At 27.7% G+C, this 72089-nt stretch overlaps 1 protein-coding gene, 1 long non-coding RNA gene and 1 pseudogene across 2 annotated transcripts; 1 reads left to right on the top strand and 2 right to left on the bottom strand.

The window, feature by feature from the left end:
* Window positions 1-22074: 22074 nt before the first annotated feature.
* LOC132935896 (uncharacterized) lies at window positions 22075-26175 on the bottom strand. The gene is made up of 6 exons (XR_009663360.1): window positions 26022-26175; window positions 25756-25945; window positions 24733-24857; window positions 24423-24662; window positions 24281-24358; window positions 22075-22249 (listed from the first exon to the last, which is right to left on the bottom strand). It is a non-coding gene; the product is annotated as an uncharacterized LOC132935896 (long non-coding RNA).
* A 12585-nt stretch (window positions 26176-38760) lies between these two features.
* LOC132935383 (uncharacterized) lies at window positions 38761-44519 on the top strand (annotated as a pseudogene).
* Window positions 44520-49582: 5063 nt separating this feature from the next.
* LOC132935378 (transcription initiation factor TFIID subunit 9-like) lies at window positions 49583-51139 on the bottom strand. The gene is made up of 4 exons (XM_061001915.1): window positions 51047-51139; window positions 50804-50944; window positions 50439-50567; window positions 49583-49829 (listed from the first exon to the last, which is right to left on the bottom strand). The coding sequence occupies exons 1-4, from the start codon at window positions 51137-51139 to the stop codon at window positions 49650-49652; spliced, it is 543 nt and encodes a 180-aa protein (XP_060857898.1). The 3' UTR covers window positions 49583-49649.
* Between the last annotated feature and the right edge of the window lie 20950 nt (window positions 51140-72089).

Below are 72089 nucleotides of genomic sequence, written 5' to 3'. Positions count from 1 at the left end.
TTCTGTCATTGATATTGGTGTTGTACCTGCGTCATATGAAAATGAGTACCTTTGTTATCTAATACCTATTTCAAATTTTCTAGTTAAATTTTTAAATTACGTTTCAAAATAAAACAAGAATTTTCATTTACATTGGTTATTTTAATTTTGTAAAAATCATGTTTTAAATGTTTAAAAAAATGTCTGTTTTAGGGAAAAAATACAAAAGAAAAAAGCCACTTCACGCTTAAAATACTAATATTTTAATATTTACTTAAAACAGTACTTTATAGGTATATTTAAATTTGGTAGGTATATTCTATGAATAGTAAAATAGTCTTAAAACAAATATCCTTTTTAATTGAATATTAATCGTATATAATAATATGTGTGTTAATAAAAAAAACATTAAATTAATTTAACAATGTTGGGTCTACAATAATTGTATTTTTAAATTATTTAAATATTAGTTGTCAAGCTCTAACATTTTGAAATATATTGTCGTTTCGATCCGCACGAGACGCATACGATTTATAATATACAATTTAATTCGGGGCGTTAAACCGGGTTACCCGCAAAAAATTTCACCCGGTTTAAACACGAAACTCAAAACCATTCGCACAAAACCTGAAAAACGAAATACCCGGTGCATCCGAGTTGCATGCCAAAAAAATAAATATAAATCGGGTCGTCCGAATTGCATGCCGTCTCTTGGAGGGGTCTGTCCGAATTGCATCCTATCTCTTAGAGGGGTATATCCGAATAAATAACTTACTTTTCAACTGGAGGATCGGGATTTTGTTACATTACAATAAAACATATAAATATTGTGGAAGGTGACACTGTGAATAAGAATCATAAAATAAAACTATTTTTTTTTCATCGACAAAAAAGGCCATTAGTTAAATAAAACTAAAAGTTTAGGGTAATCAAGTGAGTGTATTTTTAATATTATTATTTTTAAATTTGGTGGTTATAACAAAATAATATATAATAATAATTCATAATAATAAAATATGTCAATTTAGAAACACCTTTTTTTGAATAATAAAATAGTATAATAGCATTTTTTAAAACGGTTAATATTACAATGAAAAATTACGTTACAGAATAATAATAATAATAATAATAATAATAGTAGGTAATAATATAATAATTATATAATTATCTACATACCTAGTATATAGTCATAATATATTAAACATTTAGTTTTGTTTATTTTGTTGTCGGCAATGACATGTATGCTAACTTTTCTACATATAAAAGTCTATTAATTTCATTATTTTGAAATTCCGTCATCACTAAACTTATACTTTTTTCTTTTTCTAATATTTCCCGGCGTCTATTGCTTAAATTTGAACTACGCATTTTTACATATATATCACATTGTACTTACTTTAGGACATCAACTCATTGAAAAATATTAGGACTTGGGGAGTAAAACATGCTATTCAGCTTGGAATGGAATGATTCACAAACATTAGTTGTACGCATTGTGGAATTAGAAAATTCAGCCCAAATAGATGGTGGAAATAAACTGTCAGCCATCACATACGTTTCTAAGAAGTAGTCACAAAATGCATGTATACAATCATCGTTGGGTTGAATTGCCATAATTTCGTTCGTAAAACAGTCGTCTACATCATTTGGATTTAAAAATGACAGTCCAAAAAATAATTTTAAAAATAATCCGATTTCTGATTTTTTTTTTAAATTTGTACATAAACCTACTGATTGAATTTTTCTCGATATGCTCTGTCCTAAGTGAAAACGACATCCTTTTCTTATTGTATTTGGAAAAACAATTAGAAGTGCAGAATGAATAGCTAGTTCAAAGTCAGCGTAAATTATTTTTGGCGATAAATTTAAGTTTAAATCATTCATCTTCAGTAATAAATTAATCAAAGCATCTTCATAAATTTGTTTTGTTTTTCCCGTTAATAAAAAAAAAATTAGTGGCGTATAGTTGTGATTTTTAACACCGTGAATTGTGAATAATTGATAAAACATCTTAGGGCAACTTTAATATTATTTCAGATCAATATTGAACATAAACGCTTATACATTTGACAGCTACAAACACTTAAGTGACCGATACGTATGTCTATGTCTGTGAAATAGACCGATACCACAATACACTACATTAATCCAATATAGATACTGTTTGAGAAAATATTTACACGGATATAAAATTATTTCAATCTAGAAACTAATCACTAAACAGTTGTAACAACCATATTTTTGCGGGTTTAGTTTTCAAAACCAGTTAAATGTATTGTGGTAAAACCCGTTTTAACGCCCTGAATTCACTGGTAAAAGTATAATACACAAATGTAAATATTAAATGCTAATTGGTCAACAATCAACACTATACTCATTATAATTTATAATACCCGAATACCTTTATATAGTCGACTAGGTTTACAATATAATAAATTCAATAAGTCTTTACAATTTAACCAAATACCTCTATGGCCTGAAAGTAGAGAAGCAGGACTAGATTCTGACCTCTGGGTAAAGATAATTATAATGTATTATTTATTACTTATTAATTATTTTACTTGTTAGTGTATAAAGTTCACTACATTTTGCAGATTTCATGTTTCGTATTAAAAACCAGGTAACATTTTTGTATAGAATTCTTTGATATTGGGGATAGGACCAGCCATACACTATTTCTAAAAAATTTAATAGAATGCCAAATTATGTAATTTTGTCAATAGTTACTTGTACTTATAGGTATATTTTAAATTTTTACCCATTAATATTATATTGAAGCTACCTAATTGTCTACCTACTATCAGAAGATAGTTATAGTCATGCTCCATAATATGTCACGCATTGAATTTATTTCTAACAAACCATACTCCAAAGCATTGATATAATATATAAATTATAAATATATTACCTTTTACACGTATTGTGCATCGAAATCTTATACTGTACGTGTAGAAGTTAATATAATATATTTTAACCTTTCCACTCGCATAATGAAGAATCTTTGGAAAAAAAAATATATAAGTTGAAAAAAAAGGAAAGAATTCTATGAGACACAATATAGGTAGGTACTCGCAAAAGAAATTCGTTTGGATATTGTTATATTTTACACAACATTATTACCTATGTGCAATAGACACGACTTTTTTCAACAAGGGTGCCATTATTCTGCGCAATGCAGCAGCCAATAGTTTATCATTATCGTGGTATTAAAATACTTATATGTATTCAACGAAATAATATTATACTATAAACTATAATATTGTGTTGGGCATATAGACGCTGTGAGTGTATAGGCCTGTAACCTATACAAGCACAGTGGTCGTATCCGACGTAAATTAGAGTGCAAAATTGCGAATTCTCATCAAAGTTTCACACTCCTGTTTTGTCTGGAAGTTTCGTAAATACCTATTACCTATATAGTATTATGAGTTCCTTGTATTATAGGTCTGAGTGACATTCATGAGCTGTAACGATTTGTAGTCGAAATCATAGGCACAAATATTATAGTTTATAAGTGTATATCATAATATGTATGTTAAATAGGAACAACTATTATATTGGTAAAGTGTATATTATCTACCGTGTTATTGAAAATATATTTAATTTGAGTTCACCGTTTCCGTAAAAACAAAAAAAAGCTTCAATTTTCGTATCTAATAAAATTAATAAATTACCTATCTGGTTTTTAAAATGTACTTACCTATATACGTCGACTGATTTTAAATTAAAGTTGACATAAAACATGTTTTATTCTAAAATCAATAAACTGTTTACTAGCCTTTTTAACCATTTAAAACATGATTTAATAGAGTTTAAAACAAAATATGTAATTTATTATGTACAATTAATGTGTAAGTACAATGTACAATGTACTTACAAAAAAAAATTAATTGGTTTATAATCTATTAATTTATTATAATTTAAGTTGGTATTTAATTTATTTATATTTTTTTAAATTCATTATGATAATTTTATAAATTTGTTTAGGATCAAAAATGTATTAATTGTTATAAAAAAAATATTAAATTGGAGTTTCCGGTAGGTACTTATAAGTTATAAGCTCATAAATTATATTTTTCTTTTTAGATTCTGAGTGAAGAGATGAATGTATTGATTTTACAACAATGTGTGTTTTTTTTTTGTGTCTGTCATCACCTTTTAGGACAGTAAAAATGATTGGATTTTCTTCAACAGTAACTTTTCTGTTAGGAAAATTTTTCTAGTTGGTACTTTGGGGGGTCAAAAGTAAAAATGTCCCAATAGTTTTCAAAAGCGATGTAACTCTAAAAAAATGACCGTATATATGTTACGGGTAAAGTACAAAATATGGTTAGTGTTCACATTATCCGGGTAATGTGTACACTACCTGTACCTATTGGATAAAGTAAAAATACTATTTATAAAACGTTTATTTCGTACTTTACTCGGGTATTTTACACATTATCTACGACTGAGTGAGTAAAGTACTTTGATAAAATGTATATGAGAAAATAACGATTGTAGATAAATGTTTATGAAGAAACACACGCAATAATATTTAGTACAGTGCTAGTTCGTCTTAATACACGCGTCGTACATATAATAGGTTTTTAAAATGACTTCACGCGAAAAATTTTATGAATGTTTTTATAAAATAGTTAATGAAAAAAATAATAATTCAGCTTATTTATCGGCAGTTAAGTATAACGAAATAGTTTCGGAAATTAAAAATGTGAGATCAAGTGGAATAAAAAGTAACAAGGCATATCGAATTTTGAAAAGATACGACCTCATTACTATTGGAGAAGAAGATAAATTAATATTGCCGTTGTTGGAAGGTAATACAAACATTTTGTACTATATTACTAATGAAAATATCTATGATGTGCTACACGATGTACATTTGAGTATTGGGCATGGTGGAAAACACCGCATGAATGCTGAAGTTAAAAAAAAGTATAAAAATATAACACAAGAAGCAGTGTCTATTTACTTAAAGTTTTGCGAATCGTGTCAATCTAAACAAAAATCTAAAAACTAGTCTAGTGATTAAACCAATGGTGTTTTCGGAAATGAATAGTAGGTGCCAAGTGGACCTGATTGATATGCAGTCGCAGGGGGATGGAGAGTTCCGGTTTATTATGGTATATCAGGATCACCTTACTAAATTCGTTCAACTAAGACCCTTAAAAACAAAGAGAGCAGAAGAAGTTGCAAAACACCTTATCGACATATTTTGTATTTTCGGAGCTCCGATGATATTACAATCTGACAATGGCCGCTAATGAAATAGCTAATGAACAATCTTTTTCCGGTGGTCAAGGTTTTAAGAAGTGTTTATGTAAAACTAAATGCTTAACAAATAAATGTAAATGCAAATCCGGGGGAATACTTTGTAATTCTAAATGTCATCCAAACTCAAATTGTTCTAATAAATAATTGTATTTCGCTTTTAAATTTTAATTAGGTAAATAGTAAAATTGTTCAAATATATAATTTATAGTTTAATAGTAATAATAATAAATAATTTTTTTTTGAATTAGTATAATTTGGTTTTTGCTACTAGAAAGACTTTGTATAATCTGTACCATTTTAAGTGTTTGATGCGTTGGTCATGTTGTATCGAAGTTATAGGTTTACGATTATAGTTATACGAATACATTATCCACAGCACACCGGATAATGTATAAATTGATTGGATACTACATATTTAAGGTGGATAATGTATACATTACACTGTTCGTATGGATGAGGTTCACATTACCCGGGTAATATGTACACTAACCGTTTTTGTACTTCACCCGTAACATATACATGAAATGTTCACTGGTGTCTGGTTGTTTATATTATCATTTTCTATACACCATAACATTTTCCAAATATTTTGACATATTTTGAGCAGTTTACGGACATTTTCAGTTTCCATAATTTTTTTGTTTTTTTTTTCTATAAATATCTATAAAATTTTATCTGTTGGGTAAAAAAGCTTGAAAATTTAATTGAAGGCTCCTAGGTTGTTGTTTTTTTTTATAAGCATTTAAAGTATATAAATAGTCTACGTAAATAGCTTATAATATAATAGAAGGCTACTAGGTTATTTTTTCAAAGGATGAAAAAAATTAAAAATCCTTAGTCACAGTTTTTCCCGTTAATAAAAAAAAAATGTGAATTGTGAATAATTGATAAAACATCTTAGGGCAACTTTAATATTATTTCAGATCAATATTGAACATAAACGCTTATACATTTGACAGCTACAAACACTTAAGTGACCGATACGTATGTCTACGTCTGTGAAACAGACCGAGACCACAATACACTACATTAATCCAATATAGATACTGTTTGGGAAAATATTTACACGGATATAAAAATATTTCAATCTAGAAACTAATCACTAAACAGTTGTAAAAACCATACATAAAAGAGCGTTTCTATACATGCATTTTTTTTTTTTAAAAATTAGGAAAGTCTAAAAGGACAAAGCCCTCTAAGAGATGGCATGCAATTCGGACAGACCCCTCCAAGATACGGCATGCAATTAGGACATTTTTTTTTTGGCATGCAATTCGGATGCAGCCGAAATACCTATTTTAACCCATTTTGACTCCCTAATGTTGATGCTGTTGGAGTACAAAATTTGATATATTGACAATTCATTATACATGGAATATCTATATATTATACTTATACGTATAATTTAATATTGTAAAATAGATAAGGTATGTATGTGTTTATAGCATAACTACTGTACTTATCCAAAATTTACAGTTCCCTTTATTCAGACACTAGGCATTACCAAAAATATGTTTTTTTAACTTCCAGTAACTAGGTACGTAGTTCTTAAGGGGCCTCGCTACTGCCGTCAATTTTGACTGAAAAGACCTTAAAGTATTGACAAAATTGAAGTTAGTTAACGTTGTCCAATTTTAATTCTGAAAAAAAATTTGAATTCACCGGAAAATTGTCTATAGATCTCACGAAGCACTTTGTAAAAACTAAATTTTATATTTTTTTGAATTGTAATTGAAAACTTGAAAATATGAACTTTTTCAAATCATAATTCAAATTAAAATTAGTATTAAAAACGGAAAATATTTCGTACGATTTACAAACATTTTTCTGCTGAATTCATATACTTTTTCAGAATAAAAATCAGACAACGTTAACTAACTTTAATTTTGTCAAAACAATTGTATGTTTTTGTAAAATTCGTGTAGTGAAAATTATTTGGAGAGGATATCAGCATTTAATTTCACTCACACTAATAATCATTTACAACTAACACATAGATCCCGGGCGACTATGACAAGATTAGAAATTGCCTAAATGTTGCCCCTTAAATAATGACCGTAGCTAAGCCCCTTAAAATAGTATTACGTATCGTTTTTTGATGTCAGGGCAACAGGCCAGTCGTATTATTATCTTTCTTCAAATACAACAAATTATTATTGTCTAAAGGTACTATAGCAAGCAGTGTTCGGACTTATCTAGATAAATAGTTACAAGGTATCTAAACGTTCATCTTAGATAATTTTTTTTACTAATCTAAATAAATTCATCTAGATACATTTGTTTTGATAAAAATCACGAAATTGTACTAACGCATTTTAAATATTTATATAGATTCTCAAACCAAGTTTATGGTTTATAAATAATGTAATTAAGTTTATTTATATCATTATTATTATTATGTTCCTAGTGCCCAACTAAAATATACCTAAATTTAAAACCCATTTAAAAAAAATTTTATCTTTTTTTATCTGGATAAATAAGTATTCATCTTTATGTTTATCTAGATTCTAGATAAATATGAGTTGAGTTATCTTTTATATCTAGATACATTTGAGTTCCATTATCTTTATCTTTATCTAGATAAAAAAAATACTTATCTAACCGAACACTGAATTAGTAAGTATATAAATTAAAATACACTCGAAGTACAACGATCCTATTATCTGTTGAACTGCTGCCGAGTGTCGATTGATTTTGACGTCAAATTTACGCGAGTAATTACAACATTATGGTAATTTATTTTTCTAGCTTCTTAGCACTTGTACGAGCTATAATATGTTGCATAACTATAAATAGTTATTAAAGGTTATTAGTTATTAATTAGTATATACTACACATTTATATACGTTTTATAAATCTCAAATATTTTTTAACCTAATGAAAATTTCCAATTTGTGGAGGGGGGCGCAAATGCAGTGATTCACCAGGGACGCCGCCAAACCTCAATACGGCCCTGTGTGAATGTTGAAGTGCCGTTTAATGTAAGAAGGTACTAATGTTTAGGTTGTACGTTAAATAGGTTGCCATTTGAGTTTCGCTGAAACTGTATATTATTTTCGTCAACTAGTTCGAGAGGCTTTTTTTTTGTCCCCGTTATTTAACTCAAACAGACTTGTAACAATTTCCATTGCTAGTAATTTTTTTGGCGTTGAGGCTAAATTTTAATTTGAAGGCAGGGGTGGCTCCATACACGTGGTTTTAGATTCTGAGCGAAGCACCTATATTTAATAGTTATTATTCATGTAAAGCGATTTATGAGCAAGCTTCTAAAGTAGAACAAGAAATATTCTTACAATCATATTCTGAAGCTGAATTGAAGAAAAATGCTATTCCATCGCAATATCTACCTTTGCATTAGCAATAGGTGTTTGTCAGATCAAGAAAGAATAAATAGACCAAAAAAAAAACACAATATTTGTCATACGCTATCAAAGCACGCATTTAAAATTATTACTAAACTTGACTTATTCTAGACATACGTGTTTTGTACCTAATATAATGGGACTTAAAATGTTTTGACCAAAACAAATTTCACTGATAGTGAATTATTATAGTTTTGACTTACGTGATTTGTACAAACAAAATATAAAAATGTTGGATTCCAATAATACAATAAGCCAAAATTGTCAATTGTTGACTTAAAACATTTATACTATACACCAAAGATATATTATCTACCATAATGTTTTGTGCCGTTTGTGGTGATTCAATAATTGTGTTTTCATTCGATTTTGAATAGGTATCTGACGGACGTTAAATATGAAACATCTCGATAGTAGAATATAATATAAAATATTATTATGCGTTGTACAATATACCTGTATAGTGTATTGTCATCAATTTGAACGGTCGTATAATGTAAGGGAACATGTTTAAAAAATATACAATTATCTCGGTACCGAGATTAACGTTAATTTGAAGCTGTTATTGTGTATATAATATTAATTGTACATAGTACTTTATTATACGCTGCACGGTCGGCAGTGTTACAAGGTCTAAGTTCACATTTCCATAAAATAATATACTAAACTATATTTTTAAGTATATTTGCGCGTTGCCCCCTTATACCTAGATATATATCATAATATTAAATATTTTCTATACACCATAATATTTTCAAGATTTACTTTGAGCTGTTTACGGACATCTTCAATTTCCAATTTTTAGTTTTTACTCTATATCAATAATATTTTTTTTTTGTTGGGCAAAAAACTTGAAAATTTAATAGAAGACTCATAATATAATGTTTCAAAGACAGATGAAAATTATTGAAAATCCATAGTCACAATTTGTTTTTATAAGCATTTAAAATTCAAATATTGACAAAATACGTATATAAAATATGTAAATTATATTGAGTTAGAAATTCATAAAACTTATGGAGCAATTTTCTTATTTTGTTGTAATTCAAAAACTGTAGATACATGAAAATTTCACTTTTAGTTTTTTTTTTTAATAAATGTCAATAAAATTTTTAAAAGCGTGAAAATGTAATACAAAGATCCTGATATATTGCTTAAATAGCAGTCAGATAATATTAAAAATACATAGGCACAATTTTTTTATGAGCATTTAAGGTTGGAGTTTTAACAAAATTTATCAAATTTAGAATTTAATAATTATTTTGTAGTTAAAAATTTATAAAATATTCAACTTTTATAGCTAAGGATTGAAAATTTAAAACAAGGTTCCACGTAAATAGTGTATAATATTTAATGCCATGAAATACCTATGGTCATCTTTTTTAGAATAACACCAAAAACAAAAATCTATTTTGTCGAAAATTTTGGTTTTTCTTAATTTTTTTGTTGGTTTTTACGGTGGTTTTGGAAACTACTGGGTACATGAGATTTTGACCGCCTCAATGCACCAACTAGATTCACTTTCCAACAAGATATTTAAGTTGAAAATCGAAGCATTATTTGAACTACTTAACTAGAATAACACAAATATAGATACACAAATAGAAAAAAAAAATAAAACTAAACTCACATAACAATTCGCTAAGAATCTAAAATAATTGAATTATTTTGTTGTTAAAGTGTATATAAGTACCGATAATTATTAATTTTAAATTATAATACATACATTTATTTAAAAATTATAAAACGTTTACTGAATTACTATATGTTATTTGTTAGCTTCAAAAAAAAGTTATAATTATTAATTGTGTATGAAAAAAAATTATGTAAAAAAAAAGTAACTGATATTTAACTAAGTTAAGTTACTTTTATTCCAAACACTTTTAGTGTCATAAAAGGTGATGACAGACACAAAAAAAAAATAGACAATCAATATATTCATCGCATCGCTCAGAATCTAAAACACATCATTGTAAAATCAATACATTCATCGCTTCGCTCAGAATCCAAAACCTACCTATCAATTTTTAAATATTGTCATCAACATTTTTTTTGCTTGGTCAATCAACTTGAAAATGTAATACAAGGTTCCTAATAATTTGCTGTAAGTGGAAACTAAAAAAACATTGAGGTTAAATCCAGAATAGTTTTATATGATTATTTGAAGTTAAAAGTTTGACACAATTCATAAAAATCACGAAAATTATGTGTTAAAAATGTCAAAATAATTTGACTCGTTTTGAGTTATTATAAATTTTAAATTTTCTTATTTTGTCTTTCTACAAAATATGTTATTAAAATATTTTTTGTTTTGTTGAAATACTTGAAAATTCAATACTAGGTAGTAGTATATTAGTTGAAAAATATTAATATTTATAAGTATCTAAAGTTAAAATCTTGATCACATATATAAAAATGTCCAAACTTTTTTGTAGTTCATAATATTTTTAATTTTTATATCTAATGATTGAAAATTAAAAACAAAGATTCTCATAAATATTTCATACTGTAATCAAAAGAATCTAAAAATTATATAAGCACAGGTCTTTTTTTCAGACATTTTAAATTAAAATTTTGATGAAATAAAAATTTATTTAATTTAGATAATTAAGATGATGTACAATTTTTTGTCACTGAAAGGTATATGTTGTGAGACCTTAAAATTAGACATCAATGTGTTTATTATTGTGTACCTATTAAAAATGATGTTTTACTTGATGTACCTACAAATTCTCATTTTTATTATTTTTATTATGTATATTAATAAATTAATAAAAAAATATTTGAATATAATTTATGATTGTGTATTTAATGTTAGCAACAATGTGTCTACAAGTCAAGACCAGTTAATGTCATTTTAACCACTACAGTTAACTCAATTTCACTACATAAGTTGTGAACGGTACTCGAAATGGAAAATATTACGAACTGGAACGCTCATAAAATTAATATGCGGATTATAATAGGTATTGTTTAAATAATAAAATAATATAATAATAATAATAATAATTTTAATATTCAGGTTAACTTTACAATATAATATAATTAGTTAAACAGATACAAATAACATGAGTAATTTTAAGCTTAAAAAAGGCGGGTAAGTGGATGTCGCTCTGCTGTACAGTAGGTTACAAGTGGGTCACTGTAATGGATGGTGTTAAATTTGAATTCAATGATATAATATCAATGTATAAGAAAAACGATTCTGAGCGAAAATGGTCAGTAAGCCTATGATATTCCCAAGTATATTAATATCATCATATTATTGTAAATAAAGTAATTTATAGATAACCTATATTTACGTTACAAATTGAACTTCTCTCTATATTAAGTATATTATATTAATTTGAAAGGAAATTTTATAATTTTAATCCTCTAGATTGTGATACTGTCGATTTTTACGAACCGGAACTCTTAAATTGTAATTTTAACTAACCGGAACGGTCCGTTTTGAGCACTGGTTGTCAATAACTAAAATTGTTATTCCTCATTTAAATATCCAATTTTGACTTTCTTAAAATATCTATAAAAAACAGTGATAGCTACCTATATTTTATTAATTTCTTGGTTACAGCATGAACTACTTATAAAAAAACCTTGTTTTAAATGTTTAATCCGTATCTATAATAATTGGACATTTTAAACTACAAAATATTTAGGTAATGTTTTTGACTTTGATGAATTTTGTTACGGTTTGAAGTTTATATTATGCTTATAAAAAAATAATGCATAATATTATGTATCTTTAATGTCTTTGAACGGCTATTATATAACAACTTATGAAGAAATTTATATTTCCGAGTTTTTTGACTAAATTAATATTTTTTATCAAGAATTATAAAAAACTTATACATATAGGCATACTGTAGTGTAACTGATTAGTACCTCTTGACCCGTCCTGACGTCCTATCATTATATTATATATAATTATTATAATACACATTTTTAGCTAGATTTTTTATGTTTTTTTTTACAGGAACAGCATAAATATAATACATCAAGTATTAACACTATATCTATATAATGAATCAGGAATTAATAGACGTGCATATGAACTAGGTATATAATAAACCTTCAAACAGGAGTGGCTCCAGGGATTGCCTTAGGGGCCGCCTCCCCAGCTGTATTTCTAAACAATTTTATACTGTTAAAAATAAAATTACAAAAAAAAAGGTGGGTAAGTGGATGTCGCTCTGCTGCACAGTATGTTACAAGTGGGTCACTGTAATGGATGGTGTCAATATTGAATTCAATGATATAATATCATTTTATAAGAAAAACGATTCTGAACGAAAACGGTCCGTCAGCCTATGATATTACCAAGTATATTTGATGATATTATTATGAATAAAGTAATTTATATATAACCTATTTACGTGGAACCTTGTTTTAAATTTTTCATCCTTAGCTACAAAAGTTGAACATTTTATAAATTTTTAACTACAAAATAATTATTACATTTTAAATTTGATAAATTTCGTCATAATTCGAACTTTAAATGCTTGACAAAAAAAATTGTGCCTATATATTTTCAGTGAAATTTTCAAGTATCTACAGTCATACGTTTTTTAATTACAACAAAATAAGAAAATCGTTACACGAGAAATCGAGTGAATATCAAATGTTGTAAAAATATGAATTTCAAACGCTTATAAAAATTTAATTTGACATTCTTGTAGACATTTTTTTTTTTTTTGAAAAAGGTAGACAAACATATGGATAATCTTGTATTACATTTTAAAATCTTAGATTTAAAAAGAAAAATTTTTATGAATTCTCAACTCAAAATAATTTGCTAATTTTCGTGATTTTTCCGTATTTTGTCAATATTTGAACTTTAAATGCTTATAAATAAAAACTGTGACCAAGGATTTTTAATTATGTCCGTTAGTTAAACAGCTCAAAATAAGACAAAATATTTTCAAAATTTTATCGTGTATAGAAAATGCTAATATAAACATTCAGTCAAATTGTCATGCACTACGGTCATTTGTTTTAGAGTTGCACCAAAAACCAAAATCGATTTTCTCAAAAACAGATTTTGCGTAAAAATTTCCGTTTTTCCTTAAATTTTCTTTTGTTTTTCACGTCGCGTTTGAAAACTACTGAGAAATTTTTACTTTTGACCCCCTAAGGCCCAAAATACCAACTAGATTCACTTTCCTAACAGAAAAGTTACCGTTAAAGAAAATCCAATCACTTTTATTGTCCTAAAAGTTGATGACAGACACAAAAAAAAATAAAAATAAAAAAACACACATCATTGTAAAGTCGCCGCAGCAAGAAGTCATTGGGGATTAATTACTATTAAATAGATAAACAAACAAACGTTCTTATCCATATTAAGTACACAATTATAATAATATTAATTAGGTGCAATATAGGTACCTAAATAATTTCAAAAATGTATGAGAGTTAAATTTATTATAATTGTATTTGACAATTAGTTTTTTCTCATCGGTCACGCCTTACAGAGAATAAACTCAAGCCGCACGCTCTACAAAACAGGACCTACCTAATTACGATATTATCCTAAGTATTTAACAGGGCTTGAAACCGATTGAAACAATTTTGGTTTCGATTTCGATTTCGATTTTGTCTACCGGTTTCCAATTTTTTTCGGTTTCAGATTTAGATTATAATACTGGTAAACCATTTTTTTTGGTTTCGGTTTTGGTTTATGAACCAAATGTTAAACGGTTTATGAGGGTTCCTGAAATCGGTTTTGAAACCATTTTCAAGCCCTGATATTTAATCGAGAAAAGGTCACTAAAAAGTAAATATGTAACTTATAATAATATAATTATATTTGTTCAACTAAAATTATTCATCATAAACATCAGAATTTTTTTCCACTTGCTGTAAGTACCTACTTACAACCGTTTTTGAAAATATTGACGTACGTACAAGGGAGTTTTGAAAACTCATAAATGTCAAGTAAACGGTGAACAAAATGCAAGAAAATTTAGTCAAATCGACAATTAAACTATATTATTGTCAAAAAAGTATAATATTTTATAATATATACCTACAGCTTAAGAGGACGCCACGCCCGCTGTGTCATATCCGTCATACAAACACGTAACATACCAAATTTACGGTTAGCAGTTCAAGTTTTATGCCGTAAGCTTACAAATTAGAGTGAGTCGACCTATTATGAAACTTGATGGTAAGAATATTATCTGTGTTTTGATGGAAGTTTATTTTTATGATTATTCAATTTTTAAGTGAGTTATGCGTGTATATAATTATATAAATGTAAATTAAAAATGTTTATAACTCACTTAAAAACTGACTATCGTAAAAAAACTTCCATCAAAACACAGATAATGATCTTACCATCAAGTTTTATAATAGGTTGATTCACTCTAATTTGTAAGCTAACGGTATAAAACTTGAACTGCTGAGCGTAAATTTGGTATGTTACGCGTTTGTAAGACGGAGACAACATATTCGGGTGTGGAATCCTCTTAATATTATTATATTCTACAATTCTATATTATATTAATTTAATTAAGTCGGAAATCGTTATCATCTCTAAACCTATATTATAATATGATAATACAATTTAGGTATAATTATTAAGGCACGGATGTTGTTGCATCTTGCATTTTTAACTTTTCTTCTAGTGTTCCCATACGAACTAAAATTTAAAAATGTTAAGTGTAATATTTTGGAATTTTTGAAAATGTATTGCAATTTTCTTGAATTTCTTAATTTATAAAGCAATTATAACAATTTTTAAATTTTTTCGCGTAATTTTTCTATGGTTTTTATTTATAGACTGTAAATACTTAAGAACGTTTGAATATTACAATTGCAAACAAACACTTATATATTGTCTTAAATTGAATTATGTTGAACGTATGACTTTAGATCAATCTATAAATAACATGTACAATTTTCTTTTTAGTATTTAAATATTTTCTGAAAAAGAAAGATGATAATAGATGTAATGATTATTTATTAAATATATATTCAAATTATACTGTGAAGTGTGAACTGTAATGTTCAAAATATAATAATAATAAATTAATAACGATGATGATGGTTATTATTGTTTTGTTTCCAAATTTCTAAATGAATGCATTTACGACTTATCTAATACTTCGACAGTGCCCCTAATTATTTAACCCATCATTATACAATTATACATTCAAATAAATGTAAACGAATAACTGTGTGATTGATATCAATAAAAATAAAATAAATTATAATATATAATAATGATAATGCCTTATAATATTTTTCGGCACAGCCCACAGTAAAATTCAATATATTATTTAAAATAGTAAACATTATACAATAAACATCTAACATAGGTATTGGTTAGATTATTTAGGCAGCCAGTTCACGGTCTTTATTTTAAAATGTATAAAGTATGGATTTTTCTGTGGAGCCGTCACTGTGCATTCATGAGGTGTACGGGTCTGCTCGCCTTGATATTAAATAAATAAAACATGTTCTGTTATAGATGCATTAACTTTTGAAAATTTATAGTCTATAAGAGTGGTCTCAAACACGTGGCCCACGATGGCCCACAATAGTTCAACAAATTTGTAATAATGTATCTTATTATTTACGGTACAAATTTTAGTTTTAATTTAAACATATATTTAAACAATAATTATCAATATTATATTATTTGACAGTCGTAATGTTTTATTTGTATGTCCCTCGTTAGTATTCAATCCCTATGATTTTGTGATTTGTAACCAATTGTGTTAAGTTTAGGTATAGTGTAATAAGTACTGAGTCTGTGTTAGTAAAAGACTGTTATATCAATAAATATCTGTATAAAAAAAATAACAAATTAATATTGATCAAGGCATGTCACGTGTCCATACTTTTAGGTCTAAATAGGTAGATATAATAGGTAACGTATAGTAAATATGTAGTTATAATTATTAAAAAACTTAACTTATACAATATACATGACAAATAACCATATCACCAATCATGCCCACCACCATCTCAGGTTTTTGAAAATATTTATAATTTTAATTTTTTTTTTAATATATAATAACATTATTATGTTTTACAATAATTGTATGTGTACGTGTCTTAATCTACAATTTATTAAAGTTATAAATTATCTTATAAAATATGGAATAGCTACCTAATACTCATAGGCACTTGTAACATGAGTTACAAGTGAAGAATGTGTGTTAGTTAATAAATAATAAAAGTCATGACACTTGATATGATTTTATACCAGCCAGCTAAGGACATAATTTAAGGTCTTGTTGGATTCAATAAATTACCACAAAAATATACAATATTGTACAAATTATATATTCAAACGCTCATAAAAAAATATTGTTACTTAACACTAAATTTATTGTATTGTATTGTATTGTATTGTTATAAGGAGAACATTTTGTTGAGAACTTTTTACTAAAATTTCTTCTCTTAGCTTTGAAAGGAAAAACTTTTATGAATTTCTAACTGAAAAATAGTTTAAAAATTTGAAAACATTTAAAAGATCAAAAATCGTTGAAATAGTTTGAAAATTTAACCTTATATGGAAAATGCTGATATAAATATATAGTAAACATTTAATAAACCTACAGTTATTTGTTTTAAAAATATAAAAATCAATAAATAGTTTACAGCTGAATATCAAATGTAATAAAAATTATAAGTTCAAATGCTCATAAAAAAATTACGTTTGGTTTAAGTACACTTTTTTTTGTTTGCTAAATGTAGGAAAACTTATACAAAATTTTCTATTAACATTTTTCATCTTAGGTATGAAACAAAAAACTTTTATGAATTTATAACTAAATTATAATTTATAACATTTAAAGAATTTCTCATGGCTATTAATAGCTGAAAAAGTTTCAAAATTCTTTGAAAATATTACGATTTATGGACAATGGCCAATTTAAGATTTGGTAAAAATTTCAAGTATCTAGATTCATTTGTTATTACTTATTAAGTTACAACAATATATCAGAAATTGATTGATGAAAATTCTTTAATGTACCTATGAAAATCCAATATCGAAAAAAAATTACATAGATAATAAATAATAATTATGTACTTGTTAAGTTTGTATAGTACAATTATTCATCATTATAGTTTTATAACGCCTGTATAGAGCTGTATTACATCAAATCCTGACTTAAAAATGATAAACATAAAGTTGATTAATTTATTATTAGTTGTACCACGTTGACTACCATGGGACTCCTGGAAGTCACACAATATTTATTATCGGTACGCTAAACATATTTTTCCATGTCAATCCACAAATTTGTATATACTATTGTATTTGAAAAAAATCAATGGCAAACATTTATAAACAAAAATAATTTCAATGTCCACCGTGAATCTCAAAATCTCTGTGTGACCACCTCTTTAAAATGTGAATATCGGAAAATCCTTTCTTAATGTACATCTAAAGCACAAGAGAAACCATTATTCCAAATGTTATTTTGTTTTGTAGCTTTTGAGAAGTAGTGAGTGAGTGAGTGGTATTTAGGTTTTATATACATTGATTATTATAGCGCCATGGAATAGTGAATAATATAAAACCATATTAATTTATGGTCACCGGAGATCATGTGAAGTGGTAGTAATGATCAACTATGGGTGTTGGTGGTCGCAAAATAATTCAATTTGAGAATTACAGATGAAAGCCGGCAGTCACATGATAGTCAAATAGGCTTTTAACAGTAGACTAAAGAAAAATGTAAATTATAATATTGAATAATAGAGTGATGATACTTTTTTACAAGGCTGGGCAAGATAATTATTATTTTTAACTTTGTTAAGTTAAGTTAATATGCACCAATAACAAAAAGTTAAAAGTTTAAAGTAAATACACACTTTTTGTTAACTTTTTATTAAATTTAAAAAGAGTTAATTTGTTTATACAATAGTACTTAATTTTTTTCCAACCCAAAACTAAATTATAGACTATAGTGTTATACACTATGTGTTAGCACTATAGTGCTATACTTTAAACAGTATTTCCATATAAGTTAGATTCGAATGATATCACAGTAAATATTTTTTGACATGAAAACGGAATAGACTGAAATAGTGAAATATAATTAAATTAAAAACAAAATAAATTAATTTAACTTACTTCTTAAAATGAAAAATGAATTCGTTAATTAAAAAAGAAATTTAGTAAGTTAACAGTTAAGTTAATGAAAAGTCAAAAGTAACTAGTTTAGTTAAACAGTTAAAATCAAATTAACTTTAACTTTTTAACTTGTTCATGCCCAGCCTTGCTATTTTATAGTATTTTAATTATGTTATCCCTGATAAATTACATATCAAGTTGTTTTTCAACAATATCATCAAATGCAATATCAGAGTATGTAGTGAGTTTATCTTTTTCATTTTCTCCAATTCTTGCTTGACGGGAACTAGTCGAGTGTTCGAATGAATTGTTTTCGAATGAAGAGTGTTCGAACAAATCTGTTTGAATGGAAATGTGTTTGAATAGTATTATGTACGAATGTATGTGTTCGAATCGAGTGTTTGAACAAATCTGTTCGAATGGACTTGTGTTCGAATAGTATTATGCACGAATGTTATATTTTCCTATTTGAACATAATAACGAGTATCATACGAATATCGTTCATAGTCACAGATATAATTCACCTAATAATTTGTTAAAAAGCCAGATAATAGATATTATACTTTTACGATCGCGCGATAAACCAGCCATATTAAATGTATATATGTATAGAAGTGTGTAGTCATCACTCCAATGACTACAACGATATCGGATAATCGAGATTACATTTTATTCGTATCGGAGCATTGTGTGCAGTGAACATTGTACCTATATTATGCGGTGCCATTGATACCGAGACCAACAATTTGGCATCCGTTAATCAGTGTGCGAGAAACCGTGTAACTAAGTGTACCTATCTATAGTGTTTGTTAGTCGACTGTCGAAATGTCTTGTGTTATTGAATGTGTTACGACAATACACAATAAAGTTATGCTAAATGAATGCTACATTCAGAACGAGACAGAAAGTTTGATCGAACAGTTGATTCAAAACAGGTTTCCAAAAAAGTTCAAAGAGTCCAAACAACAACGAGAAGAACGTATTAAAAATCTTGTTCTAAGCTGTAAAAATAATGCTGACAATGCTGATTTTAATATTTTAGAATTTTTAAGGGGAATTGCTTATAATTTATTTTTTTAAAACATTTTTTTTTTTAGATAATATAATTTCATATTTAATTGTATAGTTAAGATTAATAATAATAATAATAATAAATAATTTTTTTTTTTAGATAATATAATATCATATTTAATTGTATAGTTAAGATTAATAATAATAATAATAATAAATAATTTTTATACCGAAAAATTACATTTTGTTGATTCCACAATAAAAATAATATTCGAACATTTAAACTTTCTAACAGATAACATTCAAACACTTTTAATTCAGACACACTTATTCACACATAATATTCGAACATTTAAATTTTCTAACATATAAAATTCGGACACTTTTCATTCGTACATATTCATTCGTACACATAATTTTCGAACAAACAACCCCTTGCCTTGCTTGACTGCTTTGACAATTTTCAAATATTTCTTGCAAATCAAACTCCATTGGATTCTTCATCATTTGACTAGCTATTGAAAATAGGAAAGTTATTACCATTTAAGAATAATAAACTCATGGTTTCAGCCTAATAATTTCATGCAATGTTCAAAATAGATGTATCTAAAATGCAAATCACTATATAGTGATGAAACAAATAATTTAATTTGTGAAACCTATCTAGTATGTTATATTAAATAAAATATGTATAAAGCAAAAACTTTGATGTTTAAAAAGTGTAAGCAGGTGTTCATTATTTTTTCTTATAAATACAGTGAAATCTCTATTAACAGCAAATACACTAATGAAAACATTTAAGAAAAAAATTGTGATATATTTACTTAAAATTTTAAAAATATTAATATAGGTGGTATTTTAAGTTAAATATTGGAATTAGTATATAATATAGTGTAATTTAATAATAATAAACAAATGAAAAACAATAAATAATAATATTGAAAGTCCATATTATATCTGAATATTTTTTTGGCTGTTTCTGGGTTTCAGTTTTCTAGCAGATATTATGTTTTGGCATACTCTAACACAAAATCATCAGTCATCACTGTCTGTAATATAATGAATATTAGTCCAGTAATGACCTATAAAACTGATTTTTTTGGTAGATACAATATTCTGTACAATCCTTATAATATTTGTATTATTTAAATCTTAAGTTATTTGTTATTCTTGATTAAAATGTAATTTTGTTTACATATTATACAGGCCAGAGACGGGTAACTTGCAATAATTACCTATCATTTAAGTTTTCTATTAAATAAAATTATGAATGTGAAATTATTTTAGGGAAAAAAATTTTTAGTTGAATTATATCAATTAGATCATGATTTATCAAGAAGAAATGGTGATATTAACTTGTAGATCAGATAAAATAATAAACTTAATTTTCCTTAGCTATTTTTTAGAGCATTTTTCAATGATTTTTAGTGCAATAAAATCCGGGCCCTAGTTATTATAATAATATATATTATTATTAAATGCATGAATAATTTTGCAAATTACCTTATTCATATCATTTTTATATGTGGTATATAACGAGGGGCCGGAATTATATTCTTTTGCATATTTTTTTTGAGGCTATGCAGTCAGACGAGGGTTCGAAATCTTTACAAATCATGAAACCGGTTAATTAATGGCAAAAGTTTTTTTAGCATATTTGAGAATAGTTTAAGATAAAAGAATATTTCGTACAATAAAGAATATTTGAGAATATATCGATTAATTGTATAGACATTCAATATTTTTTGTTGCAGTGGCGTAAATAATATAAATTATGTATCCGATAATAGTGATATGATATTGATACATTATATTTGTATTATAACCATCATATAGCATGCCTTAATTAGTAATGTACTGTAATATTCTGTACTAGATAAGAGACTTAAGATTTATAAGATATATGTTTGAGTCTTGTTGCCGCAAATATTCCGTGGTATAAATTGCAAAATCCACAATTTCGGGCATTTTTAGAAAAGTATATAATATAACTATGTTACATGCACGTTTAGCTCTGTTACTTCATATATTAGAGTGAATTAACCTCTTTTAAAATTTAAAAGTAAGATTATTATCTGAGGCGTCTCATAGGCTTTTTATTATATTTTAATTTTAAAGCGAATTATGAGCATTTTAAGATGTATAAACAATTTCCAGTTTTAAAATACTTAGAACTCGCTTTTAAATTAAAATATAATAAAATATATATATTATGATTTAATAAATTTATATAACATAAAAACTCTATGTAGGTGTCCTAGATAATAATCTGACCTTTAAATTTTATAAGAGTTAAATTTACTCTAATTTATAAACTAACGGAGCTAAACGTGATCTGCTAAGCGTAACATTTGCATGTAAGGCAGAGACAACTAATGTCTGTGTAATTTCTTCTTAAATAAAATTAATTAGATAAATTTAACTACACTGCTGGAAAGGATTATCTTCGGTTTGTAATTTTCTAGACGCCTCCAACATTTCTGCAGCTGTTGTTTTAGTGTCCTTACGCATATTTCCTCCAGAACACTAAACATAAAAACATTATTAATGTTAATAGAGACACCAAGTTTGTTTCCAATTTGAAATGAGTTATGACATTGGAAACATCGCATTTAATAATAGACGCATTACGTATGTGCAGCACGGTTTTACACACGTCAATGTATAACGTAAAAAATTAACGATTCCAGACTCTCCAGTTATCGCCTAAATATATTTTTATGAAAAGACGTTTCCGCCAATTATTATTTTGGAACCATATTATACAAATTTAATATATTCTTATCATATGAAATTATTATTATCATTATATAATTGCATAATATCATATGATACCCATTATATTTAAATATTCGATATTTCAAATTATAATATATAAGTAATAATGATATTGTCTGAAAAATATAAATTTTAATGCAAGTACATAATAATAACACATTGGTCGAATTTAGACACAATTAAATTAGAGTTTTGAAATATTATATAATTGCATATCACATATTATCCATTATATTTAAATATTTCAAATTATTATACATCTTTCAAGTAGGTATAGGTCAATCAATAAAGTCTTAAAAGAGTTTTAAAAAAATCACATAATTAAAAGAAACCGTTTCAACAAAAGTGTACCTACTAATTTCATTGGAATTTTTTTTATATTATTATTAGCACTGCTAATTCTGATTTAAGTATCTGTCTACATTGTGTCTTTCAGTATTTTTAAAAACGAAAAAAATGATGTGTGTGCCTTATAAAATTGTTCATTGAAATGAGAATGGAAATATTCACAATTGTTGGTAGTTCTTTGTAATGTCGCTGTATATGAAGCCCACATACTTGGTGGAAATTCCGAATTATTATCAATATAATTTTCCAAGATATAATCTATAAGATGTAAATGTCTATAAAATGTTCAATTTTTATAGCTTAGAATTAAATATTCAACACAAGATGTAGTTCATACTCTAACTAAAAAATCTATTATAACCACAGTTTTTTTAATAGATATCTTAAGTTCAAATTTGGATAAAATTAGATATTTAAACGAATAATAGGTACCTACTCACTTTGTTGTAATTTAAAAATATTATTCGTGGACACTTGAAACTTTTAAAGTAGATACCTAACATATTATTATATTTTATAATAATAATTTATTCAAATGAAATGTGTTCGGCAAAAATGAATTGAACCTAATGTACCTATTATTATTGCAATGATATAAAATCATAGTGCTCACTTGCCCGCCTTATTCTTTATAAACAAATTACAATATAATTTGTATAAGTATAAAAGAAAGTAAAGTTAATTTTAAATAGTAAAGTGTCTTAAGGATATTATACAATTTGTATGCGTTAATTTATATAAGAATTTGTTTCAATACAATTTATATACAACAAGCGGATTTGTATGCAAAATACAACCAAAAAATATTTGGATATGAAATTAAATATAATATTTATGAATACTAAAAAATATCCTATTAAAAATTACCAAAAAAGGTATTTATTATCTGAATATTTAATTGAAATTATTTAACAGTACTAAAAATACTTTTCTATAAAATATTTGTGTTTTGTAGGTAGTTTTAACACTTTTGACTTAGGTATAAGAAAAAATCAGGAATCAATTAATATCAAAAATGTATCCTAATTCCTTAAAACAACATAGGTAATTGAATCATTTGTGTTTTGTTGATACATAGTTTTAATTTAAAAAAAAAAAAAAAACGAATTCTCAAATATATTACTAAATATATATGACTTACTTAGTCAGAATTTTTTATTTAGGAAGTACAAAACCTACTGCAAGTATAACAATAAATTACAACACGTTAGTCATATAATTCTAAATTTTAAATTAAAATTAAACTATACATTTTAAACGACAAATATGAAAACTATGATAGTATAATTAATAAAGATTTTAAATACTTTTCTCTTGAGTTATAAAATTTAATAATACAATTTTATTATATTTATAAATAAAACATTGACAAATAATTTTATTCATAAACATGATTCAGAATGCAACTGAAGGTAATTGGTGTTTGCTTACTTTTCTTTCAAAGAAGTTTGTCTCTCCTTGTTGAGAGGTAAGTTGCATGAATGGGAACAGGATTGACGACCAGTAAACCTATAATTTACATATTTAATTAAATTTGATTGTTTATATGACTATGATCAATAAATGTACACACCGTGTATGTATGTATGTATGTATGTATGTAGGACACTCCACGTCTTTTAACAACCTATCAGCAACATCTTCAATATATACATTTTCACAGATTCTGCCAACCATTTGGACAGAGGAAGCGTTTGGCCAAAAATTTTGCAGAAAAGCCACGGCTTCAAAAATTATATGTGTGATAACAGCTGGAGATGTCTTTTGATCCAATTGTTTAGAATAAGACACAGGCAAAATATGTGTGTAAAATCTATAAACATAATAATAATAAAATAGGAGATACAATGTTTTTAGTATGCATTTGGAAAGTAAATACATACATTTTTGAGCGGAATATTTTTTAAATAAGATTTAATTTTGTAATTAACATTGGAATCTGGCAATAACCATTGCTTGAAACAACCATAAAGTATAAGTCACATCTACTAAACAACAATACATGGACCTGAAAGAAATGTGTTATGAATAAATGTAATATTGTATGTAAAATAAACAATTCATAATAACCTATGCCAATAATTAAGGTGTAAACCTTATTATCTTGTAATTTATGAAATTTTAGATGTTCCGAATGTTCACATGTTTGCACACCTCAATAGAACTTTATTTTGTATCAAGTTGTCACTTACTCGTAATGTACCAAAATATAGATCCAATTGTCATAACAATTAGATCAATAGTGACAGGACGAGTTCTAAAATAACTTTTTGTATCCAAAAACAAATGTAGTTGATAACCGTATATTCTCATCATTTTTATCAATTAGGTATGAGATTTATTAAAATTACAGTAATTAAAGAAAAGTAATGATTTCAATGTAATTCCACTAAAATGTCTTATCCATATAGTCCAAACTAGTTATGTATACCTATTCTCTTTGCAATTTAAATATGTTGAGTTATTGAAATTGGATTCCTGCTAAGCAAAATGTATTGTATAAAAAACTTAAACTTTGTTAAAAATATGTCAGTGCACCATTTCTTTTCTCTCTTTGAACTACGAGCAACATGCAAATGTGAGGACAGTAGATCCAATTATGTACTGTTAGGTTTAATAGTATAGTAAAATAACATAATATTTTAATCAAACTTAAAACAAAAATAATTATTAAAGAACCTCATAGAGAAGCCCTAAGCTTTGATTGGTATTTTACTTTTAAAGCAAGCTATGGATATCTTAAGATTGTAACCTAAAATTGTTTATTTATTAATTTATATTGACTAAACAATGTGCTGAGCCCTTCGATATGAATATATACAATGTGTTCCGTGAAGAGGTGGATATCTTAGTTAATAGCACAGTAAAATAGCTTTAAAATAAAAACCTATCAATAATATTCTCACAATATTCTCTTTGAATTTAATAATTCACTGCAATATTGTCTGGCTTCATCAGAGCTGCCAGAATTATCTTCAAGTAAGTCAATGTCTGAAAAATTGTCTATAGATTGGCGCGACTTCTTAGTTCCTTGTATGTGGCACATCATATATTTCCGTTTTTAAAACCATAATAAGTATAATCTTATACAGTGGACTAAAAACAATAAGCCACTAAGTAATATTTGGTTTTAGCAAACATTTAAAATCAGAGACTTGAGTAATATACTTACATAAGTATGTGTGAATTAGACATTTTTCGATTTCTGAGGCTTTTCTGGGTGAATTAAAATCATCAACTGTAACGTCTCCAAATCCTTTTTTTGTCTATTCATGTTCTTCCAACCCATCGCCAAAGAAATATAATTTTCTGAAAATGTCAAGTTGTAAAAATTATCTAAATGCCTAATACACGAATCGTATTAAATGAATTGACCTCTTAGATGATTTACTGAGCCTTGGTTATAATCACTGGTTGTAAAATAATTACCGCAGATTCTGTGCCAGATAGAAATCGGATAATCATTTAATTTGAAGATTTATATCCATTATTTACTTGTATTTTCTATTTTGGAAATCTATATTTGTCAACAAATTAGCAAATTAGTCTGACCCAATATTATTAAGAAATATAATCAGTACAACTAGAAAATAATACTTACAAATGATAATTAACGTAATGTGGCGAGTCGATACTTTGGATGTTTTACTAAAAAGAGTTCACTTTTGCATGGCAATTTTTTACTAAAATGTATGAATACAACTCTGCACGACGGAGTCTGTATTTCTGTTCAAATTTCAAATACCTACCTAATAATCGAATGATTCAAAAGTCGGCAAACAATAAAATAACATTATGTTGTTATTTATTTGATAACAATTATCACTATCTTAGTGATAATCAGAACGGTTATCTATTGCATGTGATACTCCTGGCCGATGTGGCGGGAATTTAAATTTACTGAAGGCCGAAACTTCGGAAGTCATCGTTCCCATGAGCACAATTTCAGAGGACGTGAAACGTAACATGGACATTTTATTGTCTGCGTCTTGTATAGCAAATTTACGATCAACAGACCACATAAATTAGCATCGTTAGTTTAAAAATTAGAGTGAAACGACCTATTATAAAACTATTAGCGATTTACGCTCCACGTAATAATTTTATTTTCCAATTTTTTTGTGTCTATGTACAAGATAAGTAATTGAAATAATGCTTTGCTTCTCATTTTTTACAGTTGGAAAGTAAATCTTGTTAGCGCATTGGGTAGGTCGAAATTCCCAGAGTCTGTGAGGAAGGGCAATTGTGGTTGAAAAATGTATATTATAGTAGGTAAATCATTATGTTGACGCAGGGGCGTAATAACGGTGGTGGTGATATGGTAAAAGACACCCTCCCCAATGAGCTTTATTAACAAATTGTTATATACCTACAAATAGTTCAAATACAAACTTATAAACTGTTACGAAATTTATAAAAAAAAAACTGGTAAGCTGTATTAGTAGTTACCTACCTATATTATTAGGTTATAAATATTTACTCGGTAAACGGCAAGCTGCATGGTTTCAATACAAATGGTACGTTACACTTTCATCGTTATCTTTGTTAAATCTTAATCTTAATAAACACGGAATCGTGCCCCTGCTCGCTGTCACATACTGTACCTAATTAGGGATTAGGTATAGTACCAGCCAAGGCTGGGCGAGTTAACTATTTTTTTTAAATCGTTAAGTTAAGTTATTTTAGAAAAATTAAGTTAAGTTAAGTTAAAAGTTACTCTTATTTTTTTTTCGATAACTCGTTATTAAAAGTTAACTTTGAAAAAATTAAGTTATTAAATTATTGGGGAAATAGCTACCAATTAATTTTTTTTGTTTTTTTTTTTTTTTTGAAACATGTATTTTAATAAGTCAAGACCGATGGCGAACCAACAAATTTGCGCAAATCAATATTTTAGAAGTTTTCAATTTTACGTTTTTATAAATCCCCAGAACGCTGTACTTTCCTGCCGTATATGCAACTTATTAATTAAAATATTATGGATGAATAAATCGGGAAAAAAATGACAACATAGTGTATCTAATAATATTAATGAATGAACCATTACGAACTACAAAGATTATATTGTTATTTATTAGGTCCTTCCTTTTAAAAATCTATGTAGTAAATAATAAAATATTATACAATTACGTAGTGATAGTAATTGCAATTTTTTTTAAAAAATATAAACAAAAGAAATGTACAAATCTAGATATTACGATGACATTTTTGAGCAGTGTTTTTTAGTTAAAAATGCCCAAAGGTTTGCTTTAACATTTTACAGTATGGACGATCAAAATTCAGAGTAAAATTTAAATCTTAAAAATTTCGAACGACGATATTGTTACGTTACGTTTCAATACTTTCAATTACATCTGTGTCTACTTCATAGTGTGTGTTATTTTGGTATATTAGATATCAACATTTTTCTCCAAGTTTTGGGTTACCTTTTTAATTAATATTCTTAAAAAGCCACTAAGTGTGTGTCAGACTACTAAATACATATACTGAAGTTTTAAAATAAATAGCAGCGGTAAATATTTCGGTATCAGTACCGCAAACTTCTATTACAATCAGTTATAGGTTTTATCAATAGTTGTATACTTGTAAATACTTATTTGGAATAATTAATATTTACATACATTTTCTATTCTGTTTTGTTTTAAATATGATTGCAACTGTTCTCTACCTAAACATTTAAAAAATTTAATAATTATTTGTGTACCTACATCATCAAAATATTAAATTACTTTTATGTCACCATAATTTTATAATACATAGCGTGCTGTGAAAATTAGGATTAATTAATTTAAATTTGGACTACCAATTGTGTTATAATAATAGGTATCTCTCAAAAATTGTGTAAGTTCTTATGTTTTCTTTTTTGGTTTTAAGTTTTTGGCTCTTATAATAATACTAAAAAGAGTAACAATTTAAAAATACTTTCTGAAAGATACTAACAACCAATTCCTATAAAAGCCATTACTAACTTATACTATCTAAGATATAAAAATTATACAAAATATAAACAACAGAAGACCTAATATTTTAATTTATATTAAAACTTCTAACGATTATTTAACAAATCTATTTTGGAACTGACCTCCAAATTAGTTTTAATAATAAATTAATATAAATAAATAATATACGTGGGGGGGGGAGGGTATATATAGTAACCTTACTATCAGACTTTTATATTATATTAAATATTTTTTTTCTAATATCAAAATATTAATTATGTTGTAATTATAAAAAAATAGTATAAATATGACATACCTCCCATTGATAGACTACTCTGCAAAGTTTCTTAAAACTTGTTTTCGTTGAATTCTTCGATAAAAATATTGTCCTCGATTATACTACTATCCTCATTTGGGAATGTTTAAAGTCAACGAGAAGTAGTGGCTCTCTATGGTATAATAAAAAAAATTGCGAATATTTAGTTTATGTGTGTAGTACGCCCGGTTTGCAAAGAGAACACCGTGTAAAAGGTTAGGCCATTTAATTTTATTTTCAAAATATCTAAAACTGATATTATTGTAGTTTTAGTAATATATTATTTTATATTTATCATACAAAAAGAGTTAACATACATTGAGCAAATAATTTTTAATGGAGCGATTGAATCTTTGTGGATAGTATGGTGAAGTAACTTTATGAATAGCTCAGGTCAAATATTACAAAATTCCCGACACTGGTCGCTAATCACAATTTTTGGTAGGAATGTCAACAAGTAATAATTATTATTATTTCACCATAAATATAATAAGCTACAGTAGTTGCTCTTGTTCGGACAATGGCAACACCTCACACCTTTTACTGCAATAATCAATGGCAACTGCTGCATACCGATACCCACTTCTGGCAATGTAATTAGGTGGTTCCAAAATGCTTGAAAACCTAAATATTATATTTTATTAGGTAATTACAAATTAGTTTAATAATTTTTAATTTATTAGTTAAAAGTAATATACCTTTTTTGGTAGAGGAACTGGGTGTAGTTCAGGTATCACTTTTAGTGTTGTAGCTGGATTGACACATTAACAAATATTACATTTTTTAATGTATTGCTTTGTATCCAAAGTCATCAAATATAATATAATACTGCTGGTTTATTAGATGCAGTGTTGCATTCCCACCACGATGACTAGAAAAGGCAAATGCATCCTCAGTGGAACCTTCATAAATAATTTTGAATATATTCATCTGACATCTGTTATTCAATATCAAACTGGCACAATGTATTTTATGATACAGAGTATCATTGTCCAAATAGAATGATTTTTGCTGTTTACTAAAATTGGAATTATCATTTTTATGATGTACATTATTAGAGTATACGGCTTAAAAATATAACAACACAGCTCTCAAGTTAACAGGCTCTAAAGATTATTGTCAATCGGGTATTTCTCCAATTTTTGGTTGACTCTTGGTGTTCTCCCATGGCTGAAACATATTTACAACAACTATAAACTAAAATAATAAATTACATATTTATAAATTAGTAAAATTCTCATTCACTAAATGAATAATAAATTTGATTGAGGAAAGATTAAATTAATACCTATTCAGCTATTCTAAAACTAGTATTACTGTAGATTGAGTTCTTTTTTGCCCAAAAAATAGCATTTTAAATAATCACTGTGAGATCAAAAATAATAACACACTTTAAAAGATTGAAGTACCCACAAATAATATTTTTAAATTAACACAAGATTACTAAAATCGTTATTCGTCGATTAATATTTAACTGTGACTTAGTAACCTATTATCTGCCATTTTATTTATACAATTGTATAATAAAGTTTTCTTATAATTATAAATAAGTCATAGACAAATAATTTTATTTAAAAACATGATTGAGTGAAACTGAAGATAATTAGTTTTGCTTACTTTGCTTTCAAAGAAATTTGTCTGTCCTTGTTGAGAGGTAAGTTCCATGAATGGGAACAGGATTGACGACCAGTAATCTTATAATTTACATATTTAATTAAATTTGATAATTTATATGAATACGATCAATAAATGTACACACTATGTAGGACACTCCACGTCTTTAATAACCTATCAGCAACATCTTCAATATATACCTTTTCACAGATCCTGCCAACCATTTTGACAGAAGAAGTGTTTGAGAAAAAATCTTGTACAATAGTCACGTATTCACAAGTTATATGTGTGGTAACAGCTGGAGATGTCTTTTGATCCAATTGTTTAGAATAAGACACGAGAAATTTGTGTGTAAAATCTATAAACATAATAATAATAAAATAGGAGATACAATGTTTTTAGCATGCATTTGGAAAGTAAATATATACATTTTTGAGCAGATTATTTTTTAAATAAGATTTAATATTGTAATTAACATAATTAACAGGACGAGTTCTAAAATAACTTTTTGTATCCAAAAACAAATGTAGTTGATAACCGTATATTCTCATCATTTTTATCAATTAGGTATGAGATTTATTAAAATTACAGTAATTAAAGAAAAGTAATGATTTCAATGTAATTCCACTAAAATGTCTTATCCATATAGTCCAAACTGGTTATGTATACCTATTCTCTTTGCAATTTAAATATGTTGAGTTATTGAAATTGGATTCCTGCTAAGCAAAATGTATTGTATAAAAAACTTAAACTTTGTTAAAAATATGTCAGTGCACCATTTCTTTTCTCTCTTTGAACTACGAGCAACATGCAATTTTGAGGACAGTAGATCCAATTATGTACTGTCAGGTTTAATAGTATAGTAAAATAACATAATATTATAATCAAACTTAAAACAAAAATAATTATTAAAGAACCTCATAGAGAAGCTCTAAACTTTGATTGGTATTTTACTTTTAAAGCAAGCTATGGATATTTTAAGATTGTAACCTAAAAATTGTTTATTTATTAATTTATATTGACTAAACGTGCTGAGCCCTTCGATACAAATATTATACAATGTGTCTCGTGAAGAGGTGGGTATGTTAGTTAATATCACAGTAAAATAGTTTAAAATAAAATCCTATCAATTATATTCTCAGAATATTCTCTTTGAGTTTCATAATTCACTCCAATATTGTATGGCTACATCAGAGCCACCAGAATTATCTACAAGTAAGTCATTGTCTGAAATTTGTTGGCGCGACTTCTTAATTCCTTGTATGTGGTACATCATATATTTCAGTTTTTAAAACCATAATAAGCATACTCTTATACAGTTGACTAAAAATGATAAACTACTAAGTAACATTTGGTTTTGGCAAACATTTAAAATCAGAGACTTGAGTAATATACTTACATAAGTATGTGTGAATTAGGCATTTTTCGGTTTCTGAGGCTTTTCTGTGTGAATTAAAATCATCAACTGTAACGTCTCCAAATCCTTTTTTTGTCTGTTCATGTTCTTTCAACCCATTGTCAAAGAAATATAATTTTCTGAAAACGTCAAGTTGTAAAAAATATCTAAATACCTAATACATGAATCATATTAAATGAATTTACCTCTTAGATGATTTACTTGTCATGCTCAGAGTAGTACAATTATTGTTGTTGTAAATTATTAAAATGTATTTTATATTGTTTATTTTACTTCTCTATCCCAGACAAGTGGGTTGGATTGTGTTTTGAGACAGCTTCTGGCCATAATATCTATTATTTACTGTGCCTTGTTTATAATCACTGGTTGTGAAATGTTTACAGCAGATTCTGTGCCAGATAGAAATCGCATAATCAATTAATTTGAAGATTTGTAGCCATTATTTACTTGTATTTTCTATTTTGGAAATCTATATTTGTGAACAAATTATCAAATTAGTCTGACCACATATTATTAAGAAATATAATCAGTACAACTAGAAAATAATACTTACAAATGAAAATTAACGTAATGTGGCAAGGCGATACTTTGGATGTTTTACTAAAAAGAGTACACTCATGCATGGTAATTTTCTACTAAAACTTATGAACGGAGTTGTATTTCTGTTAAATTTCAAATACCTACCTAATAATCGAATGATTCAAAAGTCGGCGAACAATAAAATAACATGTTGTTGTTATTCATTTGATAACAATTATTACTATCTTAGTGATAATCAGAACGGTTATCTATTGCATGTGGTACTTCTGGCCGATGTGGCGGGAATTTAAATTTTACTAAAGTCCGAAACTTCGTAAGCGCTGAATCCATAAGCACGAATTCAGCGGACGTGAAACGTCACATGGGCATTTTATTGTCTGCGTCTTGTGTAGCCAGATTAAGGTCAACAGATCATATTTAGCATCGTTAATTTAATAAATAGAATGAAACGACCTTTTATGAAACTATTTTAGAATTTATGATTTTTGTAATAATTTTTTTTTTTTTATTTTTTCTGTCTATATACAAGATAAGTAGTTTAAATAATGGCTATATCTAAACCTATTACCAGAAATATTTTTTTTTAAGAAATATTTTTGAATTTTTTCCAATTATTATGATTTTTCCTGAAAATTTTAAGTACTAAAAAATATTCATAATACGAGATGTGCAAATTCAAACTTTAGTTTGTAATTTTAGAATTTCTTAACTTTTATTTTAATCGTGTAACGGTTTATTTTTTTATTATATATTATTATATATTATTATGAAGGGTTCAGGAAAAATAGTCGAAATATGCAAATACGATTAAATATATTATGCAGGTAAATTTTTATATTATTTTTGTAAAATGCATATAACATATTACAATTTTGGAAATAAAAATATCAAAAATAAGTTGTTACATAAACATAATATAAATAATTTAAACACGAATTTACTTATTGGAATATATAATATTGATTAATATGGACACGATTGTATGTTGTCTTTGGCATTTTTAAACTATCGTGAAATAAAATTAATTATTTTTTAAAAATATTGCCACATAGACTGGGTTGAGTAATAACGAACAATGTCATAATATGAGAACACGTATATCTACTGATTTTCATATTTTCGTACAATCTAAAATCTAGATGTCGACCATTTTCTAAATTTTGATTAAGCTTATTCAATTTAATAATAGTAGGGCTTCACCAAATCTCAACCTATAACTAAATATAATTTTTTTTAAGAAATATTTTTGAATGTTATCCAATTATGATTTTTCCTGACAATTTTACGTACATATAAAAATAAATTATACAAAATATGCACAAAAATAAAAATTCAAACTTTGTATTTAATTTCGCCATTTCATTAAACAAATTTATAACTTATCTAGAATAATCGACGTCAGTCATATATTATAATTATGACGTTGTAACACTGTGGAAACGTTAAAGGCAGTTACGTTAGTGATGGACCTAAAAAATGCGCGATTTCTTTGTCAAAATATACTGTTTCTAATTCCAACGATACGACGTGTCGACAATTATCACGATTTTCACACTGAAAAAATATTCGGATTACCCTTATATGCAGTGTTGAGCCGAGATAAATATAATTTTATCTAGATAAAGATAAAGATAACTTAATTATTTATTTATCTAGATAAAGATGAAAAAAATTTTTTTTTATCTAGATAAATTATCGGATAATTTTTTTTTATATTGGTTTTATGGAACTCTCTGTAAGCTCGTAGAAATATAGAATAACTTGATAGTATGTTATCAAAAATGTCGATAGTTATTAGTAAAAATCACCTACTCAATAAATTACTTAATTGTCTACCTATAAATTATAATAAATAAAAGCCGTTTAATAAATTAAATTATCTGGATAAATTTATCTAGATAACGGTGATTTTTATCTTAGATAACTGTGTAAATTAATAATCTCTATTTAACTAGATAAGATAAAAGATAAAAGAATATTTATTTAGATAATTTATCTAGATAAACTCAACACTGCTAATATGTACAAACCGACTACGAGGGATCGATCGACCCATATTTTAAATTCTGAGCTGAGCAATAAATGTATTAATTTTAACAATACTGTGAGTTTTATTATTTATTTGTCCCTGTGTACGATTAGTAGTCGAAATAATGCTTCGATTTTCAACTTCGGTATCTTGTTCGACGGGAAAGTGAATATAGTTAGTGCAACAAACATTTAAAATTCCCAGTAGTTTTCAAAAAATCGATTTTGGTTTTTAGTGTACGTATAACTCTAAAACAAATTACCGTAGATTTGTGAAATTTTATTTACTGAATGTTTATATAAGCATTTGCTATGAACCATATAATTTTTAAAAATTTTGATTTGTTTTGAGCTGTTTACAGATATTTTCAGTTCCTAATTTGTTTAGTATTTTTTCTATAGATTTCAATAACATTTTAATCATTGGCATAGGTTCAAATAGGCAAAATTTTTTTTTATAAGTATTTCAAGTTAGATTTTTGACAAAATATATAAAATTTAAAATTGATTTTGTAGTTAAAATATATAAAATGTACAACTTGTATAGCTAAGGATTGAAAGTTTAAAGTTCCACGTAAGTGGGTTTCGTTTTAACAAAAAAATCATATAAATATAAAAACAAGTTTTTTTATAGTTCTTTTAAGTTTAAATTTGAAAAAAATTACATATTAAATAACTGAGAATTACGATTTTAGTATATTTCTCAGTATATTTAATGATTTAATTGTCAATAAAATAATTTATAAATAACCTATTTACGTAAAACCTGGTTTTAAATTTTCAATCTATAACTATAAAAGTTGAAAAATTTATACATTTTTAACTACAAAAGAATTATTACATTTTAAATTTGATACATTTTGTAAAAACCAAACTTTAAATGCTCATAACTAAAAAATTATATTCTATATAGTTTTAACACTTTCCAACAACTAATGTAACAATACATCAGGAGCCTTGTATTAAATGTTCATGCTTTTTTACCCAACAAATAAAATTTTATTGATAATTATAGAAAAATAAAATTACAAAATAAAAATAAATATACTCAGTAAAATGTTCATGTGTCAACAGTTATTCGTTTCTAGTAACAACAAAATATCAAAGTCGCTACATGAGAAATCGAGCGAATATCCAATATTGTAAAAATATAAACTTCAAACGTTCAAAAGTTTTATTTTATTTGCTTATAGACATTTTTCTTTGATAAAGGTAGACTAACTTATGAGTAATCTTGTATTACATTTTCAAATCTTAAATTTAAAAAAAAAACTTTTTATGAATATTTAACTTAAGATAATTAGCAAATTTTGGTGATTTTTTGTAAAGATTTTATGCTTATAAAAAAAACTGTGACGAAGGATTTTTAATATTTTTCAAATTTCATTATAACAATATAGTTTGAGCTTTGTATTAAATTTTCAAGCTTTTTTTACCCAACAAATAAATATTTATTGATATTCATAGAAAAAAATTAGTATTTTATGACAATGTGGTCGATTGGAAATTGTTTTTACTTACCTACCTTTAAACATGGTTGGACATAACTGTTTTACATGATCATAAAATGCTAAGATAAAAGTATTAAATTATAAAGATGAAATGTTGATCCTAAATTGAGTAAATTATATTTTCATTTCTTTGTTACGTAGATTATTATTTATTTTTTTCGAAACATACAATGTATTAACTATAAGTATAATATTAAGAACTTTTGAAAAATACATACAGTTAAAGTGTTTTAAGATTAGTTAACTTCTTTAATTATAATTTATCAAAAAAATAAAATTACTTCGTCAAGGATATTGTGTAAAAATGTTGAGTGAGAGGTGTTCGTGATTTTTAAACAATATTTTTTATTTTTTTCGTACGTTTGTGATGTCCGTAAAGATAAATTTAGACAAGACTATTAAGACACTATAGTTAGTCGCTAAAAAACAACGGAAACTGTGATACATTGGTAGGTAAATTGGGTCCCGAGTCACCAGGGTCCTATGCTGTAACACCTCCTTGTATGTTGGAAATCATCAACTATTTTATGAAAATAAATACCTAACAATAATAAAATATTCTTCAGTTCTTAGTCATAAATCACTACCTAATTATTACCTACCGGCTATTAAAATAAAACCCAGCGGAAATAATATATAAATAGTACAATATTAGATTTCTAGGCTCTGAGCCTTTTATATTAATCCGACTATTTATAGAAAAAAATTAGTTTTTTCCAGGGCCGGTTTTAGTCTAACCTAACCTAACCTAAAAAAGTTGGAACCTGAGTATATCCGTAAACAGCTCATAATAAGTCAAAATATTTTGAAATTTTTTTCATGTATAGAAAAGTCTAATACAAACATTCAGTGAAAATTTCATTTTACAATCATTTGGTTTAGTGTTACACGAAAAGCCAAAATCGATTTTGTCAAAAACCGATTTTAAATAAAAATTTCCGTTTTTCCTTTATTTAATTTTGTTTTTCCGGGCAATGTTGTAAATTATTGGGAATTTTAAATTCTGACTTCCCAAAAGTACAAACTAGATTCACTTTCCCATCAAACAAGATTCTGAAGTTGAAAATCAAAGGATTATTTCGACTAATTCGACTACTCGTCGTGTACACAGAAAAAATAAAATAAAAAACACACATCATTATAAAATCAATACATCCATCGTTACGCTCAGAATATAAAAATTTACTTGAAGTATGTAAACTACGTGAGTCATTGAGTATGTTGAATAATATAGTCACCAAATTATAAAAATGTATAGCGCTATTTCTGTGGATTTTATTTTATTTATTTTGGTAATCACTCGGTCAGTACTCACTTCTCAGTGTATCGTGGTGTCCGTGATCGTTGATCGTAGTAATATTTAAAACATAAAATATAAACCATGTCTTGAAAAAATACGTTTTCAAACGTAAAAAAAAAATTGTCAAACAATTAGTATAATGAAGCAGTTTGCTTAATTTGTAAAACACATTATGAACATGGTCATGGGCTGTCAAATTTACGTGAATATTTGCGACGAGTTCATTAAACAAAATTAGATACGGATAAACACAATATGGAGTTAGTGAAAGATTTAGATCAAGAAGAAAATAATGACCGGCCAAGTAATTCAAAAACTGTAAATTATGGTAAGTACTAAGTAGTTAGTTTAAGTATACTTAAATTATAATTCGCCGGGTTTAAATACTAGTTAGTTCTAAGTATATGTATATTATATTAACGGTGCCTTCAAGCTTGTATAGGCACCACTACCATTTTTACCAGGGGATGCTATAGAAAATTCGACTTGGGATAAAAAAATAAAATTAAAAAAATTATTCGTTTTTCAGGGACACTAAAAAATTATATGGATTTTGATAAAAACTGGTTTTGCGTAAAAATTGACGTTTTTCCTTAAAAGTATTAATTAAATTAAATTTGTTATCAGAAACCACCCTCAAAGCTGAAGATCGAAACATTTTTTTCAAATATTTACCGTCTAAACGGCATAGTGTATTAATTACACATTACTAGAACGCGGATTTCTATGCAATTGCATATTTTTTTCCTTTTAATATTTTTGGATTGTTGTCAGTTATCTCCACGAATCATCATAATTTGAAGCTAATGGAGGAAATTTTTTTTGCATATTTCTGCATATTTAAAGGTTATTGCATATTTTTGCATATTTTGGCAAAATTCAAAATTTATTGCATATTGAAGCGAAAATTTAAAAAAATGTATAAAATAATATTTTGTCAAGTAGAAAAATTAAACTTAATTTCATAGTCACTAAATAATAATTGTATATATATATTTATTTAAACCTTTATAAGATAAATAATCGATTACGACGTAAACTTAATCGCTCTTGCTGTGTCGGTCGGTTATCGACATACCACTTGGCATTTGGTTACATCGTTTTTCTTTGTCCGTAAATCGTTAATATGCCGAAAATAAATGTGTGTCTACCTATAATCTAAATTGCTCTTGCTGTATCAGTCAGTTATCGATATACCAGTATACAACTGAGTTTCGTCGATTGTCGTTGTCCGTAAATTGTAAATATGCCAAAAATAAGGAGTTCGTATTCTAACAAAATTCGCGAATGGATTTCCACAGCAAACACAGACACCGAGGTTTTCACTACTGACGGGAAAATAGTATTTTGTAACCCTTGTGGAAAATCTATTGTTTGTGAGAGAAAGTCTCAGGTAGATCAACACATAAAAACAGGTCGGTACTTATAAAAATAGAAAAAGATTTTATTTATTTATTTTCTATATTTTTTTATTTTAATTTTATATTTTAGCTGCACATTTGTCTGCACTTAAAAATAAGTTATCAAAACAACAATTACTTTCAACTAGTTCTAGATCAAGTTCTACCAATAACACTTTTTTTGAAGATTTATGTTTTGCTATGGTCTCTTCTGACATACCCTTACACAAGTTGAAAAACCAACAGTTTCGTATTTTTTTGAATAAATACATTAATCATCCTATCCCAGATGAAAGCACATTGCGAAAGAGCTATGTAAATATATGCTATCAAAAAACAATGAATGAAATTAAAGAAACAATTGGGCAAAATTTTATTTATATTGTTGTTGACGAGACAACTGATGCACGGGGCTTATACATTGCAAATTTACTTGTAGGAGTTATGAATAAAAACTTTTCTGGGAAACCTTATCTTTTAGCATGTAAACAATTGGAGAAAACAAACAATGAAACGATTACACGATTTATCAATGATTCCTTGAAATTATTATAGACAGATGTGGGAATGGAACAGCGTGTATTACTTTTGTTAACAGACGCGGCGTCATATATCGTGAAAGCAGGGAAGTCTTTAAAGATAATATGTTGTACTAATATGATCCATGTAACGTGTACCACTCATGCTTGTAACCGTCTTGCAGAAAAAGTAAGGGAGTTATTTCCAAAAGTTAATACTTTAATTAATAATGGGAAGAAAATATTTTTAAAAGTGCCGAGTCGAATCTCTATTTTTAAAGAAGTAATGAATGATACCCCTTTACCACCGGTCCCAGTTCTTACAAGGTGGGGAACATGGGTACATGCTGCGTTATATTACGCAGATTATTTTACCAAATATAAAAAAAGTCATCGAGAGACTGGCAATGGATGATGCACAGAGTATTAGAAAAGTTTTGGATATAGTTTAAGATGAAACTGTTGTTAATGATTTAACATTTACTCATTTGGCATTTTTAGTGATAGTCATAAAAAAACTTGAAACTCAAAATATGACTTTACATGAAAGCATTTAAATAATTAACGAAACGAAAGAAAAAATTAATTCTATTCCTGGATCGAAAGGTGCAACACTTGCAACAAAACTAAACGAGCTTTCCAACAAAAGTGAAGGTCTGAAGATTCTACGAAAAATTAATTCAGTGTTATTAGGCGAAAACGTTCAGCTCGAAGATCTTTATGAAGACCTGACAATACTAAGTTGCTTCAAATATGCCCCAATAACTTCGGTTGACGTCGAACGTTCGTTCTCAGTCTTTAAAAATATGTTAACCGATAAACGATACAGCTTCACAGAAGAAAAACTTGAAATGCACATGATTATTCATTTTAATAATAAATACAATTTTAAAAATAAATTAAGTTTTTCAGAAAATTCCCTACATTTTTTTTATGAAGTACCTATTTAAGTAATTAATTATTATAAGTTGTATTGTAAATTTTAAATAAATAAAAAATTTTGCATATTTTTTATATATTTTTATGATTTTGACTCCATATTTTTTGCATATTTTCATGATTTTTACTGCATATTTTTTGCATATTTTCATGATTTTTACTGCATATTTTTTGCATATTTTCATGATTTTTACTGCATATTATATGGCATATTTCAATACTTTTAAGTGCATACAAATCCGCGCTCTACACATTACACACAAAACCACACATCGATAATAATACAATATAATATTGGTTGTTGAATTGCGTCCCGAGCCACCAGGGTCCCATGCCGTAACGCCGCCTTTCACGACGAGCTGCCGCCTGAAACACGGCGGCAAATCGGAATGAGAAAAGATCTCATCAAAATAATATAATTTTATTATTTTTTTTTACACCTATCCTTCACGCATAACCTCCACCGGTGTCACTTTTAGTTTTACGTGTATAATAGATTTTTGTCATACGAATTATATATATTATTTATATTGTCTTTATTGATATAAATTTGTTTATACTAACTGGGTATCGATTATTGGCCAAATAATAATTTTAACACTAACCGGTTATCGAGTATAGGCCGAGTAGAAATTTAATTACAAAATGCGTATTATACTACTATCAATTATCAACTATATAAATATAGGACAGTAAACACGAGATTTATTTTTGTACTATGAAATGTTAATAATCAGATATTTTTTCCTAAAACCTTAAAAAACATAATTGTGTATCTATAAGTACTAAATAATAATAAACGGAATTCGGAAAGTTATAGTTAAATTTTAATTATAATTTAAGTCCCTCAGAGAAATTATTATTTTTGTTATAACTTTTACGAATTATATATTTTATAAACCAGTATTAAAAATTATTTTTGAATTAGATTTTATTAATTAATAATTTATGACATTGATGAATAAAAATAATTTTAAAAAAATGGCCGTGATAATTGATGGTACTACTATCGGGAAATCGGATTATCCGGTGAATGGGTGAAGTCACTATTACAAGATTGGTATTGCAAATTGTTGCGGGGGGTGGTAATCCGTGAAGTTGGCATTTTTATTTTTACACCTATCGATCACGCATAATCGCCACAAGTGTAATAAACACTTTTAGTTTTTACGTGTATTATAGATTTTTGTTATCATTACGATTATTGTTACAAATATTGATCCCATTCAACGTGATAAGTGTCCATATTGTACAGGATTTCGAGATTTACGATGGAAATATTTGTTTAGTATTCCAATACGAATTAAAATATAAAAAATTTAAGTGTAATATTTTGGAATTTTTGAAATTGAATTATAATTGTCTTTAATTTATTAATTTATAAATTAATTTAAACAATTTTAAATTTTTTCACGTAATTTTTCTATGGTTTTTACTTATTGACTGTAAATACCTAAGAGCTTTTGAATATTACAATTCCAAACAAACACTTATGTATTGTCTTAAATTCAATTATATGTTGAACGTATGACTTTAGATCAATCTTTAAATAACATGTAAAATATTATATTCTTTTTTAGTATTTAAATATTTTCTAAAAAAGAAAGATGATAATATATGTAATGATTATTTATTAAATATATTATATTCAAACTATACTGTGAAGTGTGAACTGTAATGTTAAAAATATAATAATAACAAATTATTATTATTATTATTATTATTACAATAACGATACACGTTGTTACTTTTCAGCGCGTACTTTAATATTTTAAGTGGACTTTTGGGAATTTTTTTAATAAAGTAACAATAAATATTATTATTTTTTTATTGCTACAACATCCATGCTCAAATTATAATATATTATCTATAAAGTATACGGCAATACCCCAATACAGGGTGTAACAGAAAGATCTGAAAAAAAAATGGTGACATTTACATGGATAATAAATAAATTAAGAAATATATAGGTATTTATGTCAGGGTTCAATTACCTATTGGCACTTGTCTTCCGCAGTATTTTTATTTTATATTTTATCTAGGTTTGCCGTATAAATTTGTTCAAAACAAACCGGTATGAAATATCGCACCGTCAAGATGTCGAACTCGTGCTGCTTAACCTAACCTAACCAACAGGTAAGGTCCATTTCAATGCCCCCCCCCACTTTCGAAATTTGAACTTTTGACCACGCCAAACGTTTGGGCATCGTTTGTGCAGAAATGTGCACCAAGTCCAATAGTTTGTGCACAAAAACTGTAAGCTCTATCCCAAAAACAAAATGGGAAGGCCATTGAAACGGGAGCCCCCCACATTGAATATTTGAATTTTTGAATGTGCCAAACGTTTGTGCATCGTTTGTGCAGAAATATGCACCAGGTCCTGACGTTTGTGCACAAAAACTCCCAGCTCTATCTAAAAAACAAAGTGGGGGGCCATTGAAACGAGACATCCCTTTTTTGGAAAATTGAAATTTTCAAGGTGCCAAACGATTGTGCATCGTTTGTGCAGAAATGTGCACCCGGTCCCGACGTTCGTACACAAAAACTCCCAGCGCTATCCAAAAAACAAAGTGGGGAAACGAGAGTCCCCCTTTTTTGAAATTTTAAGTATTTGTCATATTAATAAATATCGTTTAGGAACTAATAGGTTTAATACAATTTTACTATTACCATGTAAACGTTAGAAATAATAGGGCAGTAGGTTCATAATAATTTAGTATACAATTTTTCAAATTTCTAAAAATTAACTAACCCATTTTAGATTATTTTATAATGATGTGTGTTTTTTTATTTTTTTATTTTTGTGTCTGTCATCACTTTTTAGGACAGTAAAAATGCTTGGATTTTCTTCAACAGTAACTTTTCTGATAGGAAAGAGAATCTAGTTGGTACTTTAGGGAGTCAAAAATATACATTTCCCAATAATTTTCAAAAGCGGTGTGAAAAACCAATGAAAAAATAAGGAAAAACGGAAATTTTTACGCAAAATCTGCTTTTGAGAAAATCGATTTTGGTTTTTGGTGCAATTCTAAAACAAATTACCGTAGATACTTGCAATTTTGACTGAATGTTTATATTAGCATTTTCTATTCGCCGTAACATATTCCAAATATTTTGAGTTGTTTACGAAATTCATAAAAATTTTTCTTTTTATATCTAAGATTTAAAAATATAATACAAGATTATCCATAAGTTTGTCTACCTTTATCAAAAAAAAATGTCTACAAGAAAGTCAAATTCAATTTTTATGAGCGTTTGAAATTCATATTTTTACAACATTTGATATTCATTCGATGTCTCATGTAACGGTTTTCCTATTTTGTTGTAATTAAAAAACGTTTAACTGTAGATAATTGAAAATTTCACTGAATGTTCATATACACGATTTTTATACACGATACATTTTTGAAAATATTTTGAATCTTTTTGAGCTGTTTACGGACATTGTCAGTTTTCAATTTTTTTAGTTTTTTTTTCTATAATATATCAATAAAATTTCATTTGTTGGGTAAAAGCGCGTTAAAATTTAATGCAAGGCTCCTGATAATGTAACATTATCAGTTGAAAAATATTAAAAACTCTTAGTCACAGTTTTTATTTATAAGCATTTAAAGTTCAAATCTTGACAAAATACGGAAAAACCACGAAAATTAGCAAATTATTTTGAGTTGAGAATTCATAAAATTTTTCCTTGTTAAATCTTTGATTTGAAAATGTTATACAAGATTATCCATAAGTTTGTCTACCTTTATCAGCAAAAAAATTTCTACTGGAAAGTCAAATTAAATTTTTATGAGCGTTTAAAGTTCATATTTTTACAACATTTGATATGTAACGGTTTTCTTATTTTGTTGTAATTAAAAAACGTATGACTGTAGATACCTATAGATAGTTTTTTCAAAAATTAAAATATACACCAACTTTGCATATAGCAGTTATAGGTCAACAGAAAGGTGAATATTATTGAAAAAATACATTTGCCCTTCTGAATTTTCAAAGATGAATGCCCTTGGCCTTATACTGATTAATCATTAAACTTTCTTGCAGGGTACAGAACAGAAACCGAAAAGAACCTTAAAAATTTAGTAACCGTAACCGTAACCGGAATCTTTATTTCCAAAAATGAAAAACAGTTACCGTACCTATAAAAGGGTTATTTAGGTTAGACTAGACTAGTTATTTAGATTAATAAAACTATAGTTATTTTGTTTGCCTGTTTCTAGGTTCAGAAAAATAAAAGTCAAATCTTTTAATGTTTTTATTGTTTTGTGTTGTAATTTGTCGCCGTAGAATCAGAGGGACGTATTAACCAGTTATTGATTAATATACATAAACCTCTAGTCGGTGAAAATATATAGTTTTAAATAATAATACGGACATATTGTTCAACATTATAAAACTAAAAATAGTAATAAAATCCATTTTATATGACATTGTCGACATACATTTTAAAAGATTACTCATAAGTTCGTCTACCTTTATAAAAGAAAAATGTCTAAAGTAAAACTTTTTTGAACGTTTGAAGTTTATATTTTTACAATATTGGATATTCACTCGATTTCTCATGTAGCGATTTTGATATTTTGTTGTTACTCAAAAAGGAATAACTGTGGATACATGAAAATTTTACTGAGTATATTTATTTTTATTTTCTATACACCATCAAATTTTGAAAATATTTTGACTCTTTTTGAGCTGTTTACGGACATTGTCAGTTTTCAATTTTTTTAGTTTTTTTTCTATAAATATCAATAAAATTTTATATCTCGCCAACACCGCCCGTTGATTTTTGTGATTCCGGGGACACTGATATCGTGTAAATTACAAAATTAGTCATTCATGCTAATTGCGTTTTTTTTGTACGTGCTAATTATTAATGAAATAAAAATTTAAAAATTTCCAAAGGTGCTGGCGCAACTCACGTAATTATATAATAATATTATGTTTTAAATATTCCATGGTAAACCTAACTGAGAATTTATCTCAGTGGTATTCTGCAGAAGAATCAGTTTTTATTTTTCAAAAATGGTGATTTTGAAGTTTTTTTGAATTATACAATAATATTTAAATACGGAAATAAAAATTTTTCGTTGAATAAATAAATTAGTTTTTTTATTGGTATCGCCATTAGTAGGGAATGTTGGTACAATTGGTTGGGTTTTCTGGTTTTTTAATCCATGACAGTTTCAAAAATGTGTTCATAATTTGAATTATTCAAAAATAAATTTGGCGGGAAATTTTCTTTTGTCAATCTTAAGATCGATACGCGATACTTTTTTAAGAACATAAATTTGATCTCGTAGATTGGCTGCGTTATGCCTTGAAGACTTCAAGTCGATACGACTAATATTGAAGAATTTATGATTTCAAGTGTTATTTAAAAAAAACTATAAATCTAAAGTTCAATTTTTGGAACTCAGATCAGCTATAATAAAATCTCATAAAGTACCTACTTGAGCAAAAGTATTCAAATACTTTTTAATTACTTAAATACGCGTATTTTATATACTTTTCAAAACAGGTATCTGTATTTGAATACTCTTGAAAAGTATTTTTTCTAGTTAGTATTCTATTAATTGTTAAACTATCAACTTAATCTTTTAATAAATCAAGAAATAAAACAACTATACAACTCTAAAATGTATCAAATGTGTAATAGTATAATAATTGAGGTAAAAGTAATTCTCGGATAATATTTTTTATTCAATTTAATTAATTTAAATAATACAAAAGATGCAGTATTTACGGACACACGTATCCTTCTCAATCATATTCTAAAATCCATTCCCACACCACAGACTCAATATTACTTGAGAGGATTGGGAACAACGCCAAACATACAACAATCGACTACCTCATATGAAACAATTGGTTATTATCATGCTCACACATTTAGGAACACCATTAATTCGTGCCAAATATATGATAGTGTGAAAGAAAAAGTTCACTTAGTCAATGAAAATACCAAAGTAAATTTACAAATTATATTGTACTCTAAGTAATTTTTTATATGATTTTTCTTTGTGGCATAGGCATAGAATTGTATCATGTTCTTATATTTAAATTAAATTAATTTATATTTGAACGGTATCAAAGGTTTCATGAATTATTTATGATAATAAATTTATCTTAGCTTTTATGATAGCTATATTAATAATATTATATTATATATAGTATAGGTAGTATAAGTAGTAAGTTTTTTATAAGTTAATTTTATTTTTCTAGAAATTTAATAGAAGGCTCCTAGTCTATTGTTTTAAAGTCAGATGAAAAAAATTAAAAATCCAGTCACAATTTTTTTTTTTTATAAGCATCTAAAGTTCAAATAATATTGACAAAATACGTAAAAATGACGAAAATGTGCAAATTTTTCTGAGTAAGAAAATCATGAAAAATACAAGACTCCTCATAAGTTTGTCTACCTTTATCAAAAAAAAAAAAATGTCTACAAGAACATCAAATTAAATTTTTATGAGCGTTTGAAATTCATATTTTTACATAATTTGACATTCACTCGATTTCTCATGTAACGATTTTCTTATATTGTTGTAATTAAAAAACGAATGACTGTATACTTGAAAATTTCACTGAATGTTTATATTATCATTTTCTATACACGACAAAACTTTGAAAACAAAATGACTCTTTTTTAACGTTTTAAATGTCAATTAAATTTTTGATGTTGGGTAAACAGCTTGAAAATTTAATACAAGGCTCCAGCTATATTATTACAATGAAATTTGTAAAATATTAAAAATTCTTAGTCACAGTTTTTTTGATAAGCATTTAAAGTTAAAATACTGAAAAATCATAAATCTTTTAAGTTAAATATTCATAAAAAATTTTCTTTTTAAATTTAAGATTTGAAAATGTAAAACAAGATTACTCATATGTTTGTCTACCTTTATCAAAGAAAAATGTCTATAAGCAAATAAAATAAAATTCTTTAGTGCGTTTGAAGTTTATATTTTTACAACATTGGATATTCACTCGATTTCTCATGTAGCGATTTTGATATTTTGTTGTTATTCAAAAACGAATAACTGTTGATACATGAATATTTTACTGAATATTTTTAATTTTATTTTCTATACACCATCAAATTTTGAAAATATTTTGACACTGAGCTGTTTACGCTTATTGTCCGTTTCAATTTTTTTAGTTTTTTTTCTATAAATATCAATAAAATTTTATTTGTTGGATAAAAAAGCGTGAATATTTAATACAAGGCTGCTGATGTATTATTACAATAGTAGCTGAAAAGTATTAAAAATACATAGAATATAATTTTTTAATTATAAGCATTTAAAGTTAAAATTTTACAAAATTAATCAAATTTAAAATGTAAAGAGCGAGAGCAGAGCGACATCCACTTACCCACCTTTTTTATATTAAAACTTAATACGCTAAGCATATTTTTCCAAGTCAATCCAAATTTGTATATACTATTGTATTTGAAAAACCAATGGTAAACAAAAAAAAAATTTCAATGTCCACCGTGAATCTCAAAATCTCTGTGTAACCACCACTTTAAAAAGTGAATATCAAAAAATCCTTTCTTATTCTTTCTGCACATCTAAAGCATTAGAGAATCCATTATTCCAAATTTTGTTTTGTAGTTTTTGAGAAGTAGTGAGCGAGTGAGTGGTATTAAGATTTTATATACATTGATTATTATAGCGCCATGGAATAGTGAATTATATAAAACCACATTAATTTATGGTCAACGGAGATTATGTGAAGTGGTAGTAATGATCAACTATGGGTGACAGCTGTCGCAAAATAATTCAATTTGAGAATTACAGATGACTGCCGGCAGTAAAATTTTAGAAATATTATATAGGTGGTATTTTAAGTTAAATATTGGAATTAGTATATAATATAGTGTATTTTAGTAATAATAAACAAATGAAAAACAATAAATAATAATATTGAAAGTCCATATTATATCTGAATATTTTTTTGGCTATTTCTGGGTTTCAGTTTTCTAGCAGATATTATGTTTTGGCATACTCTAACACAAAATCATCAGTCATCACTGTCTGTAATATAATGAATATTAGTTCAGTAATGACCTATAAATTGATTTTTTTGGTAGATACAATATTATGTACAATCCTTATAATATTTGTATTATTTAATTCTTAAGTTATTTGTTATTCTTGATTAAAATGTAATTTTGTTTACATATTATTAAGGCCAGAGATGGGTAACTTGCAATAATTACCTATCATTTAAGTGTTCTATTAAATAAAATAATGAATGTGAAATTATTTTATAGATAGAAATTTTTAGTTGAATTATATCAATTAGATCATGATTTATCAAGAAGAAATGGTGATATTAACTTGTAGATCAGATAAAATAATAAACTTAATTTTCCATTGAATAAGATCAGATAGTTCCGAGTTATATTTTTATTTTGATGATACACATTTAGCGCATATCACTGACACTAGGAATAACACAATGGCCAAATTTCTCAAACTCCTTATCGCCTGAGAGTGAGCTAGTCGTTGCCAACTGTTGAACATTTGATGATTATAACTGGACGGGCAAAAGTGGTGAGAGATGAGCATTATCAACAAAAAGAAAACTTGTATCTTCTGTCCTAGAACGGATTATATAAAATTGTTGCTATTTGGAAACAGACAAATTTAGAAATTTAAATAAACAAATTATCATGATAAATCTTATGAGTTGATTTATTCAACTCACGGAACCAAATATATAATGTTACTGGACAGATGAATTTACTCTTTATAAATAAATTAGATAAGAACATTTTTTTTAGATATATAACGGGCATTTATTAAGATGCTTTTTTAAATTTGTTAATGAAGATGTATGTCAGGGAATACAAATGTTATTATAATAATATATATTATTATTAAATGCATGAACAATTTTGCAAATTACCTTATTCATATTATTTTTATATGTGGTATATAACTATGTTACATGCACGTTTAGCTCCGTTACTTCATATATTCGAGTGATTTAACCTTTTTAAAATTTAAAAGTAAGATTATTATCTAGGGCAACCGTAGGCTTTTTATTATATTTTAATTTTAAAGCGAATTATGAGAATTTTAAGACGTACAAACAATTTCCAGTTTTAAAATACTTAGAACTCGCTTTTAAATTAAAATATAATAAAATATATATATTATAATTTAATAAATTTATATAACATAAAAACCCTTTGTAGGTGTCCTAGATAAAATCTAACAAATTTTATAAGAGGTAAATACACTCTAATATTTAAATAAACGGAGCTAAACGTGATCTGCTAAGTGTAACATTTGCATGTAAGACAGATACAATAAATGTCCATATAATTTCTTCCTAAATAAAATTAAATAGAAAGGATTATCTTCGGATTGTAATTTTCTAGACGCCTCCAACATTTCTGCAGTTGTTGTTTTAGTGTCCTTACGCATATTTCCTCCAGAATACTAGACATAAAAACATTAAAAATGTTAATTTGTAATAATTAAGTATGAATAATATTGCACTGGCCGCTCATAGTGTACAAAAAGCAGGTCTATTAGTATTACCATTGATTATAAATACCTACGTTATAATTAATGGTATTACCTTAGATCATATAGAATGGTTAGAGCTACATGTGTGTTGATCATATAACGAGCTGGTTCCGACATAACCATTCACCCCCCGATAAATTTCTGGGAGCAACGCATTATTGCGCCAACAAATACTAAAAAAATAACTAATAAGTAAGGGATTATGTTAGACACAGAAATTATTAAAGGCGCTAATTCCATTGCATATTATGATCTAAGGGTTTTACAAATGTTTACTATCATCCTACAAATTAATAACTGATATCCTAATAAAAACACTCATTAAGATTGTATTAGAAATTGTTAGGTTAAATACAAAACACTTTTTGCCAGTAAACTAAATTATGTGATGTAAAAGAAATTGTAACTTAGTTATTGATAAAATAGTCTAGTAGCTAATTACTAATGAATAAGATTGAAAAACGTATAGAATACACAATTAATAAAGGAATGTTTAAGTATATACTATTGAACTATTACCAAATCATTCCTAAGCCTGTAGTTTGTTTGTAAGAAAGTTGAATGATCCTGAGGAACTCGCAGTCCACTAGCAGGCCTTACTGGAGGTAATGGGATTTTGTTTACTTCACGCCTTGCTGTCATTAACATCTAAAAAATAAAACAGTAGGTATAAACTCTTAGTTCTTATCTTTAGTTGTAATTATTTGGTACTAAAAAATGTATAACATCGAGTAAAGTTACACATTCATTTTTGTAAACAATGGTCATTTTTTTTGTCATCATTCAACATTTTTAGTTGCATAATGTTAAAATCTAATATACCTACATAATAAAATTGAAAAATTGATTGGTAGTGCAATTGATTTTAGCCAAAATAATCTTACATCGCGTGGAGGAGGTCGACAAAATATTCCGTCTTGTGGCAATTGTATTGCTATTTTCACATCGTCGGCATCAACATTCTTCTTTTTCGCAAAGGTTGAAAATGTCTTAGCATCGTCCAACAGTAGTGTTGTGTAGGTATCCTAACAAATAAAATAAACACTTTTTATAACAGTGAAAAGCAACACATTAGTTTCATTGCATTAATAATTACTGTGGTTTAACTCCAAGAGATGATTTAAAACTTGTGGTTCAAATTCAACAATACCTAAATCTTTCATAATCGACACAATAATTTGAGTGTCTTTGGGCATATGTTTTTCTAGCGAAGACGCCATTTTACCAAGACGGATTTCTATAAATTCTTATAAATTTTAACAACAACAGAAAGCTAATCACGGATGTCTCATAAAAATATAAAAATGGCTAAAATCAATAATCACAAAAGAAATGGGCAGTTCCATATCATGGATCACGGTTACTTTCCCCATACGACACAAACATCAACTGGCAACGATGGCCACACGGTCATAAATAATATTATATTATATTATATTATACTAGCTGATCCCGCTGGTACTTCGTTGCCCGTTAAATGTACCAATTCTATATGACTCAAACTTTGTTCAATTCGTTATTTAATTTTCGGTGTATGGTGTATGGTGTTCAAAATTTTCTGTTAACACTTTTCTGTTGCCCAGAATAAAAATTCACAGCAATATATTATCAAGTAGGCAATCTACCTGCGGTAGATCGCAGACTCCGTGCTGTTTGTACCTAAGTGTATGATTTAACTCTTAAGTATCAAAATTGTACCAAGTTTGTCATTTTTACATAATTCCACCTACGGATGATTAATAGGTATAATCAATTAATACAAAAGCCTCACGCAACTGTACTAAAATCCGATGAATAAAAAAAAACAAATTTAACACTTTTTAAATTAGCCTATCTTCTTCCTAGAAGTCTAATCTACACACAAACATTCATTTTTATCTATACTAATATATAAAATGATAGCGTTTGTTTGTATGTTCAGAATAAACTCCGAAACTACTGAACCGATTTCGAAAATTCTTTCACCAATACAAAGCCACATTTTTTGTGAGTGTCATAGGCTAATTTAAAAAGAGAAGTGATCACAATCAAAATTTTTGTTTTTTAATGGTTGCTATGGGTTATATATATAGATAAAAATAATTGTATAGACGTTTATAATATTTTCAAATAATATATGTTTTGGGTTTTTTTGTTATTTTGGTCGTGCCGCCGACGACGACTGAGACGATAATGATATTATATTTAGTTAATACTTACCTACTCTGTAGAGCACTAAAGTGTAGACCGTAGTAATATTAGTATTTAGTCTGCGTTCGGTCAGCGCGTCAGTCCGTCGTAGTGTAAAGTGTTGTACCTTGTACTGTTTATAATATTATTAACTAGTACAGTTATTTTTATATATTTAAAAATATCAAGATGGATAAGTGGTTAATAAAAAAATCAGTTGAAGGAACAGATCAATCTAACGAGGCTTTTAACTGTTCAACTCCTGTCTTAAAAGTTGATTCGAATAGTGGAGATTCTAAAATACAAGTTGTACTTGGAAAATCAAGGAAGTTTCAGGAAAAATGGCTACAATTATATCCGTGGTTGTTATATGATCCCGTGAAAGAAAAGGCGTTCTGTTCAATATGTAAAACTGCTCATGAAAACAATGTTAGATGTCGCTAAAGCAAAAAAATTTAATATATCATCAGTGTCAGACGCAATTGATTTTTTAAAACAAGAAGTGTACTTACAAGATTTGGTACCAGAAATTGTAAAATTAATTAAAATTATAATAACCGTACCAGTTTCATCGTGTACTGCTGAGCATTCTTTTTCTGCTCTTCGGCGTTTAAAAACATTTTTAAGGTCAACAATGACGCAAACACGGCTTAATGATGTAGCATTATTAAATGTACATAAACAAGAAGAAATAAATATTGAAAATATTGCTAACAAATTTATAAAGACCACCAAAGTGAGACAAAATACCTTTGAAATTTGTTAAGCTTTTTTAATTCATTATTAGAAACTTAGAAATTTTTGCTTATCTATTTGTATATAAGTTACAATTTATTTGTCTTACGCTGTAAAAATGTAGAAAAATAAAGTCAATAAACGAGGAACTAGTTTGTTTAATTTAACACTCTTTGTTGATTTTTTTTTTTTTTGATTTGGTACAAGTAAAAAATTTAGGATTTTAGGCACCCCATGAAAATTTGAAAACCTGGCGCCTATGGCGCCTCCCATGGCGACTTTTTGTACTGACTTAGTGAACCACCAATGAAAAAATCGCATTTCCCGGACGGGCAGTCTCCCGGCGGCGGCGGAGCCGTCGCTGCGTTATCACTCTTCACGATTTTTTTCAAATTTTTTTCAGATTTTCAAGTTTTACCCCCCCCCCCCCCCCCCCCCGTTCGGACCTTATTCGCGTTTCCCGTCAGATTTTCAGGCCGCACGCGGCCGTACTTTTTTCCCGGTGGGCCCTCCGCGGCCGAGACGACGCGCTTTACGTCCGCCGCCGTCGCGCGCGTTTTTTGCCTTTTTTTTTCAAAAATTCGAGTTTTAGCCCTTTTCGACACGTCTCCGGGCCCCATTCGCCCCTTATTCGCGTTCTCCGCTAAATTTATATGCCACGCGCGGCCGTACTTTCTCGGGTACGAGTCCCGGGGCCGCGGGACGACGCCGAGAGCCGAGTGCCGATATCGCCGCCGTCGAGTGGGTATTACTATAATATACCTACAGGCATAAATACATGCGTCGGAGGGTTCGATTTTTTACGAAAATCCCGTCGTTTCGACGTCCGAGGGCGGCGTCGTTATTACTATATACAGGCATATATATATGCGTCGAAACGTTCGATTTTATATTTTACAGACTTTTGCCTACTCGGTCTCGGTGACGCCGTGAGCTACTCATATCGGTATTTATATATTTGATACACGATATAGCCACAGAAGGTACTGTAGGTACATGCATATTATAATAAATAAATGTATAAATGTTAAGAGTTGATACGGTGGTTAGGTTAGTTAAATTATAAAATAATATCCTAGCTCGAGTCGACGATGGATGTGACGGAAACGTTCGAATACTTCAACGCACTGTATTACAATATATTATTATTAATCGATTGGTCAATATGACTATGCTACGGGTAGGTACCTATATATTGTATGCTACACTAAATTTTTGTTTACCAATTTGACTCACCTAAAAACTGTAATATATTATGTACCTACTACATAGTAAAGAGCATAAAATAAAATTAATAAATAGATAATTAAAAGGTAAATTACAAATTGATATACACAGCTATTGCTTTTATTGTCTACATTTATTGGGCTCGATTATGTGGTTAAATATTAAATATGTAATACCTATTATACTATGTAGTAGGTAGGTACGTCAATCAATTTGGCAGGTTTTATTTAACATAAAAACATTAACATTGTTGTTTTTGGCCATGTCGCTAGGTGTGCACTTAAGAGGCCATAACTTCGGAACCAATTAATTATTTTAATACTATTAATAGTGGCTAAGCCAATCTAAAATAATTGGTTTAATCTACTATCTAAAACTTCTTTGAATCTTCAAAATTGGTTGAGTATTTTTTCATTTATTAAGCCTCAGGTATACATTGTAAATTTATAGTTTTTATAATAATATAATATTTGTTACCGATGGCTTCAATTTCAATACTCTTACGACCCATCTAATAATATGTGTGTCAAATTTGAGGTCGTTTGGGTAAGTGATGTTACGTAGGTACCTTCTTAGAAATTTGATAATGCGTAATATGGGGTTGTTTATTTTATTAATTTTTGGCTTTACATTTTTTCTATACCAGCGCAATTCTAAAGTTAGAGTTCATTATTAATTATTAATTACCTAATAATTATGTACATACATTTATTATATTGTAAGTGATTTATTTTATTATTTTAGATTTTTTAAAGTGATAATGTAATGTACTGGTAATGTAGGTAAAGGTAGCTATGTACCTATTTGATAGTATTCAATATTAATTTGTATAATTGTATCAAAGATGTACTTAGATACCTATACCTACTACATTGATACAAGCTGCTTAAACTTCGAGTGAAATTATCGGTTTGGAATGAACTTTAAGCCACAGGAAAGAGAAAGAGTTAAATTATAGAAATATCAAAAAGTATAGGTATCTAAATACTTATTTTGGTAGACGTGAGTAAGTTCAAGATCGTTTAAATAATAATTATGAAGATATAATGATTGTTTTTTTTTCGAGAATTTCATCATTATGTAGCTACATTATATTTAGAAATACATAGACAAAATTTATTATGGTTACCTAAACACTTACACTGACTAGAGAGATGATTTAAATCATTTTGAAGCATTTCGGCATCGTAGAAGTTTTAACAATATCATATAATTTAAGATCATCGGTAAATAATAAATATGAAATAATAGGGTTCGTTCCTAGACCATATATAATTTAATAGCAAGAATATTAAGAACGATCTTGTAAAAAGTTTTTAAAAAATTTGTAAATACAACGTTGACCTGGTGACCTGATTTTAATGTAGGGTATCCAAGATTTAAGTTTGATATACATTATAGTATTATACAGTATGTTTGGAACCGTAGACGATATAAATCCATGTTATTCATCAACAATTATGTTTTTCAATAACGGATTAATTGTTTTACACACAATAGTACAATTGTTTCGAATAATTATAAGGTAGCTTAGTTGATATTCTGTACTCCAATACAAACCTAAAACTTCATTTCTTTCTGGCTAAATCCAGTATGTATAATGAAAACAGCTTACTATAATATTACCTATACGTAAAGTCGTTATATACGCGTGGCATATAAAGGTGGCATTGATATCCACCAATAAACGAACAACAATATTTAAAATAATTTATAAATAATAGATATTAGATATCGATAAGGTCACTTAGATACAGCACAATTTACTATATCTGTTTTAGAAACTGAAAAATCCCGAGTGCAATTTACTATAGTATTTTGTGTGGGCGTAATTTACAAGCCCATAATACGACTATAATGCGACTATAATGCTGTTCCGTAGCAGAACAGTCGTCGCGGCCTTGGAAACCGTACCTTAAACTTGCTGCTTGTACCAGGAGCGTATGCTGCGTTTGCGGCTTCTCCGTCACCATCGTAACATTGGCAGGGCCACCGTTACTGCTGCCAAGAACTGAAGGTTGTTACGTCTGCGACCCTGGTACGCCGTTCACACAGATTTTACACCACACGGCATTCTAATAAGTTCGGCAATATTGTCGTAACTCGTACCTTGTCGTAAATCGTAAATGATCGTTAGTAATAGTAACCCGCATCTGATCTTTCAAGAAACGCGACGCCGTGACGAGACGGTAATATTTGATATTTAGTATGGATCTATAGAATCGGCACATCATATCGGATAATAGTATATAATACAGATGGCGAAAAAAATATTTATTTTCCTCTCAAACAAACGAGTCATATTCCAAAAAAACGTCGCAACGGTTACGTAGATTTGCACTCATATAAAATATTCTAGTTTTCCACAACATGAACGAAGGATTGCCCCAGGCGCATAATTATAATATTATATTTAGTTAATTAAATAATCAAGTTTGATATTTTGAAAATTTTCGAAAATATTAATAACATATATTGCAATCCAAATTACAAAAATTAAAAGAAAGTTGGGAAAGTGGGTGTTGCTCTGCTGTACAGTAGGTTACAAATTATAATAGTGGGTCACTGTAACGGATGGTGTTAAATTTAAATTCAATGATATAATATTATTATATACGAAAAACGTAATCTGATGATATTATTGTGAATAAAGTCATTTATTAACCTTTACTTACGCGGAACCTTGTTTTAAATTTTCAATCCATAACTATAAAAATTGAACATTATAAACATTTTTAAATTTGATACATTTTGTCAAACTTCGAACTTTAAATGCTTAAAAAAATATTTTTCAACTGCTATTGTAATAAAACATCATGAGCCTTATATTTCAAATTAAATTTTAAAAAAGCGGTGAAGTGGATGAGTTGTACCGTAGGTTACAAATAGATCACTGTATAGTAGATGGTATTAAATTTGAATTCAATGATAAAATATCATTGTATACGAAAATGGTTCTGAGTGGAGACGGTTTATTATTACTTCTTATTAATACGATTGGCTGGTAAGTTGAATTAATATTATAAAATTACTAAAATCGTTATTCTTGGTTATTTAATAAATAAATAAATTTTTCCAAATTTGAACATGTAACGTCACGGAATTTTGGGCCCCTCATAAATCATTTATAAATTATTACTATACAATTATTAGCAGTTACCGCGCAAAAAGAATTATCAATAACAACAGCAATATTATATAATATGTTCTCCCCCCCCCCCGACCCCTCACACAGCAGTGTTTGCACAATCGACCCGCAGCCGCTGGTGGCTGTTGTCGCTGTCACCGTCGGCGTTGTCGAAACCGGTATCGCACACAGTGCTTTCTGACCCCCAAGACAATTGTAAAACAATTCCCGCTCAAGCACGACACTGACCTGCCCCACTACAAATCAACAACAACGCCGGGCCATAGACGATCTCCGTCACCATCATACCATTCATTTTTATACTTCTCTCAACGGCTCGACTGGTCAACGTTTTTTTCACGACTCTTCGCTCATCACTTGGACGTAACGCGAACAATTTGTCACCAACCACGTTTTCATCGTCGACAAAAAGTCAACCACCATACCTTTTCGGTGTGTAGCCGTTGTTTGTTTTGTTTGACACCCACGTCACGCCGTCATGATGGGCTAAGTACACTCACGAGGGCCCGGGCGACGGGCGAGGCTGCCCAACCAACTTCAGTCAACATCGGAACACCAGTACACCACACGTCGTAATATGTCTAATTTTTCTCCCTGCCCCCCTTCCATGCACGTAGGACACAGATCATGTAAAACTAACTTTATATAATCTGTGTGTTATCCAGTGAGGCGTCGCAAGACGCGGGTCCTTTTTTATCCACATTCCCCTTTGTATGAAACATCCCGGCTGTAACGAGCCTCCACACACACATTTTCCCGGTAACCCCGTGAGGACACACCATGAATAATATGGTGTGCCGCCTCCAGTGGGCCGGACAAAATGTGCCGAAAATTCTTATTTATTTTGTAATTGCCATGTGCCCATGTAAGAAATAAATAAAACCTCATGATTACCCTAACACTACTATCGTTTGAAACAATCTTTTTTTTTCCCTTTAAAATAAATCTTCCGCATTCACTTGCGGATGCGTGTACAAAGCCTATGAGCTCCACCGACTTGGCCCTCGGGTCACACGCGGTGCGGCTCATAGGTCACGACAAAAGTGTTCCCCTTTTGTCGTGGGTAGTTTTTGGTAGCTTTCAAACTACCAAATTCTTACAAACATAAAATAATTTCATATAAAAAAACTCAATTTTTATATTTTTAAGATATTTTTTTGGTTACAGAATAACCTACTTCTGTGAAACTTGTTTCAAATTTTCAATCCTTAGCTATAAAAATTAAACATTTCATATATTTTAACTACAAAATCGTTTTTAAATTTGATTAATAGTTGTCAAAAATCGATCTTTAAATACTAATAAAAAGAATGATGACTATGTATTTTTAATATTTCTCAACTACTATTGTAACATTGTAACAGGAGATTTGTATTAAATTCTCAAGATTTTTGATCAAATGACAAAAAATGTTATTGATATCAACTGCTCTAAACGAGTGAACATTTTTAAAAATTATAATAATATGGTTCATAGCGATTAATGCTAATATAAACATTCAGTGAAAAAATTCATATATCTACGGTAATTTGTTTTAAAGTTATAGGTACACCAAAAACCAAAATAATTTTTTTCGAAAACCGATTTTAATTTATATTTGTTTTTCCCGGTGCTTTTGAAAACCACTCGGAATTTTAAGCTTTGGCCATCTCATTGCACCAACTAGATACACGTTCCCGTCGAACAAGATACTGAAGTTGAAAATCGAAGAAATACATCAACTACTTATCTTGTATACTAGGACAAATAAAAAACTAAAACTCACAGCATAATTAAAATCAATACATTCATCGCTCCGCTTCGAATCTAAAATGTGGGTCGATCAATCCCTCGTAGTCGGGTTGTACATATTAGGGTAATCCGCATATTTTTTCAGTGTGAAAATTGTGATAATTGTAAACACGTCTTATCGAATTGTGTGTTCTAAAATTATTTTAGAACACACGTTTAATAAAAGTTGAAAACTGATACTCTACGTTAATATCTATTGTAACCTCAATAGAAAATAATATTTATTGATGGCATAATGGTGTCAAATTACATGTTATGGAGGTAAATACAAAATATAATATTTTTGTATTTTTAAATTACATAACTACATTGACTACTGTAGCACAACAGCAAATAGAAATATTTGACTGCGGTTTTCGATTACCTACACCCGTTAACTTGTCTGTATTAATTGGTAATTTCATTGATTTTATAATATACTATAAAATCAATGGTAATTGGTACACTATATGTGAAAATTGTTAAGTAACTTGATCTCACAATGTAGTGTTAAATCGTCTTAATTATGACCAAACGTGGGTGACTTCAGACAACACATTAACTAGGCCCAGATCATATGTCAACAATGTAGGAGGTCGTCCGTATATAAGAATAATAATCCTAATGTTATTTAAAATGTCGTTGATGGTGTTAGTTATAAAAAATTACAACATAATAAGTAAAAACAGAAAAATAAAAAATAAATTTTAAGTTGACATGTTTATAGAAAAGATAATAATTTTTTTTTTAGAATATTTAATAAATTATGTTGTATTTGCGATAGGTAAATGTATGGGGTTTTTTTATTTCAATTCATTACATTTTTTTTTTTAAATATAGAATAATAAACAAAATATGTAAGAAAATGCATATATCAACATGACGGTACATTGTACACAAATATTACATTAAAAAAAATTGTATAGCTATCATTACAACACCAGATAGGGAACTTAAAGTATAAGATATATAAGAATCATTAACAAAATTAAAAACACAACAATGGAATGCTGGTAGTACGAACTTTCAGATTTCAGTTCTATCTTCCTAATTTTTCCTATGTAATATGTAAACTTTAATTTAATCACATTGCCCCATTTATATTGTATAATAAAATGTTTATATATATATATATATATATGTATAAATATATATAAATGTCCAGTTTAGATTATATTCAAACTTTCAACTTTCGACCTTAAAACTTTCAAACTTTCAATTTTTTTTCTTTAAATCTCTCTTCTATTTCAATGTTTGTATGTTCTCACTCTCGCCCATGAGCGGTGTTGTGAGGGCAAGACACAAAAAAGTGCAGGGTGGATGTAATGATATGCTCACACACCATTATAATAAATAAACTAAAATCTTATAGAATAACGGCCAGACTGCTGTTTGTAGGTAATATTGTAGGAGTTTTAGGTTTTAGATGAAACAAAGTAATACTTCAAATACACAATTGAACTAAAGAACGCACTGGCACTGATTATTGCTTGCATAAAGAGTCCAGTTGTCGCTCGTTGAAATCGGTTTTTTTGAGACTTGAGAGGTTGTTACTCTGGTGGTTGGTGATCATGCACTGATTTTAGGGACGACAAGGATATGCTGACCAGAGAGTGGTAAGCGGCTTTTTCAAAAAGGTTATCGTGAGCCTCGGAACTAGATTATTCTTTGGCGCCAGATACCCTTTTTGCCTTTCCTTCTCTCTGGCAGTCTGGTGGCATATAATAAAGTCACACACCCTACATTTTACCGTTATAAGTGCGTGCCGATTTCATAATCCGTAGACATATCATACGGATTGTCTCTTTTTGTCGTTTATAATGGTTTTATTGGATGTGACCGATTTCTACAAACGACAGTCTGGCCGTTATTTATTATTCTATAAGATTTTAGTTTATTTATTATAATGGTGTGTGAGCATATCATTACAATCTATATTGTCCGAAGTCACCCATTGTAATTATAACATCAGTTTTTAATAAAATCCAATAGGTACGTGTCCGAAGTCACCCCATTTTACGAATCACTCCAGACAAAATTCAACTTTTAAAAAAGTGTGAACTTTAATGACCTTAATGATTATTTTTCTGCTATATGATCTTCTTTTCACTCTTTATAATAGTATTTTACTTACTAGTTAGTATAATATCTACTTAATAAGAATATTCTGTTTTTTAGGTCTAAAATATTCGTTATTTATAATTACTATTTTAACTAACCTAAGTGGTATGTAATATTATCTACAAGTTACAACCGTGAAATAACGTAAGTATATAAATAAAGTAGTTGATAGATTACACTGTGATAAAAAAAAATAGTCTACTAGCTAATATAGTAGATAGTAGAGACGTAGAGTATTCTTTGATAATGATAAATCATTTGGTCGATGATAACTGATATATTAATAACTTTATTACATTTATTCACAGATATCTAAACTATGAGATTCAAACTGGCTTCACTTTTTTCATGTAAAATGTAAAAATGTCCGCTATCTAGTATAGCAAAGATATCTTAGTATTTATTAAAGAAAATGCCAGGGGCCGAGGGGGGGGGGGTCATATTGTTATGAACCTTTGTATGTATGCTATATGCCTTCTGAGACATAGTAATAGTGTAGTATAGACAGTATAGTATAGAATGTAAGCATTTTGTTATGTAAACAGACAGAATGACATGGTCGCACGGTCTAAGGGAATTCGCTGTGTGGACAGTTTTAAGCCCGAGCGAGCCCCTACCGTGTCTCACTGTCTGTATAGTAAAGTAGTGTAGTACTGTCAGAGAATTGTGCAGAACCTCTGTTATTTTTTAAGTATAATAACTATTCTATTTAATTAAAGTCTTGTAATTGATTATTTTAATAAAGTATAGTGATAAGTGATAACTCAAAACCACGTATATATTAATTAACGAACAATCTCGGTTGTGGAGACGTCGGTAACAATACATTTATAGCAACAATTTCCAAGGCTATAAATTAATTAAAAATAAAAATTGTTTTATAAATATATGTATTTAAATATAATATACAATGGGCATATATTTTAATAGTATTTACAGAAAATTACATTTTTTATGTTTAAATATAATTAAAATTCCAAACTTTGTTCCAAACTGTATTAAAATACAAATTATTTTTCACAACAACTACTGAAAAGTCACATATGACTTTCAACGTTTATGCTGTAAAAATATTTGTTCTAAGTCATGTGCATACGCAAGAAAATAACTCAAAAGTTTTAATAATGTTTATTCAAGAATATAGCAATATTGATTTTAAGGCTCAATTTTGGGAAAATAATGTATAAAAATGCATCCTTATAATATTATTAACTTTGATAAAACATATTTCCAAAATAACTTTAATCATCCCTTTTAAATTTAGAAAATTTAATAAATTATCCTACTGTAGGTACCTGTAATTATATAACTATATTAATTGTATATATTTTATTTGTCAAAAATAATAAAACTGCATACACAATACACATATAATACGTTGACGATTCTTAATTATAATATTTTTTAAATGTGCAATTTACAAAATAGGTATTCCAATAAATTCAATGAACAACACTATGTGTATATCATATATTATAATGATCGAAAAAATACAACAATAAATTATTTTAAGATATCATCAGTAAAACGAATACTCACGACGGTGGTGTACCTAAAATGCCTATCTAGAACGCCGTTATATATAATATAATAAATTATAGGAATTTTATTCTTAAAAAAGTACATCATATTATTATACTTACAATTCAGAAAAATTAAAAATCAAATAAATATGTACATCTCATTTCAGTGTACAATGAATCTATGAAGTTAGGAACATAACTTGTTATTTAAATGTAAAATCCTCATAAAAACTAAAGATATTATGAAACATCGCCATCAAATGCCAATTTTCAGTTTAGGTTGTTGAAACATAATATCCGATCCAAATTATATATGTAAAATGAGAGCCAAGTTCAGTATTATAATATATGCATTGGTTGTTGATTTCAATGACACAATAAGTGAGTTCAAAATAGGTGCCAAGTTAGGTTAGGTTAGGCTATCCTGAAATTTATTAATAACATTAATATTTTATAACAACTTAATATCTTTTATTCCCATAACTTTGGATAATATATTGAAGCCTAAGGTCTGACTTGGCTAGTTTTCATATACGAATCATTACACGTTCACTGCCCATGTGTTAAATTAAATTAAAATTGATCAGTCCTTTGACCCATATGTGGGTCACGTTAAACTTTTCTGATCAGCCCATAACCCACATGTGGTTCATTTTATACATTTATTCCTATGTAGATTTATTTGTCAGAAACAGTGAAGAACGTGATTTATAAATTAAACTACATACTCACCAAAAACTTTGTTTTACACAAAGTAAAAACTATAAGAGATATTCTTCTGAATATAAATTAAAATAGATATTGAATACTAACACCATGGCTATATCTAAAACTTTAGTACTTTTGTATATTATCATTGTCCATTAATAACTAAAAAATAAAAATACATAAAAATCCAGACCCAATTGATATACAAGTAGGTACAGTGGTACATGCAGTACCTAGAGGTCCTTAATATGTTAATATCTTATACAGTACTTAACTGATAAAAATAAAATAAAAAGCAAAATTCAAAAAAGCGGGTAAGTGGTTGTCGCCTAAATGTACAGTAGGTTACAAATGGGTCATTGTATAATGGACTGTATTAAACTCGAATTCAATGATATAATATCATTGTATAAGCAAAACGATTCTGAGCGGAGACGGTTTGTCAGTCTGGATATTTTTTATTGTTATTATTTATTATATCATGTAAGTTGAATTAATATTATAATATTATTATTTTTTATTCGTTTCTATGGTGATAAACAAAGCGTTAGAAATTAAAATCCTATTCTTAGCGGTTTTTTGTAACTTTTCGGTGGTTTTTCCCATAGCATTCAATAACTATTGAGAAGATCGAAAAATGAACTGTCTAAAGTACCACCTTGATCCAATTTGCTAAAAGATAAGGTACATGTTGAAATCGAAACACTCCTTCTGGTAAACATTTTGTATACAGGATATATAAAAAAAAAAAGTAAATACCATTGTAAAACCACTAGCTTCTTTGCTCCGCTCAGAATCTAATATAAAGGGTTAAAACCAGTATTAACCGAAACCAAAATTTGATATTTTTGAAAATCGAAACTAGTACCGGAACCGAAATTTTGGATTTTTAAGAACCGGAACCTAAACCCAAACCGATAAAATCATAAAGATTCCAGTCTCTGATTCAATGGCTCTTCTTTATCCTAACCAATTTTTTTATTATTAATTTTTTATATGCACTTAAAATACGTGGATTAAATAAAGAAAAAATATAAATATACATTCATATTTTTAATCATTTTAATATTATAATAATATAAATATAGGAATATCAAAATTATCAATTATGTCCAATAAAATAGAAAAACTCATAAATGTTAATGATACAAAAATTAAATTAAATTAAATTTTCAAATTGTAATTATTGTCGTTTATTTATATTTAATAATTGTATTATTGTTTTTTGCGAATACGTTTTCGAATTTAATCAAATTTAACGGATCATTAATTAAATTTTGTCATTCACGACCAACAGGTGAACCTACTTATCCGTATATAAACTACTAACATAAAACGCGCATATATTTGTCAAACATCATTTTAGATTTTGAGCAGAGCGTAAGGTGTATTGATTTTACAATGATGTGTGTTTTTTTTTCCGTCTGTCAACAACATTTTGGATTGTAAGCATGCTTCGATTTTTGAGATCAGCATCTTTTCTGATAGAAAAGTGAACCTTATTCGTACTATTGGCAGATCAAAATTTAAAAATCCATGTAGTTTTAGAAAGCGTAAAGAAAAACAAAACAAAAATGAAATAAAAGTGATAATTTTTACGCAAAACCTATTTTTGAGGAAATCGATTTTATTTTTTGGTGTGACTTAAGAATTTATAACCGTAGACCATTGAAATTTTCACCAAATATTTATATTAGAATTTCACATAAATGGTATCATCTTTTAGAAAATTGGATCAAGATGATACTTTAAAAAGGTCATTTTTCGATTTTCACAATAGTTATTTAATGCCACGGGAAAAACCACCGACAAATTACGAAAACAGCTAAAAATTTAATTTATAACACTTTTATTATTACAATAGAATCGAATAAAAAAAATAATATTATAATATTAATTCAACTCACTAGATATAATAAACAATAACTGTCTAAAATATCCAAACTGACAAACTTTCTCAAAGCTATAAGTATCCCAAAAAGAGTCAAAATGTTACCATTTATGTGAAATTCTAATATAAATATTTGGTGAAAATTTCAATGGTCTACGGTTATAAATTCTTAAGTCACACCAAAAAATAAAATCGATTTCCTCAAAAATAGGTTTTGCGTAAAAATTATCACTTTTATTTCATTTTTGTTTTGTTTTTCTTTACGCTTTCTAAAACTACATGGATTTTTAAATTTTGATCTGCCAATAGTACGAATAAGGTTCACTTTTCTATCAGAAAAGATGCTGATCTCAAAAATCGAAGCATGCTTACAATCCAAAATGTTGTTGACAGACGGAAAAAAAAACACACATCATTGTAAAATCAATACACCTTACGCTCTGCTCAAAATCTAAAATGATGTTTGACAAATATATGCGCGTTTTATGTTAGTAGTTTATATACGGATAAGTAGGTTCACCTGTTGGTCGTGAATGACAAAATTTAATTAATGATCCGTTAAATTTGATTAAATTCGAAAACGTATTCGCAAAAAACAATAATACAATTATTAAATATAAATAAACGACAATAATTACAATTTGAAAATTTAATTTAATTTAATTTTTGTATCATTAACATTTATGAGTTTTTCTATTTTATTGGACATAATTGATAATTTTGATATTCCTATATTTATATTATTATAATATTAAAATGATTAAAAATATGAATGTATATTTATATTTTTTCTTTATTTAATCCACGTATTTTAAGTGCATATAAAAAATTAATAATAAAAAAATTGGTTAGGATAAAGAAGAGCCATTGAATCAGAGACTGGAATCTTTATGATTTTATCGGTTTGGGTTTAGGTTCCGGTTCTTAAAAATCCAAAATTTCGGTTCCGGTACTAGTTTCGATTTTCAAAAATATCAAATTTTGGTTTCGGTTAATACTGGTTTTAACCCTTTATATTAGATTCTGAGCGGAGCAAAGAAGCTAGTGGTTTTACAATGGTATTTACTTTTTTTTTTTATATATCCTGTATACAAAATGTTTACCAGAAGGAGTGTTTCGATTTCAACATGTACCTTATCTTTTAGCAAATTGGATCAAGGTGGTACTTTAGACAGTTCATTTTTCGATCTTCTCAATAGTTATTGAATGCTATGGGAAAAACCACCGAAAAGTTACAAAAAACCGCTAAGAATAGGATTTTAATTTCTAACGCTTTGTTTATCACCATAGAAACGAATAAAAAATAATAATATTATAATATTAATTCAACTTACATGATATAATAAATAATAACAATAAAAAATATCCAGACTGACAAACCGTCTCCGCTCAGAATCGTTTTGCTTATACAATGATATTATATCATTGAATTCGAGTTTAATACAGTCCATTATACAATGACCCATTTGTAACCTACTGTACATTAGGGCGACAACCACTTACCCGCTTTTTTGAATTTTGCTTTTTATTTTATTTTTATCAGTTAAGTACTGTATAAGATATTAACATATTAAGGACCTCTAGGTACTGCATGTACCACTGTACCTACTTGTATATCAATTGGGTCTGGATTTTTATGTATTTTTATTTTTTAGTTATTAATGGACAATGATAATATACAAAAGTACTAAAGTTTTAGATATAGCCATGGTGTTAGTATTCAATATCTATTTTAATTTATATTCAGAAGAATATCTCTTATAGTTTTTACTTTGTGTAAAACAAAGTTTTTGGTGAGTATGTAGTTTGATTTATAAATCACGTTCTTCACTGTTTCTGACAAATAAATCTACATAGGAATAAATGTATAAAATGAACCACATGTGGGTTATGGGCTGATCAGAAAAGTTTAACGTGACCCACATATGGGTCAAAGGACTGATCAATTTTAATTTAATTTAACACATGGGCAGTGAACGTGTAATGATTCGTATATGAAAACTAGCCAAGTCAGACCTTAGGCTTCAATATATTATCCAAAGTTATGGGAATAAAAGATATTAAGTTGTTATAAAATATTAATGTTATTAATAAATTTCAGGATAGCCTAACCTAACCTAACTTGGCACCTATTTTGAACTCACTTATTGTGTCATTGAAATCAACAACCAATGCATATATTATAATACTGAACTTGGCTCTCATTTTACATATATAATTTGGATCGGATATTATGTTTCAACAACCTAAACTGAAAATTGGCATTTGATGGCGATGTTTCATAATATCTTTAGTTTTTATGAGGATTTTACATTTAAATAACAAGTTATGTTCCTAACTTCATAGATTCATTGTACACTGAAATGAGATGTACATATTTATTTGATTTTTAATTTTTCTGAATTGTAAGTATAATAATATGATGTACTTTTTTAAGAATAAAATTCCTATAATTTATTATATTATATATAACGGCGTTCTAGATAGGCATTTTAGGTACACCACCGTCGTGAGTATTCGTTTTACTGATGATATCTTAAAATAATTTATTGTTGTATTTTTTCGATCATTATAATATATGATATACACATAGTGTTGTTCATTGAATTTATTGGAATACCTATTTTGTAAATTGCACATTTAAAAAATATTATAATTAAGAATCGTCAACGTATTATATGTGTATTGTGTATGCAGTTTTATTATTTTTGACAAATAAAATATATACAATTAATATAGTTATATAATTACAGGTACCTACAGTAGGATAATTTATTAAATTTTCTAAATTTAAAAGGGATGATTAAAGTTATTTTGGAAATATGTTTTATCAAAGTTAATAATATTATAAGGATGCATTTTTATACATTATTTTCCCAAAATTGAGCCTTAAAATCAATATTGCTATATTCTTGAATAAACATTATTAAAACTTTTGAGTTATTTTCTTGCGTATGCACATGACTTAGAACAAATATTTTTACAGCATAAACGTTGAAAGTCATATGTGACTTTTCAGTAGTTGTTGTGAAAAATAATTTGTATTTTAATACAGTTTGGAACAAAGTTTGGAATTTTAATTATATTTAAACATAAAAAATGTAATTTTCTGTAAATACTATTAAAATATATGCCCATTGTATATTATATTTAAATACATATATTTATAAAACAATTTTTATTTTTAATTAATTTATAGCCTTGGAAATTGTTGCTATAAATGTATTGTTACCGACGTCTCCACAACCGAGATTGTTCGTTAATTAATATATACGTGGTTTTGAGTTATCACTTATCACTATACTTTATTAAAATAATCAATTACAAGACTTTAATTAAATAGAATAGTTATTATACTTAAAAAATAACAGAGGTTCTGCACAATTCTCTGACAGTACTACACTACTTTACTATACAGACAGTGAGACACGGTAGGGGCTCGCTCGGGCTTAAAACTGTCCACACAGCGAATTCCCTTAGACCGTGCGACCATGTCATTCTGTCTGTTTACATAACAAAATGCTTACATTCTATACTATACTGTCTATACTACACTATTACTATGTCTCAGAAGGCATATAGCATACATACAAAGGTTCATAACAATATGACCCCCCCCCCCTCGGCCCCTGGCATTTTCTTTAATAAATACTAAGATATCTTTGCTATACTAGATAGCGGACATTTTTACATTTTACATGAAAAAAGTGAAGCCAGTTTGAATCTCATAGTTTAGATATCTGTGAATAAATGTAATAAAGTTATTAATATATCAGTTATCATCGACCAAATGATTTATCATTATCAAAGAATACTCTACGTCTCTACTATCTACTATATTAGCTAGTAGACTATTTTTTTTTATCACAGTGTAATCTATCAACTACTTTATTTATATACTTACGTTATTTCACGGTTGTAACTTGTAGATAATATTACATACCACTTAGGTTAGTTAAAATAGTAATTATAAATAACGAATATTTTAGACCTAAAAAACAGAATATTCTTATTAAGTAGATATTATACTAACTAGTAAGTAAAATACTATTATAAAGAGTGAAAAGAAGATCATATAGCAGAAAAATAATCATTAAGGTCATTAAAGTTCACACTTTTTTAAAAGTTGAATTTTGTCTGGAGTGATTCGTAAAATGGGGTGACTTCGGACACGTACCTATTGGATTTTATTAAAAACTGATGTTATAATTACAATGGGTGACTTCGGACAATATAGATTGTAATGATATGCTCACACACCATTATAATAAATAAACTAAAATCTTATAGAATAATAAATAACGGCCAGACTGTCGTTTGTAGAAATCGGTCACATCCAATAAAACCATTATAAACGACAAAAAGAGACAATCCGTATGATATGTCTACGGATTATGAAATCGGCACGCACTTATAACGGTAAAATGTAGGGTGTGTGACTTTATTATATGCCACCAGACTGCCAGAGAGAAGGAAAGGCAAAAAGGGTATCTGGCGCCAAAGAATAATCTAGTTCCGAGGCTCACGATAACCTTTTTGAAAAAGCCGCTTACCACTCTCTGGTCAGCATATCCTTGTCGTCCCTAAAATCAGTGCATGATCACCAACCACCAGAGTAACAACCTCTCAAGTCTCAAAAAAACCGATTTCAACGAGCGACAACTGGACTCTTTATGCAAGCAATAATCAGTGCCAGTGCGTTCTTTAGTTCAATTGTGTATTTGAAGTATTACTTTGTTTCATCTAAAACCTAAAACTCCTACAATATTACCTACAAACAGCAGTCTGGCCGTTATTCTATAAGATTTTAGTTTATTTATTATAATGGTGTGTGAGCATATCATTACATCCACCCTGCACTTTTTTGTGTCTTGCCCTCACAACACCGCTCATGGGCGAGAGTGAGAACATACAAACATTGAAATAGAAGAGAGATTTAAAGAAAAAAAATTGAAAGTTTGAAAGTTTTAAGGTCGAAAGTTGAAAGTTTGAATATAATCTAAACTGGACATTTATATATATTTATACATATATATATATATATATATATAAACATTTTATTATACAATATAAATGGGGCAATGTGATTAAATTAAAGTTTACATATTACATAGGAAAAATTAGGAAGATAGAACTGAAATCTGAAAGTTCGTACTACCAGCATTCCATTGTTGTGTTTTTAATTTTGTTAATGATTCTTATATATCTTATACTTTAAGTTCCCTATCTGGTGTTGTAATGATAGCTATACAATTTTTTTTAATGTAATATTTGTGTACAATGTACCGTCATGTTGATATATGCATTTTCTTACATATTTTGTTTATTATTCTATATTTAAAAAAAAAAATGTAATGAATTGAAATAAAAAAACCCCATACATTTACCTATCGCAAATACAACATAATTTATTAAATATTCTAAAAAAAAAATTATTATCTTTTCTATAAACATGTCAACTTAAAATTTATTTTTTATTTTTCTGTTTTTACTTATTATGTTGTAATTTTTTATAACTAACACCATCAACGACATTTTAAATAACATTAGGATTATTATTCTTATATACGGACGACCTCCTACATTGTTGACATATGATCTGGGCCTAGTTAATGTGTTGTCTGAAGTCACCCACGTTTGGTCATAATTAAGACGATTTAACACTACATTGTGAGATCAAGTTACTTAACAATTTTCACATATAGTGTACCAATTACCATTGATTTTATAGTATATTATAAAATCAATGAAATTACCAATTAATACAGACAAGTTAACGGGTGTAGGTAATCGAAAACCGCAGTCAAATATTTCTATTTGCTGTTGTGCTACAGTAGTCAATGTAGTTATGTAATTTAAAAATACAAAAATATTATATTTTGTATTTACCTCCATAACATGTAATTTGACACCATTATGCCATCAATAAATATTATTTTCTATTGAGGTTACAATAGATATTAACGTAGAGTATCAGTTTTCAACTTTTATTAAACGTGTGTTCTAAAATAATTTTAGAACACACAATTCGATAAGACGTGTTTACAATTATCACAATTTTCACACTGAAAAAATATGCGGATTACCCTAATATGTACAACCCGACTACGAGGGATTGATCGACCCACATTTTAGATTCGAAGCGGAGCGATGAATGTATTGATTTTAATTATGCTGTGAGTTTTAGTTTTTTATTTGTCCTAGTATACAAGATAAGTAGTTGATGTATTTCTTCGATTTTCAACTTCAGTATCTTGTTCGACGGGAACGTGTATCTAGTTGGTGCAATGAGATGGCCAAAGCTTAAAATTCCGAGTGGTTTTCAAAAGCACCGGGAAAAACAAATATAAATTAAAATCGGTTTTCGAAAAAAATTATTTTGGTTTTTGGTGTACCTATAACTTTAAAACAAATTACCGTAGATATATGAATTTTTTCACTGAATGTTTATATTAGCATTAATCGCTATGAACCATATTATTATAATTTTTAAAATGTTGTGCTACAGTAGTCAATGTAGTTATGTAATTTAAAAATACAAAAATATTATATTTTGTATTTACCTCCATAACATGTAATTTGACACCATTATGTCATCAATAAATATTATTTTCTATTGAGGTTACAATAGATATTAACGTAGAGTATCAGTTTTCAACTTTTATTAAACGTGTGTTCTAAAATTATTATAAGATAACTAAAAAAACATGGTGTTGTCCAAATTCACCCCACATGTCCGAAGTCACCCCTTTTTACGGTAGTCATAAGTACAAGAATCTTTGGTTCAAACATTTTAAAGGGGCCCCCCTGCGTACAAAGTCTGCGCACGCCTATGATTGTACCATATTAATTATCTTATGTACACCTTATTCTTTTGT

The sequence above is a fragment of the Metopolophium dirhodum genome, chromosome 1, assembly GCF_019925205.1.
Source record: "Metopolophium dirhodum isolate CAU chromosome 1, ASM1992520v1, whole genome shotgun sequence".
Taxonomy (NCBI): domain Eukaryota; kingdom Metazoa; phylum Arthropoda; class Insecta; order Hemiptera; family Aphididae; genus Metopolophium; species Metopolophium dirhodum.
The sequence above is the reverse complement of the archived record's forward strand: the minus strand, read 5'-3'. Positions and strand labels throughout refer to the sequence as shown.

What these genes read in the sequence shown, in the direction of transcription:
- LOC132935378 (XM_061001915.1), bottom strand. Translation starts at nt 51,139, where the DNA reads ATGGCGTCTTCGCTAGAAAAACATATGCCCAAAGACACTCAAATTATT. An exon ending in GTCGACCTCCTCCACGCGAT is followed by an intron (nt 50,568 to 50,803) that starts GTAAGATTATTT and finishes TTTATTTTTTAG; the next exon opens with ATGTTAATGACAGCAAGGCG. An exon ending in ACAGGCTTAGGAATGATTTG is followed by an intron (nt 49,830 to 50,438) that starts GTAATAGTTCAA and finishes TTTTATGTCTAG; the next exon opens with TATTCTGGAGGAAATATGCG.